The 60948-nt window shown below is 41.1% G+C and overlaps 2 long non-coding RNA genes across 3 annotated transcripts; both read left to right on the top strand.

The window, feature by feature from the left end:
* The first annotated feature begins 15218 nt into the window (after window positions 1-15218).
* On the top strand, window positions 15219-23264 carry LOC133212639 (uncharacterized). Of its 2 annotated transcripts, none has more exons than XR_009725558.1 (4): window positions 15219-15281; window positions 17855-17935; window positions 21871-21947; window positions 23229-23264. It is a non-coding gene; the product is annotated as an uncharacterized LOC133212639 (long non-coding RNA). The 2 variants fall into 2 exon arrangements; XR_009725559.1 differs by lacking the exon at window positions 23229-23264 and adding an exon at window positions 22951-23078.
* Window positions 23265-23275: 11 nt separating this feature from the next.
* LOC133212640 (uncharacterized) lies at window positions 23276-26681 on the top strand. The gene is made up of 2 exons (XR_009725560.1): window positions 23276-23306; window positions 26329-26681. It is a non-coding gene; the product is annotated as an uncharacterized LOC133212640 (long non-coding RNA).
* The last annotated feature ends 34267 nt before the right edge of the window (window positions 26682-60948 follow it).

The following is a 60948-nucleotide window of genomic DNA, read 5'->3' as shown; positions in this document are numbered from 1 at the left end:
TGATTTTCTACAAAACACTGGGCAAAGCCCTGCATCGTCACTTGTTGCTGCTTATGTATGCTCCTTTTATATATCATATAGGAAAGGTTATTATAGGTGGCTGCCTGAAGTTGGGAGCTAGAGCTGATGTAATAATATAGGAGGAATCCTCATTAAAGAAAAAAAAAAAAGACTTGATAACAGGCCTTTTATTACACTTTGAGACTTAGATTGTATTGAGTTTGTTATGAATTCTGCTGACACTTCCACAAGGAGTTGAAGCGGGGCTGCATTGTGGTGGTGGAAAAAAAAAAATTCAGATCTCTTTCATATCTGCTGCTTGGATGCCAAAAATGGTTAGTGCCAATGGCCATTCTTGCTTTAACATGTTATGGAGAGGAAATAGCTGTAGGGAGAATTAGAGGAGAGGGGGGAAATAGGCAGCTGGCTTATGGGTTAACAGTGAGATTCCGCTAGCAAAGAATTTCTTTCTTCTTTCTGCATTGAAGCCCATGGATGATAAAGCTGAAGTTCTACATCATAAATTCCCATTTGGACATTCAGTTTTGAGAACCTACATCCAGCATCCTTATCATTTTGAAGTTAAAGTCACAATCAGTAATGAAATCTGCTTGCTTTTCACACACTGAAATTAGCTTTGATTCTTTGCCTGAAACATATGTTTAAAAGGCAACATGCACATACTGTGCACTGACCCTATCAAAGCAATAAATACCATTGAAGTCATTTTCCAAAGCTGCCTACAGCATTAGTTTATTTTTAATATGGTCCCTCTGAAAGAGTGGTATAGGAAATACCTATGGGAGCTATTTCAATTGTCTGTCTGGGGTGAAGTCCCTACCTTGCCCTGCTGAAGAAGAAAGTAAGAGGGGATACTAATTTCCCTTTGTTGTTGTGAAGGATAATGTTTAATTCATTGGATTTAGTTCCTTTCTAAGGAAAATGGTATTCTGTTTGGGTGAGAAAATGCTTCTTTGATACTTAGTATGATTTGAAGCGAGGGATGAAGGAGAGGTATATTGCTGTAACTGAGAATGGGGTTTAGCCTGTGACAGTTTTCCTGATTTTTTATGATAGCTGTTTTAGTCATTTTTCGCTTTATTTGTTCTGCAGTGTTACTTGGAGAATCCTTCTGGCTCTGGAGGTTCCCTTTGGAGAACAAGGAGGATATGGGCATGCACCAAATGACCTTTTCCAAACTGAACCCACTCGCCCATGTGAAGATCCACAGTATTTAGAGATCAGGGGTTTATGACAGCGTCACAAAGAAGTTAGGTGGCAGAGATGGTGAGTGGGTTAGACCATGGACTGGTTTCACACTTTGGTACCACCCTTCTTCTCATTTTAGTGCCTTAAAATTACTAGCCTTTCCCTGTTTTGCCATGTCAGACCCACTGCAGCCTTAAACAAAGCACACACCTAAGTGCATAATTTTTTTCCCCTTGAATTTCAACTGACATAAGCACAGCTTAGATTTTACAAACCTGAAAGATTGGTCCTCTGGCAAAAGGAACATATTTTTTGTCACTCGTGGTCACAATTAGAATGACAACAAGGCCAGACTCCTCCATCACTGCTCTTTAACACTGTCAGCAACAGCTTTACCAGAATTATCCTGTCTGAGGCATGAATGGACCTATTCATTCCTCACTTTGTTTGACCTAGGACTCTAGGAACTGTTTAATAGCATATAAGCTTTTTTCTCCTGTAAAGAAATTATTAAGTTAAAGACTGGGCTAAAAAATGCACTCTCTTAGCCATGAAAGGTTAATTTTGTGTTTGTTTGGACACATTGTAAAGTAGCTGTGTTATGCACTGTGCTTCTAAATATTGTTTCATGCCATATAATGAGTTTGAAATCTGTCATCTTCCAGGGTTTCTGTTCGTGTAGGAAAGAGAGAGGAGAAATACATAGTTTTAGGAATATACTTTGATTCAATTTCTTGCATTTTATTTTGGCCAAGATAGAAAATGCTCAGGTCTCATGCTAAAGACACGTTTTCAGAACGCAGTGGTTTTATTTAAAATGGGTCCCCAGAGAAGATGATCTCAGGCAGGGAAATGCATGCTGTCTTTTGAAAGAGATAAGAATAATAATTGTATTTCTACTGTGCATTTCTGTAATGCTGTAAATATTATATAAATCGCAAGATGGAGATCATATTCAGTTGCTGACAGTGAAAGTGTGGCCACCAGTATGGTGAAAACAGAAGTCTGATACAGGAATTTGGTTGCAAGATAACCAAGAAGCCGCCTTGTTTTCTTACCTATAAATGAAGCAGATGCACATGGGTATCAGGAGTCTTGTAAGCTGAAGTGAATCTTGCCTTGTAAGTGGTTTTCAGGAAATCGTAAAAGGCAGATAAAATCCATCTGAACTATAAATCTGAGACTAAGCTGTGAGCTCTTTGCTCATGTAGCAGAGCCTTACCCAGCTGAAACCAATGTGACCATTGTGAACCAAGTGAAATTGTGAGGATCATTGGCAAAGTCAGTCAGATGCTTCACAGCAGTAGTGACTAGCTCGTCAGTTTGATTCAGTACATAATTACAGTTAGATTTTGAGCTCCCTGCTTATGAACAGCTTTCCTAGCTAAGCTGATGGCATCAGCCATGCAGAATGACCCTGCTAGCCTGTGAGGAAGGTCATCATTAGCTTGTCCTCACTGTAAAAATGACCACAGAGACTCCTTTCTTTCACTAACTCCTCTGTAGAGCAGCTATATTGTTTCACTGTAAGGCAGGCTTATCTAGCAAAAGTAGTTTTAATCTCTCATTGCCTTTTTGCCTAACTGTCCTGGTCTTGAGGTTCACATGAATATCTGTGGAAGTTTTAGAAGTTGCCAGAAGTACTTTGTTCATCGATCATTCATGTAGAGCTGGAAGAACTTCTGGCCTTCACTAGTTAACCATCAATCACAACATACCAGAGCTGAGTGTGGTTTCACATTTCTTTGGAAGAGTTTGTTGAGTTATCATTTGGGAATTGCACAACAATGGATCAGCTCCTCACCTCCAGCTGCTGATCCTGTGGTGGTGCAAGTGCTTGATGTATTTGATGCACCAACAGACTCACAAACAACCTGGAAGCAGACTACCCAGCACTGAAAGTATCTCCTCTTTCTGGGGACAGGCCAACTGTTTTTGTGAGACATTTAAAGAAAACAGATATTAGAAAATGGCTTACTTGATGGAATTGCTGTTATTTCCCCTAAAAGTTAATTTTTGTCAATAGATTGCCATTTTTTTAAACATGTTTTGAAAGTGGATGTGGGAAGTATCTGTTCTTCATGAAATTCTATGTATTTTTTCAATGAAAACTAATGGTAAACTATGTTAATTTTCTACCTTGAAGATAGAAGATAGGCACAAGCCTATGGTAAAGTAAGATCAGTTTAAGTTTTAATCTTATTTTTAATTTAGCTTAACTTAATCTTAAATTTTAAGATTAAGTTTCTTAAATTTAACTTAATCTTAAATTTTAAGATTAGTTTAAACAATTCCATGTTTCATATAAATTCAATATATTTTTTCTTAATTATGGCAAGTTTAGAAGAAAAGGTAGATAATTGGAAAGCCATCAAAATAAAAATGTCTTATATTTTGTTAAAAGCAGACTCTTCCTGCTAACTAATTCTCAAGTCCCACATGGACTGGGTAGATGATATAAGTCTTTGTTTTATTTGTTTGTTTTGTTGCAGCTGGATTTATAGGCAGCTTTTCAGAGGTAGGCTTTCTTTGTTTTTATAATGGGCTAGAGAGCTTAATACTCTGCTGCAAATGGTCTTGATTGCACAATTTATGATGCTATTTGGTTTAATATTAAGTAGAGTAGTAGTTACGAGGTTAATGTTGGGGTTTTTTTCTCTTTTCCTGCAGAGTTTACTTTTTAAAGCATCCTTAATTAGAAAGCTACTGCTTACTCCAGGACATGTCCCTTACTGAAAGAACATAGTGTGTCAAAGCCAGCCCCCACAGAAACTGCAGAAGGCCAGGAAGTTAACTGGTCATTCCCAAACTTGACCAAGTGCTCATTCTCTTCCCACTTCTCCTTCTATCATCCCACTGCAGTATGCAAAATCGCTTGGAGATCCTCCATGCTCTCTTTTAGGTATCTATAGTCTGTAATACTTCTGGTTTGTTATCCCCTATTTGAGGACTGCTTCTGCTGAAACTCATGACAAAGATCCATGGGTTCTCTCCTGGCTTCTCAAACAGAGCTACAGTTCTAAACCCCCCTTACCAGGTTGCTTATGGAGTGCAATCACTTGTTAAAAGAGTACTTATGCCCTAAGCAGAAGAGGAGAAGAAACATATCCCAGGAGAATGAAAATAAATAAATAAATAAATAAACACATTAAATATATCTTAGAAAAAGGAAAGGGAAAAAATCCAAAGAAATCATGCCTAGACTGTCTGTTGTCTCCTTTTTCAGGATTAAGAGAGTGCTATCTTTAGGAAGACGCTTGTTGGGATAATGAAGATTGTGCATTTAGCAGCCTAAATAAAATCAGGTTCCTGTTCCCACAAATGCATTGTTGTCTAGTGTCTGCAGCTTAGAAAAGGAACGTTGCAGATTTTTCTCACCCATTCATAACAAGCATCTAAATGCTGATCTTTTGGAAAACAAACAAACAAACAAATACACAAACAAGCAAACAAAAATCCCCAGAAAAATTAATCTCTTATCAATTTGACCCGCTACAGGGTGGTTTTTTGTTATTTTTATTTTTTTTGCATTATTGATATGTCTGTAATTTTCACCTGCCCTTTCTTCAGCATGTATATTTATGTATGTGTGGGTTTTTTTCCCACAAACCTGCAGTGCAGTGCAAAGCTAGATTTAAATATTTTCAGACTGACTGTACCCATAATTTGCATTCCACTGACTCATTCAGAGCAAAGACATCTGAGCAGAAATACAGCAGATAAAAGAGAAACCATTAATCCAGGGAAGATTACTGGCACAGAATCTTTATCCTGTATCCTCCCTGAAATGAGACAAAGATCTTACTATGTACATCCCTCTGGCTTAGCTTCAGAAAGTAAGCAATACAGTAGTGTAGACATGGTACTTTTTAAAGACACATTACATTGGACTGAAACTTCAGCCTTCTGACAGAACTTGTTACTGCTGAGGTGTTTTTTCAGTGGTTATTTTCTCAGAGGGCTCTTCAGCACCCCAGAATTGCTTTTTGGCTCATGTAATGGGTAAGACAACACATCCCTTGTCTGCTCCTAAAAAGAGAGCGTATGTCTCCTGGAGAATGGAGACTGTTCTGTAGCACATTGGTTATACGCATATTTTACAGGGTTCTTGCTCCTTCTGACACCTGATCTTGACGTGAGCTGTAAATGCCAGTTAGCCTTTAATGAGTCTAATAAGGCTACAGCTTTCCAGATACTGGTGCTTCAGTTCTGGAAGGGGGGTGGGCTGAGATGTTGAGCAGGCTTGCCCTTTTCAGGAGACACTGATTCCAGGTGACTTGGCATATTAGATTTCAGAGTGTGGCAAGCTTTTATCTCCCTTCTCTGTGAAGGTGGCAGGCTGCAGTTGCTTTTCCATTTGCTGGTTGTTTGCTCTTTCCCTCTGTCTCTGCCTCGGCAATATTGATCCTCAGTCGAAACAGCTGAGATATACAGAGCTTGGGAAGCATTCCTTTCTTCTCCGGCAGGAGGTGGAAAACCTAGCTGCCATGCAATTGCCACACTGTCTTGGCTGCTACTGGTCATTGACCATCTCCTGCAGGAGTATTTTCACGCCATAACAATAACAAAACCTACTGTAGTCAGTTAAGGGTTTCACTTGAAGCAACCCAGAGGGTTAGATGGCTTTCTGGAGGTATTTCCATGTGTTTGTGACCTTATCTTACTATAGTTTTCATTCAGCTATGAAATTAAATTGCAGGAAATGATTCAGTTTCAAATCATTTTATTTAGACTGGCAGAAGCCAAAAACCCTCATGTGAGCTACAATAATGTGGACTGTTATTCATATGGGAAATGTAAATACTTAAGCACGCCTGAACAATTGGGCCAGAAGTCCAAACTCTTCTGAAGCTTGGATTCTGAGCTTTTATTCCAGACAATTTGTTCCTCCAGAGCCTCTTGTTCAGGTGAAAAATGTGTTGCTTTACCTGTCTCTGTGTAGGGTGATTGTATATTAAGAACCTTGGAAAATAGCTAAGCACAACAGGAACCAAGATGTGGAAGAAGCTTGTTTCTAAACAATGCAGCAGCCTCTTCCAGTTAAGAGCAGAAGAACATGGAAAAAACCTTATTGTTATGGAAAGTGAAGCTTACCAAGAGTAAACCATGATTTCTTTGTTGGTTTAAATTGATAAAAAGTGAGGTCAGAAGCAAATCTTGTTTCTTCTATAATCCAGAGCCAAAGAGCTACAGTGGCTTTCTTTTTATTTTAATTTAATTTAATTTAATTTAATTTAATTTTATTTTAATTTATTTTATTTTATTTTATTTTATTTTATTTTATTTTATTTTATTTTATTTTATTTTATTTTATTTTATTTTATTTTATTTTATTTTATTTTTCTAAAAATGTTCACATTACCCATTAAGGGTGATTTGATTTCAGGTGTCAGCCTCGAGGTCTGGGCAATAATCTTTCTCAGAATGAACCTCTTATTTATGGAGGAGACTTTGCCTTTTTCTAAATGTACTTTCTTCTCCTGTATTTATCAGTTATCTTCCCTGATCCATTTTAGACTGTCACCTTGCCAAACGTTGAAATTGGAAAGTTTATTTATTGCAAAGGATATGTAAATAAATAAGTAAAGAAGATATGTCTTTCAGTCTGCTCTCTTGGTTTTTATTGTTCCTTTAGATTTGAAAGGCAAATGTACAGTCTTTATAATCGTGAGTTCTTCACACTTCCTGCTAGAAGGGGCCCTTTTCTGCCTCTCCTCTGGGCAATTGCTGTGAGGGCCTGTGCCTTGCATGCTCCCTTTGAACCACAGCTGTTTATTTTGTATTGTGCCACATTTGTTTAGAATTTGACCAAATGACATTATGGATGAGCGATGGGAGGAACAGCTTGCAAGGGAACTTCAAGTAATCTTAGATCAGCTAGTTGTCAGCTGCATTGTGTTACTATGCAGTATGCTCATTCCTCTTTTGATGTCTTTGCAGATGTTTTAAGCTTCACACAAAAAAAGAAAGTATTTATACAGACACATTACCTCACCTGAGAGGGAATCATTGTGCTGTATGCTTTACATACAGTAGAAAATGCTTTTCTGTTCCTCCTACGAACTTAGCATCTAAATGATCAAGACAGATAAAGCTTTGGAAGTGAAAGAGAGGTCCAAGGTCACCTCTGCAGGAAAGCAACAGAACATATCTCCCATTCTGCAGTCAGGTGACAGTCTGTCCTGTCTCTTTTATAACAGCTTTGATAAGATGACATTTCACAAATCTGAGAAACAGACACTTCCCATTTCCATACTTGCAGGAAGGGTGTCTTCAAGTGGGGAAGCTTGATTACAATGTCTGCTGAGTACGTGAGGGAAAGAATGAAATATTGCACTTGCTACAGTTCTGATTTTTTTGTTCCCTTCCAGTATCTAAAGGAAATATGGTATGAACTTTGTTCTAGTCACTACAAGCAGTTTTCAGACTGATGCAAGAGAAGATGTGCGGAATGGGACCAGGACTTTTTCTTTTGTGTGTATATGCACATGCTCATGAAATGTCCGATTTCTAGAAATCATCACACATGTAAAGTTAAGCCTATCAGCAAGTGTTTGTACACTGCAGGACTAGAGATATTCATCACCTGCCACAGAAAAGAGTTTTCAAGACCCTGCAGAAACTGTCTTCTGGGGTTTCTTTATCTCATAAGGCATCCCAGAAGAGTTTTGCAAAGCTGTGTAACCCTCTCAGCCCCACTCACGAGGACGGATAAGGCAGACGAAAGAGCTGCAACTTGGCAGCTTGCTGAGAAAGAAGAGCAAAGATCCTTCCTGCCTCATGGTATAGAGATCACATTAATGCCAGGAGCTGCGTTTGAGAATAAATGGAAGAATAACAGATCCCTGCATGTTGCCATGGAGCTCTTCTGTCTGGGCTTCAGGCATGCTGTAAAATACGTTCCTTCTCTTTGTCCCTGTTTTAGGCGGTCCTAGTTAGTCTTGACAGCATTACTGTGCTCAGCAATCAGTATTATTCCCATAAAACAACTAGGTTAGTGTCAGCAGAGCCATCTCTAAGGCTTGCATCCCCTGACTCCTTGCTTGCACACAGTTTTCCAGACCACCATGCTCTGCTGCTTCCCCCCTCCTGATCCTCCTAAGCACTTATGCACCACCACAGAGCTTAACACACAGAGAAAAGCACTTTAGGAAAAAAAACAAAACAAACCAAAACAAAACTAATATTTTTTTCTTCTTGGAGATGGATGAGATTTCTTTTTTTTGTAATATAATTTGTTGATTTGCCAAAAATACTTTACCAGGCTTGCCTCTCATGGTGTCTGTAACTTGACATTATGAACCTTCTTATTAAATCAAGTGCTTCCTGAACGTTAGGTGGTAGAGTGGAGGAAGAGCCAAACATGTTTTCAAGGAAAGCTAATACTGATAAGGTGTTGGCCGCTGGCTGTCCTGTTGTTGTTAGAATGCACATTTTCTCCCTTGAGTATAGAGTACCTTCTGATGGAGAGTTTCTTATATTGAAAAATGACAAGCATTAAGAACTCCATGCCACTTCATTGCTGAAATATTTACTAGAGCATGCTCGCTTCCTCCCTCTGAAAGTGCAGTGTATTTATAGGAGCATCCTGTAATGGAGCGCCAAGGTCTGAGCAGTATTTCTGAAGAATAAGGCAATACTATATGTGAAGGGGTGGGACAGGGCTCTTCTGTTGTCCCCTCCTGTTAGCAGGTGTTGGAAGCCTGCAGCGAGCTGCAGAAGCTGATTGACTGAAGCAGATTTGCTGTGGTATGTGAAGTGCGCTAAGTCCCTGCAGGGGATGGGAAAGGCTCACTCGGTTGAGGAATCTAGGGGCTGGGATCTCTACAGGAAATTGCCAGGAAGGACCACCTTTGGGTGAAACGGGATGTTTAGGTATTTTTTGTTATTATTAAAATACCAAATCCTGGGGATCCATTGCTGTGTAAATACTATAGGTCAGATCCCCAATCAATGTGCAGTGGCAGGTCTGTAGTACGCTCTCTGTAGCAGCTGGGAATGTGAGGCCATTGGGTATGAGAAGATTCCTTCCCTGCATTGTGGCTGTGAGTGTTAGAAATACAGTCCCTTAGCTCCTGCCCAGAAAGCAAGAACAATGGAATATGGAGGTCACAGAAATGACAAAAGCAACTCTTGCAATCCAGTGTTGTCAACACAAATGCGAAAATTGATGGAGAAGTGTCTACTAACCAGGCTGCAAAGAGCGTAATTAGAATTGAAATACCATGAAGGTCCATTTTGGAGTTTTATGATACCAGCTTGCACCACCCCACTAATTTTACCTCCTGATGATTTTTCTGTCAGGGATGGAGTCAGGTGGGGACCAAGAACAATCTTGGACTGAAATAAACTGTTTACCCAATGCAGGACATTTCAGAGCTTCAGCTGTTAAAAGGTACCATGAACACATGCTAATATTGAAAGGCAATCTTCTGATATAGCTTGGGATGAATAAGGACCACCACAGAGTGTAGCTGAAGACTGGTTCAGCTTCACTGGAGAACATGAAATTTGCTGGAGTTGCTGGATCTCCTACATCAGAAATACATGATGGAGGTGTCCCAAATGAAAGGGTATATCAGGGCTCAAGCTGGACAATGTTTCAGGAATGTATGATTAGGACTGGGTGAAGGAGAACCTGTTAAGGACTACCAGATGTGTGGGGACTCTGGACAGCTTGCTGATGTTAAAGGTGAGATACTTAAGCTCTGACTAGGGAAAAGAAAGCCTTTAGACAGGCAAGGATGTTTTCTTGCTATCCTGATCTCCAAGGAATGTAATTCGTGAGAACCATGGCAGAAATGAGTAAGCTTGGTGGTTTGGCAGAGTAATAGGATGTAGGTACCTAGTCTGCAAAGCAAGGTGAGCAGGCACAGGGTGATCAGGGTACTTGCCAGTGGAAACAAATAAGTGCACCATCTGGGAGAGTGGGCAGCAGATTTTGGCAGATGGGCAAAACTGACTTATTAACAAAGTGTTTCTGAATAGGAGGGAATGGTATCTAGAGAAGGGAGCTCTTTGCAGATAGACTTGTGTGTGCTAAGATTACCTGTTTGAGGAACAGTTAAGAGACCCCAGGAACTGGGTAAATTCAATGTGTGAAGCTCGATGGCTTGGAGCACCATTGATCACATCACATGGCAGCTGTTTTGTCTTTCATGTGGATCCAATCTTAGTCAGACTTTCAATAAAGTGTTTAGCAAGGAACTCTCTGATCTCTTAAATACTAGTGGTGCAGTAATAGCAGTGCAGTGCAATGCTGAACAGTCAGTTACTTGAAGGGTTGCTCTATCAAGTAAGAATGTATTAAAGTTTCTTGTGTCATTGCTGAGGCTGGGATGGTTGTGCCAAGAACAACAGTGTTAACCCTGATATTCCAAGTTGCATAAACAATTTCTGACCAGCCATGTTGGGGGTTGTATTTGCAGAATGCTTGTCTACATAGTGCTGAGTACAACAGAGAAGAATGGTATGTGTGCCTGTGGCATTGACAGTCACAACTGACTTCACAGGGAAATGCAGACACTTAGCGTCCCAGATGATGGGGTGATGAACAGAATTACCTCTTCATGTTCTTCTGTTACCCCTCACTCCCACTCAGAACTGCTTTTCCTTTGTTAAAAGGTAAAACTATGCACCATTTTCCTTATTGTGAATGGAAGCTCTATTTTAAGAAAGGATCTGAAATCTTCTACTGATTCAGTTAAATGTGACATTCATTTGAAAATCAGTCCCAGGTTCACTCCAGGACTGGCTGCCTGTCATAGTCAGGTGAAGGACTATGCATGCTATTTAGTTTGCACAAAAGTGGAAGAAAGTGAACATGGATTTGAGCTCTGCTAACTCCTTCTAAGTAGCCATGCATGTTGCAGCATGAGAAGGCCTACTGAACTTTGAGGTACTCCTTGTGACTCAAGTCATTGCTTGCTGTAAGCAGATGTGATTGGCTGTAACCTTCATCTTACTGAGTGCTGAAGGCCCAGTACAAATGCAAGCAATTATCACTATTATGCTGTTGTTGCAGACATCTTTGCTTGGCAACAGCAGCTATTTCTAACTTGTTAACCTGTCTGGAGGTCCCCGAAGGTATAATGCAGTACTGTTGTAATTTAGCTCTATATATCTACTTGAAACTAACCAACCAAACTTAAGAACTACATTTCTCATCCAGAAATCGTTACTACAGTGGGATAGAGTTGGGCTAAAAGCATTTCAGGCTTCAGAAAAAGTCACATAAAACATTCTTCAGTGCTGCATGATAGTTAGAAAATGCCATAGAATCACAGAATAGTTTGGGTTAGAAGGGACCTTAAAGATCATGTAGTTCCAACCTCCCTTCCATGGGCAGAGACACCTTCCAGTAGAGCAGTTCACTCAAAGCCCCATCAGCCTGGCTTTGAACAAATCTGGGGATGGGGCATCCACCGCTTCTTGGGGCAACCTATTCCAGTATCTCATCACCCACATAGTAAAGGACCTCTTCCTACTGTCTAATCTATATCTCCCTTCTGTCAGTTTAAAGCCATTCGCCCTTGTCCTGTCACTACTTGCCTTTGTAAAAAGTCCCTCTCCAGATTTCCTGTAGGCCCATTCTAGGCACTGGAAGCTGCTTCCAGGTCTTTCTGGAGCCTTCTCTTCTCCAGGCTGAAGAAACCCAACTCTCACACCCTGTCTTCATGCAGGAGGTGCTCCAGCCCTCTGAGCATCTTTGTGGCCTTCCTCTGGCCTCAATCCAGCAGGTCCACGTCCTTCTTATTTTGGGGGTCACAGTATCACAGTATCACAGTATGTTAGAGATTGGAAGGGACCTCAAAAGATCATCTAGTCCAATCCCCCTGCCGGAGCAGGAACACCTAGATAAGGTTACACAGGAACGTGTCCAGGCGGGTTTTGAATGTCTCCAAAGAAGGAGATTCCACAACCTCCCTGGGCAGCCTGTTCCAGTGTTCCATCACCCTCACTGAGAAGAAGTTTCTTCTCAGGTTTAAGTGGAACCTCTTGTGCTCCAATTTGTACCCATTACCCCTTGTCCTTTCATTGTTTGCCACTGAGAAGAGCCTGGCTCCATCCTCGTGACACTCCCCCTTTATATATTTATATACACTAATAAGGTCCCAGAGCTGAATACAGTACCTCTCACCCTAACCTCATCAGGTCTCATGAGAGAAGAGTAAAGGGGCAGGATCACCTCCTTCAACCTGCTGGTCACACTCCTTTTGATGCAGCCCAGGATACAGTTGGCTTTCTGGGCTGCAAGCGCACACTGAAGCTGGCTCATGTTCGTTTTCTCATCGACCAGCACCCCCAAGTCCTTCTCCACAGGGCTGCTCTGAATCTCTTCTCTGCCCAACCTGTAGCTGTGCCTGGGATTGCTCTGACCCAGGTGTAGGACCTTGCACTTGGGATGGTTAAACTTCATAAGGCTGGCATCAGCCCACCTCACAAGCTTGTCAAGGTCCCTCTGGATGGCATTCCTTCCCTCCAGCAGATCAACCGAACCACACAGCTTAGTGTTGGCAGCAAACTTACTGATGGTGTGCTCAATCCCACTATGTTGATGAAGATACTGACAGTACTGGTCCCAGTATGGACCCCTGAGGAAAGCTACTTGTTACAGATCTCCATTTTGATATCAAACCATTGACCACAACTCTTTGAGTACAACCATCCAGCCAATACTTTATCCACTCAAACCCCCATCTGTCAAATCCATGCCTCTCCAGTTTACAGACAAGGATGTTTTGTGGGACAGTGTCAAACACTTTGCACAAGTCCAGGTAGATGATGACAGTCACTCTTCCTTTATCAGTAATTGCTGTAACCCTGTCGTAGAAAACCACCAGATTTGTCAGGCACAATTTGCTCTTAGTGAAGCCATGTTAGCTGTCATAGATCACCTTCTCATTTTCCATGTGGCTTGGCATAATTACCATGATCTTGTTGGCCACTGAAGTGAGACTGACTGGCCTAGTTCCCCAGGTCTTCCCTTTTTACCTATATAGAAATCAAGGTTATAGTTCTCCTTTTCCAGTCAGTGGGAAACTCAGTGGACTGCAATGACTTCTCCAATATGACAGATAGTGGCTTAGCCACTTCATCTGCTAGTTCCCGCAGTACTCATGGATGCATCTCATCAGGTCCCATGGACTTGTGCACTTTCAGGTTCCTTAGATGGTCTTGAACCTTCTACCAGGGCCTGAGCTTTCCCAGCTTTAACTTTCCTAGTTGATCTGTGGCTGCTGGGATATTTTCTCTGTATTCCTCCCAAGCTACCTGTGTTTCCACCCTCTGTAGGCTTCCTTTTAGTGTTTGACTTTGTCCAGGAGCATCTTGTTCATGGCGCAGGCCTCCTGTTGTTTTTCCCTGATTTAATCTTTGTTGGAATGCAGGAGGTGATCCTTAAATATGATCCTTTTTTTTTTGGGCCCCTGTTCCTTCCAGAGCTCTATTCCATGGTACTCTATGAAGCAGATCCTTGAAGAGACCAAAGTCTGCTCTTCTGAAGTCCAGAGCAGTGAGCTTGCTGCATGCCCACCTCACTGTGCTAAGTATCTCAAAATCTACCATTTCATGGTCACTGCAGCCAAGTCTGTCATTCAGCTTCACATTCCCCACCAGCCCCTCCCTGTTGGTGAAGACAAGGTCCAGCATAGCAGCTCTCCATGTTGGTACATCTGTCACATGGAGAAGGAAGTTATCATGAACACATTCTTAGAATAACCCAACTCTTGAGTGGGTACTTTAGGAGCTTGCATTGCCTGGATTATTCTAAGTCATGAAAAAAGAAAATCCAGCTATTTTATTCTGGAAAGCATTTTGCCAACTCTTTGGCTGTCATGTGTATGTAACTGTAGTTCCCTCAAGGACAATGTGGTGGATCAGCATGCTGAGGGCTACGATCTACAGCCTGTAGCTTTTTATATCACATGGCTTAAGAATGGTCCTCTTTGTTTCCATTTTGAGCCACAGCTGAATTCTTACATGTTGTTTGATCTTCAGGCACAAATACCCAAGAGAATAGGCAGCTGTGAATCAACCCTCTGTGAGCTTTCTAGCAGGTAGTCTAGCAAAGAAGGCAGTATGCTTCTCCTTTCTTTAAATTGATAAGAACTTTAAGAAAGACTTTTATTAAAGTCTTATGACTGATTGTTTTCTTCCTCATGATAGTTCTGAATTGCACGCAGAAATATAAGAACCTTTTAAGAGAGCTCTATGGGTTTAAATCTAGTCTGTTAGATTAATAATTAAAACTTGCTGTCTTTATGCTAGCCTAAATCTTATAAGAAGGATCACCTTTCTAATTACTTGGTACCAGGAGGTCTGGCACATGTTTTCATTTAGTACTAAGGTACACAGTTGTTCTGTTTTTTCTTCTCCTTCTCCTTCTTCCATAGATTCTATATTATATTTTGGAAATCTGACATCCTGATTTTTATTTTTTTTTATTTTTTTTTCCAGGCCAGATGTTTCACCCGGCTATCTTAAGTCATCTTGACATACTGCCATGAAATGGAAACAACTGCTAGTTTAAACACTGCTCCATGTCTTTATTAAAAGGTATGTCTCATGCATCTTAATTCCTCATATGCATGTTATTTTCCTCTCTCCTGCTCTCTTCCATTACCTTTCTTTCTTTTCCTCCCTAAAGAAGAAAGCATAATAAAATTTCCTTCCTGTTCTGCCTGAGTGGTTAATGAGGTTCTAGATAGCATAATGAATATGCAGTGCTATTGATTCTGTGTGTGTGCGCGCGCGCGTGTGTGCGTTTGTGTATGCATGTCTTTAATCACAGCTGGAATGCAAAATCAGGCTCCACTTTTCAACTCTATCTCCATCATGCTGAGAGAGTGAGAGAGAGCGAGACTGAGACTGCTAGACAGCTCGAAAGAGATTGCAGCTCAGATGTCCTGGAAAACAGCAAATCCCTCAGACCTGGCAGATTCCGTTACCATGAGAACTGCAGATATTTCCATTGTGATGGCTTGCTCTAGCAGCCATCTGTTACACCCATTTGATTAGGAAGTACAGTTCAGCTTGTATGGGATTTTCGCTGCACCTTATCCCATGGCAGTGTACAGAAACTCTCTCTCTTTTTATATGCTAAACTCAATGTTTTTAAAGTGCTGTAATTTACTGAGGCTGAAGGCATTTAATGAAATGCTAGGAGGAGGTCACTGAGGGACAGTATCTCTGAGAAGAAAGAAGCACATGAGATATATGAAGGGGATTAGTGTCCAGTATATAAATAAGATCAACCCAGAAATTAACCGTATTTAGCAATTCCTCATCCTTGCCAGGGAGAGGAGCTTGATATACAGACCTCATGAAGCCATAATAAAATTAGTAATTGCCTCCTGTTAGTGAATCCCATTCCATATATATTTATTGTATGCATGCAATAAATGCATGCAGGCAATATATTTCAGGTCCTCTGAAAGAAGGGGGAAGGTGATGAGTCTCCCCAGCTGCCTGAAGTTGTGCACTGACTGCACTGTATAACTATTAGATTAGCTCTAAAAATTTAATAGTGCTATTTGACTTTTCCTAGACACAGAAAAACCTTAAACTTTCTTCAAGGTTTTCTGTAATTTACTGATTAAAACAATTGTTTGGACTAGTTGAATTCCTCAGTGTAAATTTGTGGTGAAGGAAAAGGTAATGGCACATCAAATGGATATAAAAACAAAGGAGTCCCCTTCAATTAAAACTCTCCAGACATGCTTCTTAAGTGGCTGGCATTCCAGATTCAGGGTAATCTTATGCGTGGTGTAGTTGCCTGGAGTATCTTAAAATGACTGAAGGTCTTGTAAACTCAGTGAAGCTAATTAAATGCTCACACACTGAAATGAATTTCTGATTGCTGCTAAGGAGGCATTGAGGTCAGCTCCTCTTTTCATTGCCCACACTTTATGGCCAATTCCAGATACTAAATAAATCAGATCCTCAGAATCAGTCTCTCTGTGGTTTTGTTCCTCTTATATATTCTCCCACCCGGCTGAACATAATTCCTTATCCGTCTTCATCTCGGCATGAAAAGTTTTCTCTTCTATTGTTTTTCCTCACATAGCACTAGATTACCATGGAGAAGACTATGATATCATAAGAAATGAATGAGCATGTTTCTCACCATGGGTGAAATATACATTCCAGACCTAATAAAGTCAGAAATCATGTAATGGGACTTGTAAAACGAGCTGCTTAGTTAGTGTAAATATAAATGGTTCTTCTTTAGGGCTCTACTTCAGCTAAGCAAGTTCTTAGACACTTTACTGAATATGGAGAGGCATAAGAACATGTTTAAGAGCTTTTCTGAATAGAGATAGTTCTTCAAGTGCTTTGCTGCATCAGGGCCCCCAGATATAAAAAAGAAAGTAAAAATTTCCCTTTCCTCTTGTAAGAAAAGATTTTCTTGTTGATCATCTTTACAGCAAATTAGAACTTTCACTTCCTGCAGCTTCCCATCTTGCATAATCCTGGAGGCTGAGCCTCAGAGAAGAAAGTCCTTTTTTTTTCCCTTCCTTTTTTTTTTTTTTCAGACAGGGCACTTGTTTTATGAATGTGGTATCTGCCTTTGACAGGCAGCAGATGTATGGAAGCCCTGAAATCTGAAACAATAAATACCATTCAGAGTCTCACCACTGAACCTTCTTATAGTAGTGCCTTTGTTAAATGAAACATTTACAGGAATACCATCCCCCCCTTCCCACCCACCTTCAAGGCTAGGATCTGAACCATGTTTTTAAAGTAAAGGTTAAGTACCTGAGGCATGAACAGTTGACATACAAAAGAAACTAAAGTAAATTTATCATTCGTTTGCCAGCTACGAGGTGTGTCGAGGGCTTTTTCTTTCTCTTTGTAATGCATGAGAAAACAAACCTGGGAAGTGTATGCAAGGAATATTTCTTTCTGCACTGGAATGTTAACATTTGCACCTTCTGACTTAATACTGTATATTTCTTTGGAGTCATCAATCTCATGAGAGTCATCTTGCCATCTGTACCAGCATTGCTCCAGGCTTCCATATGAAAGTCCAATCTGGCGGTATAAATACTGGATAATGAAGAGTAGGTGTTAAAGTTTCTGACTGGTTGGAAGATGAGTCTTTGTCTACGAAGGATCTGAATTTGTGTGTTAAACAAACAAACAGAATCCACGTTAGCATGGAAGTTCAACCAGAAAGAGCATGCATGTTTGTCCTCATGCTCTCTCTCACTCTCTGTGTTGTTTCTCAATTTTTTCTTTATCTTTCTCTATTTAATAGAGTTCACCCAAGATCTGAGAGAAAAATGTTCTCTGACCATCATGTTACACTTTGGAAATTACAAATAGGGACAAGACGTTTACTTGCTGTAATGTAGTGTTCTTTTTTTTCTCCCTTTCCTTTTACGCCAGGAAAGCTATAACTACATAGATTAACAAAACTTTTGCAAGAATGGATGTAAACCAGATTTATCTCAGTGTCAGTTTTATCTGATCCATTTGGTCTTGCAGAGTTTGGATGGTTTCCTTTGTTACAATAACCAGCTTTCAAACATCTATATCCTTAGGGTATTAAATGTCAGCCTCTAGTGTACCGTTCAAGGATAAAAGATTGACAATGCTGAAGTCCTATTTTTCTTCTGCTTTTTTTTTTTTTCTTCTCCAGCACTGGTAGAGTCTTTACTCTGCACACCACTGCTGACCCCAGAAATGACCCACAGGTACTACTGGCGAAAGGAGCAAAAAGGTATTTCAGCTTATTGGCATTAGAAACTCCCTTCATTAATAGCCTTTTTGCAGACTTTTCAGATAGATTTCCTGTCATTGTGATGAGGATATATTTGTAACAAGGTCTCTTAAGTGAATGGCCGGTGGATAATTAATTGAACTAACTAGGACTTTCCGTACTGTATTTCCTTTGGGGGGGGGCAAGGAAGCGGGAGGGATGGGGAGGGCAAAGTCTTCCTAATGGTCTTGTGTCCTCTCTGCTGGATGTACAGCCCTTTTGCCACCTGTTGGCCAAGTCTTTCAGGCCTCATTCTAATAAAACTGTTAGGCATTCTCTTGAGAGAGGTACATTTTTTGTTCTGGTTGGCATCAGAACTGAAGAGAATAAGCCCAGAAGACCAGGGACCAGCCGAGAGCCTCTTTAAATGCAGCCAGCAGAACTGTTGTGCTTCATATATAGCTAAGAATACAGGACACCTGAAGTGTGCCGCTTTCTTTTCCTCCTCTTGCTGGCTGAGCATCTGGGACTGCATTGTTCCCCTTCTCTGTGCAAGTGGTTAGCTACCTTGAACTTCTCTCTACACGCGTCTTCTATCCAAATCCACCAAACACAAAGCTCACCACACCACTAATGTGTTGCTGAGCCTGACCTTTCTGGAAGAAGCAGCAGCTCAGAAGACAACATTTGGGCCACATCAGTGTTACACTGTTGGCAGCAAGTAAGGTAGTTAGAGAAAAAATTGTCCTGTTTATATCCTGATGTGTACTGTACTGTGTCCAGTACTGATATGTTCACTATTTATAATGTGACCATAATTACGTTATAATACAGCTCTTCTTAGCACTTCCATTGTTCGTCCTCTAGTATTCCAAATAAGTCACACCAGTGGAAATCTACAGTGAGGCTGAATTAGGGTTATTATTATTATATTTCACTCTTAGATTACCCTCTTAGCACACCGCCCTCCAGCCCCTTTAATTAAAAGCTTGTAAACATGAATTCCATAAATAATTTCTGACTTTCACAGCTGGTTTCAAGACAGCAATATTTGATGTTTTTGAGCAAAATCTTTTTCCTCTCTCAGGGGTCTTAACTTTTTCAGTTTGGAAATGCAATCATGACTCATTAACTTTGCAGTCGCTGGGTCATTTCTCAAAATTTGAAGAAAGTTTCTTGATGAAAAAGCACAATTTTTCTTTGCACAACCAAAAATTTAAATTTTTATTCCAGTTGTCAAAAAATATTGGTAATTACTTTTATTAAGCAGCTCACACATAACAAAACTGTGAAGAAAAAATAAAAAGTCTTATTTGAATGTTATAAATTCATATGTGAAAAAAAAAATGCTTTCAAGGGTAAATATAACTGTTGGCCAAGGACCCATAATCCTCGCAGGAAAACAGCATCCATTAAGGAGGTTAGGGAAAGATATTGATGTGCTGGCCAAATGCTTCCAGGATTTTGTTCTGACAATCCTTTGCATGTTTACTTGATTTTAGTTGTCTCTGTACGGAGTTGGGTGTGTCCACACATCAGCTGCTTTGAGGAATAGGAGTGCTTTACTGCATCTTACATTATTTTCTGTCAGAAACGGTATGCCAAAACAAAGATCTCATTTGAGGCAGCTTGGTCAGATATGTGGGGTTTTTGTCCTCACAGTGACGGATATAATGCATGAACAACATGATTCTTGCCTGACATATATGACATCAGGGTAAGCTTGCCTGACATCAGGGTAAGCTTTGCTGAAATCAGTAGATTTAGCCTACTGTTTGAAGACAACTTAGGAAAATCAGGAGTGCTGTGTCAGCGCTTCCTTCCGTTTGGCACTTACAGACTGGTCTAGACCAGGCTAACAAAAGAAATGAATCCACTAAAAATATGTCATGTAGGTGTCTAAATCGTAGCCTCTGAATTTCAGCTGTAGGAACTGTAATAACTGTTCCAGTCAAGATCTTTAGACACCAAGCGTCCTTCCTTGCACAGCAGCAGAACAAGGTATAGCACACCTCCTCACCTCATCCATACCTGCTGAAGATGTGGTTGCCCTGATAAGTTGCACTCTGTACGTGCAGCTGCTGCAGCCAACAGTTCTGGCTACCATACCTGTACACAAATTCCTGATTCAGTGACTATCGTTTTAAGCATTTCTTTCACGGCAAATGCAAAAAGGGTTTTAGTATGTAATGTGTGTTTAAGCCTGTCTCTCCCTTTAAGTCTCGAGATCAGTTATTTATGGGAAGCAGACCCAGGCAATCTTGCCCTTTTCTTCCATGCATTGAAGGCAGTGAAGGTTGCAATATTAATTGCTGCATCAGCCACTCCAAGATTTAATGTTTTTCCCCATTCTATAGGCAATGTATCTCTTGCATGATTTCCCTCATAGTCTTCACTTTCACAGTCGTCTGAATGATAAGCAACAATAATGTCTCTGGAAGTGATCCATAAATCATATTCAAATCTATGCATCCAAATGATCCTGTTTTTAATCTCTAAACTACTGTAGTGTGTGCTTGCTAGTGCAGTTCAATTGGGAGCATTATGTTCCCCACCTACATATTTCCTTCAAATCTGTGCTAATGCAATGAAAAATAAAAAAAAATAAACTCAACCTGGATCTTGAATAATAACGCATAGAAAAACTATGAGGAAAGAAGACTTCCCCACATAAAATATTTACATGTACTACAAAATAAGACAGTATTTTATCAGGATCTATAGAAATACTAAGAGTGGTCTTGGGTTCAGCAGCACCATAGGTGGTGTTCAGATGCAACCCAGGGTTTAGCAGCATGTAGGAACCAATGAGGACTAAGCCAGAGAGAGGTCTATCTATCTCATCTGACGTCTCGCCACTGATTTCTTGTTCTGCAAGAAGCTCCATGGTTTAGGAAATTCTGAAATAGGCAGGTAAGGTTTTCTTAGCATCCTCATCCTAGTTTTCAGGTGAAGAGGGAGATGACTTTGAGTTGTACAATTTTTTTAGTCTACTGTGATCCTCCTCTTGTCTTTGAGGTCAATGACAGTGGCTGGTGACCTCAGCCTTTTCTCATCAAGGAGCTGGAATCTCACCAATGGAGAAATCTGCATTATAATTTCTCAGGGAAGACTGATTGGGCTGATGGTCAAAGTAATGTTGTTCCTCTGCAGGGTTACATCTGTGGTCTCCTTCCTCAGTCTACAGGTCTGCTTTGCTGCTTTCATACAAAGAAGCCCTCTTCAACAAAGGTGACAAGTTCAGTGTGATGTCTGGTCTTTGAATGATGTCTGGAAACTCTTGCAGACAAGGAGTTGCAGCTTTGGCTGTCATTCAGAGTCTGCAGTAGTTTCTATCTTGGAAACAAGTTGGTATGATCTGGTTTCATTCACTGAAGGCTGGATTATAGGTCCATTGACTAATGAATTTTGGGGGAAGTTAATAGCCTCCAGTCCTTTTAAGTAAGAGGAAAGTATATGGTGCATTTCTGTGATCCGTGCAAAATTACTCCCTTTCAGACTGTGGATCTGAAAGAAGTGATTTTTGAATACATGCAGGCATAAAAAGGAAAGGCTTTTAACACGGAAAACTGAGACTTCTGCAAAAGCTGTGTCCTCTTTGGTCAGCCCTGCCAAGCCAGTGTTTCTAGGGGAAAGAGCAGTGGCATTAATATCATGCTTCCCCATGGCACAGCTTGAATAGCGCAGCCAGTGACTATCACAGGGTCCCCACTCTGTTGCTGTTTCACCGCATGAACTTCTGTATCTTATCATGGGGCTATGTGGCAGGGGAGAAAGAACAGTGTTCCTTACCCACATCTGTTTGCTGGCTGCTCATACAGGGTATGTTAGTAGGAAGGTTTGAACTGATCTTGTTCTATCTAAGGGTATAAATAGTTCCAAGACACTCTTGTGCTCTTAACGGGGATATTCTTGCTTTATTGTAGCTACAGCTGAGTCTTCTTTTTCTTCCTTAGCTTCCCTCAGCCAGGCCATTTGTATCTTCTCAAGATGAAATCAGAAGTGCTGCCAAACTTCACCCAGCTGATGGCTGGTATGGTTATGTCCCTTGTGGAGGTTGCTAAGGATGCTCCTCGCCTGTTCCTGCTCCTGTGCATCTCTAAAACCTCAAGCTCAGACTTGTGCCTGGCCATTTCATTGCAGCTGGATAACAAAGGAGAAGGGAGAAAAGGTGTCTTTTATTACTGTTGCCCCCATGTGCATTAAAGCAAACTGTCCACCCCTTGGCTACATGTTGGGTGTTGCCTGCAGCTCTAGGGGGAAATAGGTAGCTCTTATTCTGCCACTTCTACATATGCCCATCACGTGGCCCAAAGTAGCAGGTGCACATCCCCTCCACTGCCAGGGCACCTCATTATGCAGATATCCCCCGAGGCACACAGCCTCCATAGTGCTACCCAGGCTGGAGTGCTGCCTAATAACCTTGATCCTGACCTGAATGCTAATGGACCAGTGACTTTAGAATGTTCTGTGCCCACTGCATGAGTTTATCTTGAGGTGATTACTGTGGTTACTGGAGAAGGGTTTTTCTCCCAGTGGCTCCTTGACCAGGTAGTGCATGCATTACTTGATAATATCTAAATTATTTATTGTGGCTTTTGATATGGCTTTCATTCAACATTAGCTGATGCGGAAATTCTCAGTTGAATTCACACCAGACTTGCACCCTTCTCTAGCTTTCTTTTTTAAACAAATCCAGCCTTTGTGGAGTTGCAGCAGTGGGTGAGTGGTCAAATTTTAATGCAAATAAGGCTTCATTTAGCAAGCGTAAGCAAGTGTGGACCCAAACCAGATGCAATTTGGTGGATGTCCACACATCAGAAATAGGTATCTGAATGAGAATAAAAAGCTTTGGTTGAGCACACTGTGAAATAAATTACAATTGGGTTCAAAGTCCGCATGGACACTCGTACCTCTGTAGGATACACATTTTTAGAGGCCTAGAACATCCCAACACGAGCAAGAGCTCTGATGTGAATTTTCTGTGTATGTGCTAAATGAAGTGTTTCAGTGTTTCTTATCCTATGCGGATGCAGGCAAAACCTCTCTTTTGGCTGTTTGCTTTTGACTCAGCATTGAGAACTCCCTTTTTCATCAGATAACACTGTAAAGACATGTGAGAATACCCCTGGAGATGCCAGGTATCCTACACAGATTTTCCATCCTGCACATAAATCTGCTGTAATTACCTTCCACAATGCTTATGGGTGGCAACATATTCTTTGATCCTCACTCCTTTAGAGTAAATAAAAGCAACACTAACTATTGCAGAAAAACACATTCACCTCTAAATTTTTATTATTTTTTTTTTCAGGTTAAAAGTATATAATTTCACAAGGAACACTGGGACTCATCCTGCTGTGAAACCATTGCTCAATTTCTCTCAGCAGTGGTAAGGTGCCTACAATTCTTAAACTGCTGAATAGGCCCTGTTAAAGTCAGGGCACTGGTATTGCGGATGACAGCTGACGCTGGGATATTGGCACATGGCTCAGAATGCTGTAACAGTGTGAGATTTTGCTCCAGGGTTCCCAATGCTTGCATAGTTCATATATGTCAGGCCCTTGGTTAATCATAGTTCACTGTACAGTGAATGCATCCTATTGACTTGTACAGTACCAAGCAGTTAATTTAAAACAGATGACGCTGTCTGTCTCCTGCTACCTTTCCCACTCTAAAAGAACAACCAAACACCAATGGACTGAACCCAAATTCTACTGTAAGTGCTAGAAAACAGGGAAGAAAGTGAATGAGAACTCTATTTGGTTTAGAGATGATGACCTTTTTAACAACAATATAAAATACACTTTCATGAGCAAAAAAAGAGTGAAGAAGAACTGGAAAGACGGCCAGGATAACTTATAAGATTGTACAATAAAAATAAATGCAGTCTAGTAAATTCAGAGGCTGACTTGTGTTTGTAGTTAAAAGTTGAAAGTCAAACACTGATTTTTGTGGAAGCAAAATTTATAAGCAGGACACGCTGCCAGTCAAAAGCAGGAAAGGTGGAAGGTGAAAGAAATTGACAAGTCAAAGTGAGAGGCTCCAGCTCTGTTAGTTTTCCTGGAAAAAGGGAGAGTGAGACGAAGAAATTTAGTTAAACAGTTTATTTGGTTACAGTGGGGGGGGTTATTAGTTATTAGTGAGTGGAAGGAAAGTCACAAATTGCCAGGACACAGACAGGCTGGTGGAAGGATTATGCAAACAGCATCATAAAACAGACTGTCTCCAGAAGACAGTTTCGTGTATTAATTGCAGGTGTACAGCTGAGCTAATGCAAAGCTATGAGTGGGAATGAACAATGCAAAGGAGTATTTTTATTGCCCCCACCTACCCCCAGCCCTTTCTCCCAGCTCCAACCCAGCTTTGTCTCAGCTGTACAGTGCTGACTTTGACAGTCTTCCTCTACTCTGTCTCCAGTTGCTACCTCCACCCCCAGCCTGGCTCAGCCACCTTGTTATTAATCATGTTTGCCTGAGTGCTTGGAGATACCCAAGCAAGTCTAGGCTTCAGCAGTTTGAAACCTAAGAGCACTTCTTATTTCGGAGCAATGCCAGCTGCTCTTCTCTGACCACCAGGCCAGATGGAGATCATCCAACATATCCAGAAAGAAGCCTTTGCAAGCATGGTGCTGCCCCTTTACAATGATGGACATCTTTCTGCTGAGGGTGGAGTGATTATATGAGCAGTGGGCCAGAATGTGATAAAGTTACCCATGAAAACACAATTTTTTAAGAACAGACTGAAGTTTGAACATCAGCCTTTGATTGGAGCTGTCTAATAATGCTCCATTAATGTTTTTTCTTGGGGAGAAAATATGTATGTGTGCAAGAATATGTATGTGTGTGGGAGGGGGTGCGTGTGTATGTGTGTTTACAAGTGTAGTTTGGTTTCCTTTGGGTTTTTTTCATTTCCAAAATTTTCCTTTTTTCTTTCCTCCCCCCTCAATAAATTACCTTCCTCCCTCCTACAACAAAATTACATGCATAAGGTGGGAAAGAGTAAAGGAATTCTTAATGCTTACTCTGAAATTTTCCATGAAAAATGCCATTTTTTGCTCTCTGTCTCTGCAATATAGACACAGTCAAATTTCCCACCCATGCAGGAATACTGTGGCGCTGTTATGTCCTTCCTCCCCTCGCCCTTTCCTTTCCTCCATCTTTCATCTACGTTTAGTAAGTTAGGTTCCTTTACCTTTTACTCGTATATCATACCTTCCAAGCAGCTTATCTTTATCACTGTTCATTCTATTCACTCTATTTTATTGCCATCCCCTTTGTATTGAGTTGCCCAAAACTGATCACAGTTTTCCAAGAGGGGCCTCACCAGGGCTGTGTATGGAGGTATTATTACCTCTGTAGTCTTGCAAGTAATTCTGCTCCACATCCCAGTATGGTATTTGCTTCTTTGTGCTACAGTCTCTCCCTGTGAGCTCATATTTAATCTGTCATCTACTATCACTCCCTAAATAAGTCCTCCAGCACTTCCCCTTTAGTAATAAAAACACAGAAAAATGTTTGAAGAAAAAGTGAGTTATCCCCTTGGGTGACTCTTTGAGAAAATCAGGGTTTTCATACAGCTGCAAAGACACTGAAACATAGCCTCACACTCTGCTTCCACATATCTGGGTTTTGGAGCTTTAATGCCAAGAGTAAAAACAGATATGGCATTTTCTAGCTGTACATATTTTCTTAATGTTTGCTGGTTGCAGTTCTGAACTACCCAGAGCACTGGGACAGTGGAAGAATGCCATATCTACTTTTAGAGTTCACGTCTACTAGACTTAGAACTCAGAAATCGTGCTGTGCTTCAAGTAGTTTGGAGTTATGTGTTGTTAATGCTGCTTCAGCTACTTGGTATTTTATGGAAATTGAGTGGATGCTACTGTACATGGGCAAAACTGGGACATGATTTTAGTCACAATTTACCATCTTGAGGTTTGGAGAGTTCTCCACTCTCCAGACTGGATTGCATTCAAGCACGTTTTAGAGTGAGCATTTTCTCAAAACTGTCTATCCTTCTTTTCTACTGCTGAATTTATTTAGAAGAACTTTGTTAATATTTGAAGTTGAAAAGCCTGTACAGTGTTTAATCTTCTCCTTCTTTTTGGCCAGTGAGCTGTCCTCCAGAATAAAAGTCTTTTCCTTTTTAGTCCATCTGGTTATTTAACTTACTTAATCACTGTGAAAAACACCAGTGAGGATTTGTAAACATTATGTGAGGAAGTATGATGAGCACATGTTTACCTTATGAGGACTACAGGAATTATGGTATGTAAAATCATAATGTGTTGAATATGTGGGTTGCCTGTTATTTTAGTATTCAGCCATTAACTTTTTCTCTATTTATTATGAATCAACCTAGGACTGTTAAATTCCACCAATACAGATTTTCCTTTCTTCCCATGTTTCTAGGATCTCCCTAGTAGTTTCTCTTCTGCTTTCCCTGAAGGAAACCAAGCATCACAAACTGCCGATGAGCAGTTCTTAGAATTGCCTGAACAGCCAAGTGCAAGAACTGAATGATGCAGAAAGAAAGACCCTATAAATATTGCAGAGCACCAGCATTTTTAAAGTGCTCCCTCTTTCCTGATTGCAGCATAAGAGCCTACATTCATAAGGCACGCCACCCTGAAATTGATGGGAACCTTTCTGTGGACTGCACAGTTTGTGTACTAAGCCTCTAGGTTCTTGAAGTGAACCCTTGCTGCTACAAAGAGCTCTTAAAATTACATTTAAATTGGAAATAGAAATCTCTTCAGCCCTGACATTGGAGCAGAGTTATTATTTCCCATGCCTGTCTTCTCTCACTCAGGAAACTGCTGCAACATGAAACCCTCTTCTGATTGTTCCTCCTCCAAATGCCTTTCTCAACTGCCTGAACTCCACTATTTCCTTGTGAAAGGAGGAAAAATATGGGAATTCAGGCAAGCAGAACATTCCTTGCACTCAGACTGAAAAAGCAAGGTCAAGAGGGGTCTAATATTCCCAGCCACTGAAATTTGTTTACCTTCTTCCTCCGTCTTGGCACAGGAACGTGTAAAGTGCAATTCCCAGTTCTGTAAACTACAGCAGCATAACCAAGGAGAGCCCTCAGGTGTGCTTTAGGGCTCATGAGAAGATATTTTTCCAGCAGTTTAGTGTTGCAGAACTAGCAGTGGTGACATTACATCTATGTACACCTGTGTGCAGCTCTGGACATGCAGCTTGTTTTAAAACCAGCAGCTTAATAAATTAAATCTGCTCACCTTAACAGGATGATAAATGAGAGGGAACATGGCTGTTAGGTGAGAGGGAAGAGCTGGTGGGGCAATTTTTAGCAAAGAACAGAACTGCAATAGGCAGAAATTGTTACATGCTCTCTGTAAAGACTTTGGTTGTTTTTCGCCCAGAAATGAGGTGAAGATCCTTAACCACTTGATGGAGGTTCTGGAGCAGCAAGCAAACAGGCAGAAATCATGGAATCATAGAATCTGCACATACAAATAAGCAACGGAAACCTCAGATTGAGTTGTTGTCCTTTTGCAAGAGATATTAGGTAATTTGATTGCATGCAGTCATTTACAAGGGCTCCAGATGTGTCCCTTTGGGGATGCTTGATGGTTTAGCTGCTCATCTTGAGAACTGTGGTTTTTTGATCTGCACTGAGAAAGTGGACTGAAGAAATGTGAATCAGAATGCATGGGTCAGTTGTGAACATTGTTCATCTGTATCAATTCATTGGCTGTGAATGTAAGACTGTCTAAAAGAATGGTCAAGTTATCTCCCAAGTATTTCATAAGGTGTCCACAGAAAGGCAGTGTGATCGCAGTTGCAGACTGACTCATGGTCATACTGCTTAAACAATAACCTTCTTTGGGTTCTGCTTGGAAGGAGAAGGAGTGCTGGCATTTCTGTCTGGCTTGAAATGGGAAATATAAAATCTTCAGAGGTCCAATACAAAGGCAACAAGTATGGACAAGATGATTGCTTGGCTTCACTTCATGCTCTCAAGTTCATATTAACAGCTTTCTTATATGAATCAAAACATCAGAATGGTACCTAGCTTTAAGCCTTAAAAGGAGAGTGGTGATGAGTGGAAGTTACACTGTTGTCAACAGGTATCACGCATAAGCTTTGTGCATTCTTTCTTGATTGAGTTGGTTATCATCTATAAAAAAAATCCAACAAGTGACGCTTTAGTGACCAAAAAAGCATGTGCAAGTGTATGACTGGCTCTGTTGAATATTTCACAGTCAATGCCATACAGAATTCTGTCCTTCCAAACTGTAGGTCTTTCAATTCTGCCTGAATTTGGTTCTGTGGATTTTCTTACTGAAAATGACCTTCCTCTGAGAAACTCACTGCAAGTGTCTGGGATGACCTTTTCTTGGTCATGTACAGAGCAATATTTTGAGCAATATGTGGTTGCTTTGATTTTTCCTCTATCAGGCAGTATATCAGGACACAAAAATAGAGCAGCTCAACTGCAGGCATCCAGTGACATCTGCCAAAGGCTGCATTCCTTTGTGGAGGTCTGTGGCTCACCAGGTACTGACCAGGGGATGAGGTGATATCTGCCTGTGCAGTGATCTTCTGTGCACTTCAAACACAGCTACTGTCAGGAACTGGACAATGTGAAACTCTTGGTTCAGTTTCTGGTCACTTCTCTCACCACCATTCCTTTCCTAGTTTGGAGACAGATTGGAGCATTTCCTTCTTTTGTTTATTTCACATGGGAACAAATGGTTCATTTCCCTCTGTCCCAGCTGCTCTGAAAGGTTTTCTAGTTTCTCCAGAATATATTATGCAATTCTGCAGAGCAAGTCCTTTTTTTCTTTTCAACTCCATGCCTTTACCATGTATTGTAATCTGTCTGCTCTGATTAGGTTCATCCTATAGAATCACTGCCAAATTCTCTTTTACACAGCAATGTTTAGTCTTCAGCCTGGGAGCTATGTACAGTCCTTTTAAGACGTTCATACATCAATATCAGTCCTGACTAACCCCAAGAAGCTTTGGATGGCAGGAAGAAGAGAAGCTTGAGGTTAGCTGTGCAAGTTACAGGACGAACACCGCACTCTTTACTCTGGCCAAACTCCCACTAACAAAAATTAGGTTTGAGACTGGGGCTGCAAATTTGAATTCTGATATATTTGTGCAGGCCACTGTCTCACCAAGCACTGGGTACTGCTTTTGTTAGAGAAGGTCACTGCTCATTTAAGAAGGGACCCAGTGGGTACCTCACATTTGCTTAGGCAAAAGCAAATTTAACCCATGAAATGTTTCCTTGTAAAAAAAGAAAACCAAAACATTGCAATGTTTTCTCACGTATTCATTAAATGTAGATGGATTCCAAATCAACACGATTGCTGACATCAGTGACAATAATAACTTTTTATTCTTTAATTAATGCTTATATTGCAGCAGTGCGTGGAATCCAGGCAGGCTGGGGCAGTCCCGTAAACACATGCAGTTACAGAAATCCCTGAGCAGCCCTAGACAAATTGAAACCGCTAGGACCTTTACAAAACTGTGGATTATATCCTTATCAAGGCTTGGTTAAAATTTCAGGGTGGTGGAGAAATGGCAAACATTTTAACATGAGAAGTGGTCATGACTTTATGGCTGGGTACAACTGTGGGGGCTTGGCTGGCCGTAAGAAAGGATGGGTAATCCTGCTGCTGAGGGCAGAGGGAATTAAGAAGCCACAGTTAACATGGGAGCTGTGTTGGCTGAGGAGGCCACTTAGCAAATTCCTTACTTGAGCATTCAAGGGCACTCTCTCGCAACTTGATCCTCACTTTTCCAAGCACAGGGAGGAGAAGAATGTTTCACTGTCCAGAAAGCACCCGGGCCTTGAGATAAATGAGGATCGAAACAAACGTTTCCATTCATATCAGGGGCCCCTCCCCACTAGCGTCCTCACTGATCTGTAAAAACCTTCTTTGTAAGTGGTTTCTAAAGCATAATCTGTGCTTTTAATACCGTTTGATTGAATAATTCCAATGCAAGTTTTGTTTTTTAAAGGTTTTGAGAAGTGTTGCAAGTAGCAAAAGTTTTTAATAGAAACCTGAAGCCACTGACTGAGGAAAATTTCCTCACAACTGCTCCTGTTGTGGAGAAAACTGGAGAAAAATCAAGTCCAAAAGCACTGAGGGTCTTGTGAATAGCTACATAGTGGAATTCAGGGGCTTCGTTTCAGTAATTGTGGTGAAATTGCTCCCAGCAGAGGCAAGGAGCAGAAGAGAAATTTTTAAAGGTCTAAGCAGGCAGTAGCGGAGTTCTACCTGCCTCCCTAAAGCACTCAAGGAATCCTGAGCACAGAATTAGCTTACAGGGCTTTTCTTTTCAGGGCAGATCTCTTTTTCTTTCACCACCCACAAGTTCGCACCAGATACTGAGTGAGCTTTACAGGGAACAGGATTTGTTTTCTCTAAAGCGCAGTAGAAAACCAACAGCCCTGAAATGGTAAAAGTGGAACAAAACTGAAGGGTGTGTGCCTGTGTGTGTAAGGATGGTTTGTTCTTTTTTTCTTCTCTCTTTTTTTTTTTCTTTTCTTTTCTTTTTTTTTTTTTTTTTTTTTTTTTTCTTTTAAAGAGAGCTTCAATCAGTTTAGTGAAAAGTCACATTCACTCTTTGGTGAGGTTGCAGACCAAGGTTACATTGCAGCTACGAATAATTTGGAAAACAACATGTAGGCTTGAAAAATGAACCATTCATTCACATATATAACTTAGTATATCATCCTCGATCATAATTATAGACAGATTTGGATTGAAGCGATTATTGAATGCATTGTCCTTAAAGATAATCAGGGACAAGACCACTAGTGACACTGTGATGGAAAGGACTAAACAGGGCAGTTCATCATCACAGCCCTTGAAATGGCTGAGATATGCAAAAGTGCACATTTTATCCAGGAAGTACAAATAGTACAAAGGGAGGAAGGGGGAAAAAAACCGAAAAGAAGCAGAAAAAGAAAAAAGAAAAAAAAGCCCTAAGAAGAGGGGAATCAGGTGGCTTTGCAGACTGCTGTGTTTGAGGAACAATATGACAGAGGCAGAGCAAGATGATGATAACCTGAAAAAAGTATAATTTGTCATGATTACCTCTTTTTTTCTTTCCTCTCAATGCAGTCCATTTTGCAGTTTGCACCCATTGCAATTTATACCTGGGTAAAAAGATGGCTTGGGTAAAAGACAGTTTACTTAGGAGCATACTTGGGTAAAAGACAGCTTAGCAAAGTAAAGTATAATTTAATCCCTTCACCTACCTGGGCCTGCACTAAGTATTTTAGATGTCTTGAAACCTCAGTTAATGAAGCCCCTTGCGAAAGTCTATTAAATGCCTTGTGGGTGGGATTTATTTCTTGAAGGACACCAAATAGCAGGGAGGGTTGATTTCTGAGTGCGGTATGATTCAGATAATACTATACTTCCTCATCCTGTGGCAAATGCCTTGTATACATGTTTCTTCTCCACTTTCATTAGTCAGCCCTGTCCACCTCTATAATTTTTCTAGAGACAAAATCTATATATTCTCTAAGTAATGTGAACTGCTGATTATGTTGCTTTTGGCTACTGATGCTTTCAGTTTGTAGGCTATTCCATCCAAAGGTAATGGCACTGGTGTGACTGTCAGTGTATATAAAGATGTATCTGTGAAAGAGGTCAGAGAAAATAGGGAGTTTATAATCCTGGGATCCCGGGCAGTCCAACTATCAGCAGGGGGATATGGCAATTGCCCGTTATTCTGTATTGCTGCAGAAAGGGGACAGAAAAACTCAAAGGATATGGGTGAACTTTTTTTCTTCTTTTAATTTAATTCTCTTCCCCTCAATCTGGGAGAGCAGCATACTCCAGCAAAGTAATACATTGGAGATGCCATGCCATACTTTTAAGCCTTTGAGTCATATTCTGTGGTTTAAAAGGTTTCAGGAGCCATAATTCGCTGTTTAAAAGGTTGCAGCACATGCAGTGCACTGAAAACCCTCTTATCTGTAGAGCTACCTTTTCTGCTTGTCATTCCAGGCTCCTTCCCTTTCATTTGTTCTCCACATTTTGCCTGTTACGCTTCTGTACCTTTTCCACCAGTGTGATTAGTTTTGGCACTAGAAGCCATCCAAATGCATGATAGACTTTTAAAATAAATACCTGAAGTGTCTGGTTTCCTCCTTTCTCCATGCCTACACAAAGCAGTGAGTCTCCGATGTCTAGAAGGCCTCTTTGTAATGGCTCTGTGAACAGCCCAGGCAGCAAAAATATGGGGAAATTTCAGTCACTGTGTCTTTATACTCTACAGCAACGTGTATTTTTCTTGAACACTGGGTCTTTCCTTGGGAGCTCTTTATGGATGTCCTCAGTGAGGCTCTGGAGCACAGATGTGGGCTGCTGAAGCATCTCCAGAGTGCTGGCTCAGAGTTGGACCAGTGCCTTCATCTAATTTAGAGCTGCCTGGAGGCTGCAAAGCAGCTTTCTCTGTGCCTTTTTCCTTCCCACTTATTTGTCTTGCACTCCAAGGCTCAGCTCCACAGAGGTATTTGAGCTCCTCATTCCTTGGTATCAGTAGGAACGATGTGCCTACACAGGAAATAGATAGCAAACATCTGCTATGGATTCAGGCCTGAGATTTTGAGTCTCTTGTTTACCATGTGCTGATGATGACAGGATTGAATAGGGACTACTGTGAAGAAATGTTTTGGTGGCCTGAAATTGCTGAGATTTCACTTGGCTCTGTAGGTTTAGAAATGGTACAGAGGAGGATCCTGTTATACTGAGTGAATTACAATAGTCCCAGTCCTTCCTGCTGAAGTTTGGCTGCTGTCTGGCTGGACTTCCGTGGAGAGAGTGACTTTCCAAGTCTTGCAGTTGCACACTGAGCTCCCTCAGTGCTGGGCCCTAAGTTCTTCTCTCTGCCCACCAAGAGTCTCTGCTGTTACCAGCACATGTTCACCGTCCTTATGGTAAGCCACTGATTTTGGGTAAAGCGCTTTTTGTTTTGCACCAGTTCAACTCATTTATTTCTCTTTTGCCTATTGGCCATCTGTTTCTTCTCTTCTGGTATCTGTTCAGTCTCCCTCTTTTCCTCTGCTCCTTCCTTGTTGAGAAAAAAGAAAGCAATGGAACTTTTCCCTCACTGGCTTACGAATTCATTCTTGTATCATTCAGTCAAACATCCCATTAAATGCTGCAGTCTCAGGAAGGGGTTATTGACAGTAACCTCTCCATGTTAGGCCTCTGATTCGTGTTTGAAATTAGTTCCAGAACAACAGAGGGAAGCTTTTGGCCTTGAACTGTGGTGTCCTTTGTGCTGAAAGAGAGTTTTTATTTGCACAGTCCTTTTAACCTTCTGCTAGCTCATGGTCTGATTCCCCAGTCCTCCATGGCTGCTTCAATCACTCATGCTTAAACAGTGCTAGAAAGATGCTGGTGTAATGTCCCACCAGGCTGTAGCCCTTACACTGGTGAAAAGCAAAGGGACTAAGCCAGAATTTTTTCTGGTGATCCCTCCTGTAGCCTTGTACTTGTCAGCCCCACTTCTGTAATAGATTTTGCCTTGAGCTTATCGTTTCCCTTGTAAGTACAATAACCTTCTTTTCTTCATGACCCCTAGTTCAGGAACTGCAGCAAGCAACAGAAAATCTGGCCTTCAGCTTCTGTTGGTGTGTCTTGTTTACATCCCCTGAGGACTTCAGCTGGGAGCACAATCCTCAGGAGCCCTCCAAGCAGGTGGATATTTGCAGGGGTACCTTGACAAGCACAAATGGGCATCCTGCCTAGTAAATGTTGGGTGCTTTGCTGCCTTCTCTGCTTTAGACAATCCTTACTGATTCAAGGAGTTTGATGTTTTGGTACTTCCAGGAAGGGATGAGGTGGCAAGGCATAGCTTTACAGTTCTCTTTAACTTGGCTGCAGGAATTTACCACTCTTAAGGAGTTGCCCTTTTGAGTTTTCTCCATGGTTCAATCTTTTAAGTAAGAGCCGTAACCTGAACCTGACCATTACTCTTTCTCCGGAGAGAGATGTCACTAGTTGTTAAGGGTGATGAAGTTTATACAGGGCCACTGAAGTAAAATCCCAGTAGCTTTTCTGCTGAAGGGAAGTGAAACTGTAGAACATAAGATCTTTAGCCAAATAGGAAAGGCTATTGCTTAAGTTTCAAGTAGCCTTACAGCAGTAAGGCATGATATGGCAACTGTTTCTCAACTAGGATGGAGCAAGGTGTGTGGAATAAACCTTTACTGCTGCCTGCAGTCCTATCTTAGGACTCAGATTTGTCTATGCTTAGGAAAACATGTTTGAGTGAGACGCAAAACAGCATGCCTTCCCTTGCCAGTGCTGCCTCAAGTACCTTCTGGAGAAGGCTGAACCTGGAACACCTGTGTCACTCAAGTCTGGCATTAACTTGACCTATTTATCTATTAATTATTGTTATGAAAGCAGGTCTAAGTGCTAACTAGCATCAGTGTTCTATTCCACCAACCTCACTGTAGCAGGTGCTGTACAAGCACAGTAATAAAGGCTCTATCTTGAAGAACGTATGATCTAAAAGCACAAAAGAGATAATGGGTATGAAAGGAAAAAGAAGTGAAATAGCTTGGAAGCTGTCAATGGAAAGAGCTGCAGAGTTAAGTATTTTCATACGAGTTTATTTCAGTGGGATGGAAACTTTGACGTGTTTATGTATGATATATCCAGACAAGGGACAGTCCTTCCCCACATCTGCTGTTGCCCAGCCTTGGACAGTACCTATTCACCTTTTCAGCAGGTACTGGAAGAATGCAACTCATGCTAAATGTGCAAATAAAGGGACGAATTATCATCTGCTGTGGAATGCTGTCTGGCATGCTGACTCCTGTGCATGCACATACACACACACTCATTTGTGTTCACACAAAGAGACCCAGAAGGAGGTGAGGATGGAAAGTTTCTCAGCCTCTCACTAAGCCTCACAAAGGAAGTGAGTTCTCTGAACAAGCAGGAAAGATTCGGAGGAGAATCCAACTGCAGTTAGTGTTTCATATTTGTATTGGATGCTCATGTTTCCAAATGAAATCTGCAAGTTAGACAGGAGTCCATGTTGTCTGTTGATCATCTGTTTAGAGGGAGATGGAAAACAGAAATGACAGAAGAAAAGTACTTGCAAACAACAGTAGTAATTAAAATCAAGGATTTAAGCATTACCACCCTTCCCCCAGCCAGATTTGTCTGGGGAGAAGATAAATAACTTCAACTGCAGGCTCCATGCTTGCTAAAGATCTGAAATATCTAAACCAGGTCCCAAAAGCCCATACACATTTTTAATCAAAACCTGCTCTTTTTGGTTCCTTTCACTACAAAAATGCCCTGGCTTGATAGAACACCAAAACCTCATTAAACTTCCATCAGTACAATACAAAAGATGGAAAATGAGCAATTCTGTCTAAACTGTTGCAACTCTACACATACAGACAATCCATTCTCAGGTTCAAGGTTACACATGGCATCATGAGGAATTCACCTTCTCCCCCCTTCCAGTGCTAAACAGAGTTGGATTCTTGCCAGCACAAAAGAAATCTGCAGTCAGCTCCTTCAAGATTGTAAAATAAAGTTGGTTTGTTTGTTTTTTTCCCCCTGCAGGGGAAAAAAAAAAAAAGAAAAAAAAAGGAAAAAAAAAGAAACCCACCAAAAAGCTGAAGAAAAGCAGACAGCTGCTAACTAGTTGTCTAGCTGTCTATTTGTGGACATTTTCTTTCATCTTGTCATACCTTTTGTGCTGTTTGAAATGTTTGGAGCTTAGACTTGAAGAACACTCAGTGGATTCCAGACTTGTATTAAAAGGAAGAAAAAGAAAGGCAGAAAAGTTCTGACAACAGATGTGTGTTTGTGTGTTGGGGCCACATCATTCCAAGCATCAGCTAGAGCATTGATTTTATTTTCATCTGAGCAAAGGAAAATTTTCAGACAAGAAAATATACAGTAATAATGCAATTTGTAAGAGAAGCACATATATCTAGAATTCAAGTAACAAAGAAATGTTGTGAAACCTCTGCAGAACAAGCAGAGGCCATTTGGTCAGTCACATCTGCTGCTTTTGCTATTCTGCTGTTCTGTTTTCATAGAATGGTAAAGTCAAACTCTTTCTAGTAGTTTTCCTTTGCTTTGCCATCTAAGGTGTTGGAAGGAAACAAGGTGAAAGTCTGATTAATGGTAGTGATCTTCTATGAGCTTTAGATCAGCCTGTGGTGTGCAGAACATGCTAACTTTACCTCTGCTGATTTTGTTGCCTTCTGCTCTGTAGTGAACACAGAAGGGGACAGGCTCTCACTCTGGCTTCCACATATGTCTCTTACCTCTTCTTCCAGCATAAAGGGAAAAACAAAAACAGCTGATAAGTGAGCAAAAGACAGCAAGAAACCACTGAAATGGTTTCCCTGTGGTGAAGAACCATTTCCTGCCCCACCCTGTTTCAACTGGTAACCTGAAGGCAAAGAACTGTTTACTCTCCTCCTCTTTCCACAGGAGGAGCAAGGCTTTGTGACCATCAGCAAGTCTGAGCCAGTAGTTTCCCAGAAGGGGAGCTTGGTTGGAGGGACCAGCGAATCCCTAGCCTGTCTGTGGAATTCACGTTAGACGGGGAATGCTTCTGCCCCTGCTTTCTGTGCCAAGAAGCTGCAATGGCAGAAAACTCCAGGTGTTGTGTGGCTGCCTGTGCATCCTGCAAACTGGTCATATTAACCAGTGCAGCACCATCACCATTAGCTGTGACCTTACTGCTTCTCTAGCAATGGTCCTGGTTGTTGGAGACAGGGTGAGCCTAGTGGTTCATCAGTTTTTGGATCAGGATTTTTGAAGAGTGATTCGGAGAAAACTCCAGGAACAAACTTGCCAACAAAGTTTTCAAGCTGACAAGCAGGTATTCTTTATTGCGGCGCCGGGAGACACGGGGGATAAATCCTCCTAACGTGTGTCCCCGTACTGCTATACAAGCCACCCTTATATAGTCACTGGGCATACATACATATTCATGAGGCTACGTATGGATTACATCATTTTCCAGAGAGTTCCCCGCATGCGTACAGAATTGTGGTGGTGGTCTCTGAGGGTCGGTTACTTCTTCCAACAATCTTCATCACTTCTGGCAGCCTTTGAAGCACGCGCAGTAGATGCTCATACCAGTTTAATTGGTTCGTTAGCACCAGAGACATAATAATCCTCCTATCCTCCTACTTATCAGTTAGTTTAACTGTAGCCCATCCTGGACACCTGCCATTCCCAGATACTCCTTATCCCTGTGTCCTGTTCTTCTAGACTGTTTTTCTTAAAACTAGGCCAACTATAACGATTTATCTTGTGAGAATTCTTAGTATGTTCTCTAGTTGTACTCTGTTTTTTTTCTCTATGTATCCTGCACCTCAGTAATTTTTCATTGCTACTGTTACAAAGCCATCAAACTTAACATTACTTAAAACTACTTATAAAAGTTTCTATATCCCATTTTGTGATTTTGTGCCCCTTTGTCTCAAGAGGAAGTGTTTTGCCCTCTTCCACTAGCAGCCTTTTCTGCCTCTTCTTGCATTCACTGAAATACAAAAGCTGTAAGGATAGTAAGCTGAATTATGCTGTTTTCCAGCACCTGAGTAGCCTGTTGGTTCGGTATCTCAGATAATTCTTCTTGGGCCTGCAACACAGATGGCTAGATGCCAAAACAAGGGTATGAAACCTTCATCTGAAATAACTTCTGCCACACTGAGTTCTCCCTCTTTAGGCAGAAGAAAGTGCTCAAAAGTAACTAACTTCCTGGAGCAATTTGGTGAGCTATCATGTGCTTTTCAGCTTTGCCTCTCTAGCCACTGTGCCTGCCATGGCCCATGGAGTGATGTGCGGTGATCCTCTTGTCTGTACTGAGACACAGTCATCTGTGCCAGAGGTTGTCCATGTTAGCTTTTGAAACTAAAGTGGCATGAGAGAAGTCACAGCTTCAAACCTTGGGTGAGAGGGAAGAGCTTTAAACAAGAGGATGGGTTTTCCTACTGACAGCAGATGTCTTTTTGGAAACTCCTTGATTAGACCCTGAATGATCAAGCAGTTGAAGAGAGATGGGATATTTACATATAAAAAGGGACTCCACTTTTGGGATCAATTAGACTATTCAGGGTTCACACTATATCCCCTTTTTTTCCCAGAGTTTATAGAGCCCTTGCTAGGATTAAGCCTCCATCGAGTAGATTATCTTTACATAGAGGCTGGATCTAGTGTTACAGGCTCTTTATTATCTCTTCTTTGAGACTGTGCAGGCTATCCCCTTGAAGTTCTTAACCCTTAAAGCACTTTATCTAGTATTTATTGTTTCTTCTCCACAGGCATCTGAGATGGCAGCACTGGTATACAGACCACACCTGTCCTTATTCTCCGTAAGAGCACCATCTTTTCCCCCCTCTGCCCCCCACCTTCTTCAGTACACAAGGGGCCCACTGAGTCACATCAGCATCAGGCCTTCTGTTTCCTAATCCTTTTCATCTCCAAGAAGTGTGCACCATTCTTGCTTGACTCGGGTGGGCTGCAAAGTTCCTGTCAAATGCAAACATATTCCAGCTGCTGGGAGTTGGATGCATTCATTTTGAAGGATGTAAGAAAGGCCATCAGTGGATTGGGTGATGAAAAGGTCAGGGCTGACCGCCTGATAAAAGGGGAGATAAGAAGAACACAGGGTAGAGGGTTACAAAGTAGTGAGTTGCTTAAAGAAGATTTCTGCAGCAATGTGGTGTCTGTTGAGCGTAACAGGGTGTTTGAAAGGAAAGGTTGAAGGTTCCTGGGTGTAATCTTGCATTTCCCCCTAAAATGACAAGTTCTGGAGAAGGCAGGAGCTTACATGGACCTATGGGTCTTGTTTCTCTGTGCCTGTGCTCCAGAGGCAGCTGGGCACAAGTGTGCTGCAGGAGACTCTCTACTAACGTGTGCAGCCCTGGGCATCCCTTGCTGTGAGTTATCAGTGAGTAGCTGATTCCAGCCGTGCCATTTGTCCTGTGTCATCTTCTCTGTCCTGATATGACCACTGCTGTAGGACCCACATGTGACAAGAAGGAAAGTGGGAGTATATAGACTGTGGTGACTCACTGTTCCCGGAACTGAGCAGAGACATATTTCTCCTTGCCAGACTCCTGTTCACCAAAATGACAAACTTTTCTGAATTGCTTTTCTTATCATTTTTAATAGCTTCTGGCTGTGGACATTAGAGTCTGCTCCAGTGCTATCATACTGACTTCTGTCTATTTCAGCAGAATAAAGTGCTCAAAAATAACATCTTGTGATGGTCCTCAGATTGTCTTGTGCTCTCAGCTTGTAAATGAACTAAGCAGAATTATCCTGGTCTAATCACAGGACAAGATCCTCAACTGGTGTTAGCTAATGTATGTTCACTATTCCAGTCTACCTGTGCCAGTCACTTAAGACATCTTTGCTCCATAGCTGGGCATGACATAACCGAGATAACTGGAGCTGCATTGATTTTCACGGCTCATCCTCATCTGAGAAGGATGAGATGCCCTTACATTTTACCCATCATCTACTTGCATGTCTGTTGGCAGGCAAATGAAGCATATAGTTCTTCCCATGCACCAGATACGCCCCAGTCTGAAAAAGAATATTTAGAGCCCTTCCTTCATTGACAATGGCCACTTATGTAAAAAATGCAGAACTGAACAGACTAGGACTAAATGTGCTGGAAATATGAAGAGGAGAATGATCTTTGGCTGTGCATCAAAGAACATGAAGGCATTCTGAAGCAGATTCCTCTTGTTCTCTGGGTTTAATTCAGAGGGGATTTTCTAGCCACAGAATCAAACTCTTTACTGTGTGATTTCCTTCCTGCAGGAGCTGGGAAGACTCAGGTTCTGTGCAGGACACAAAAAAGCCACAAACAGGTCCAGGATGTGTACAAGTTTCTGTGGAGATGACAGCAGATGTTACTGCTGTTCCAAATGTGCAATACTGTAGGACCTGAGAGGTATCATTCCTAGTGTATTCCAACAAGGGAGACTTGATCTCCTTTTCTTGATATTCACATTGCCTGTTCTTAATCAACTCATGCTTTTCTAAATATTTTTCCTCTTGATCTCTTAAAATAGTTTCCCAGGCTGTCTTCTGCTGACATTAACATACTCCAGTCAGTGTTCCTTTTTTATTATGTCTTCTTTTTCTTTTAGTTTTTTACAAAAGACACATAACTGCCTTGTATAATTCACTTTCGAGTCCATAAGCCATTTCTGCTAAACACAGCCTACATGTGAAAACATCCAAGGATGATTCTTCGGCTTCCAAGTTCTTTTTTTTTTTTTTTTTTTTTTTTTTTTTTTTTAGATTTTGAAAGTATTATGTCACCTAAACCTGTGTCCGTAATTCACTGCTAACAATCCAGTGTTCTCTCTGCATGCTTCCTGATGCTTTGCTTTATTTTTCTGAAATTATCAGTTTAGCTGGAATGCAGCAAGAGTTCCTTAGTATGAGCCAGCTAAACCATACTTACTCTCAAAGTGTTCACCATTTATGAATAACTTCCTGAACAATTTTGTATTGTTCTGTTGTAAAACACTCATTCTGTAGCAATGATTGAAGTATTTAACATGGTTGTTCCCTTCTTATGCATATTTATTTGTTGTTCGTATTTCATTTGCCTGCTAAGACCTGCAATTGTTAGTTTTGACATTACAAGTTGTTGGATATTTCTTGCTTTCAAGTCTCATGCTGTTTACCCCATATCATTGAGTGCTTATTATATCTAACTCTTCTTTTTCTACATCTGTTTACACCTATAATATGCCTAGTTTATCATTTGATATTGTCTCCTATTCCTTTGCCAAATCACAGCTGGCTTTTATCTTATGTTTTAAACCAGTAACTATGAGTGTTTATGAAAGATGAGGTACATAACAAACTTGTCTCTAGTTGTGCAATGAAGTATAAGTGTGGCTGTCTTTAAGCAGAATGTGTCAATTCTGTGATCTCTGCTATTTCCTTTAATAGGGCTGTTGTAACTTGTCTCCTGTTACACTGAAATACACATTAGGTATATTCTTAGTAATAAGACCACTGTTCATGAATATACACTAGTAGTTCTGTAGCACAGGTGGGAAATGACAGCCCTAGTGCTCTGTAGGCAGGATTAAATTGATAGGCTTTTCCTGGACAAGCTGGTTTAACTGCAGTGGGAAGAATTAACTGGTCCTAAATATAACATGCTCTGCTTATAATGCAATGGTTGGTGTCAGCCCATACTACTGACCTGGTGGGATGTGTGGCTAAACTATTCATTGGGATAAAGTAGCTTGTACCTTTGAGAAAAAGCCTTTTCTTGCCTTCTTGCTCCTCCCCTATTTGTTCTCTGGTGTTCCCTGAGGTTTTTTATATCTTGAGACCCCTTTTTGGTTCAGCTGGTGCTGGTTGTGCACACACACATATATGACCCCTCCCTGCATGTTTCCAAATGGGGGGCTCTGTTTAATTCACCCTTGGCTCAAGTGCCTGTGCTGTAAACACAGCAACCCTTTGTGGGGTCCAGTGTTTGTGGAAGTGGCAGTGCTGGCTCTGTCTTCCTGTGTGACTCTTGCAAGGGGTGATAGTAGTATTCAGCATGCCAGCAGCCTCAGAGACATGGAACCTTGTCTTTCTGCAGGTGGAGAAGCAGTACTACCACTTGATCCATGCAAATTTATGCCCACTGGTTCTTGCTTTTAGAGCTGGATTGAAAATGTGACATTGCTGCTGTTTTCACTTGTTTGATTTTTCTTTTTGATTATGCAAGTAAACACATGGGATGATGGGATTAGAGATAATGTTGATTACTCACACACATGGGGCCTAAATTGTGTTCATGGAAATGAAGGGACAGGATTTTGCTGGCTTCAACAGGGGATTAGGTCAGGCTGGTCATGTAACACCAACACTGGCAAGCACCTTCGAAGTGTTTGCTAAAGCACCAAAATGTTATCATCTCATGAAAAGTTTTAATCTCTTTCATTTTGCCTCATATTCATTTCTTCTGGGCTAGTTAGTAGAAAACATAGCAGCATGCAGTCACAGCAGGTATTTTCTGAAGCACACACGTATTGGAATGTATTTATGAATGTGGCTGTATTTTGTTGACAAAACCTACTCACTCCATGCCTTGTGTTAGTCACATTCTGTCATGTGTCTGAGCTGAGGTTCCACATTCAATAGATTCAGATATAGAATCTGAATACATAGAATATATTCAGAAATAGATTCGGATAGCATCATCTAGCAATGCCAGGCTACTCCAGGGGGGTCATGCAAAGAGGTGAAGAATATATCCATGCTCTGTGCTTGCACAGCAGTATTGCAATGTGCCAAGAAGATAATGGGTGAATGTGTTTGCAGTGACAGAGGGGATCCAGCAGGTCAGATCTACATAAAATGAAAACTATTCTTCATTGAGACCTGGTTTAGGGTATTTTTGGAGTGCTCCCACCTCAGGACAAAGATCATAAAGCTCGTATTAAGCAGCTCACTCTAACCATGAGGATGAGATGAAGCTATTTCTCTCTTCTCTTTCCTAACTGGAGGAGGCAGAATGACACTTGACTGAGGTTTGACTCCACTGAGGCTTTCCAGGAGAGACCACCAGTAGTGATGACAGGTTATAGAGACAGCTGATGGACAAGCTTCCTTCCTTCTTGCACACTTCAATTCTGCAAGTGTTGGTATTAGAGTCTGGAGAAATACTATTATAACAAATAAAAGTGAGGGATGGTATATTTAAATTATTTCAGGACACGTATTCTATCCCCCCATCCTCAACGTAATTGTTGGAAAAAGTTTTTCATCTGTTCCTTCGTGATGAAATAAAAAAAAATACCTGTTAAGTGCATATCTGGGGAGAGGAAATTCCACCTTAAAATTTACTGGATTAGTGGTAGATCCAAAGCCCACTGGAAACAATGAGAAGGCTCCTGGTGAGTTTAGTGGGCTTTCAGTTCAAAGTCTAAATGTCTGATCCTCTGAATATTGTCTGTGATTATCTGTGTAACTCTTTCTGATTGTAATCTTGCCTCTTGCTGTTGAATCAGGAGGAGCAATGCAGCAATTTGAAGGACTTACCTAGCAAGATAGTAGCATTGCTGTAAAGCTGTATGTCTTGCTGTCTGCAGTGCTCAAATCAGCCTCAAGTGATCATGTGGAGTAAATGTGCTGAACAGCCCCATCAGATTTCATTTTTTTGTTCAGTGTTTGCTACAGACCTTTAAACAATTTTTGTTCTTCTCTATAGGCCTGTGTTTTTGCTGCAGTGTGGGAAGAGTAACACTTTCTCCCTTTTGTCTGCAACTTATTTACTGATATCTTGCACCTTATTTTGAAGGAATGTAAAGCAGACAAAAAGCCAGCCCTGCTCCAGTTGATGGCAGCTTTGGCTTGCTTTTCTTGGGGGTAAATGGCTGAAACAAACTCCAAACAATGGAGAGTCAGACCGTACTGCAAACTATTGTTAAATTCACCATTTGATTTTCTTTTGGAAAGATCCAGTTTACATAGTTTGCATCTAATTCTCAGTGCTTCCTTCGGACAGTATTTAATTTGGAAACTATTTTCTGTGGTCATGAGTTTCTCCCTGGAGTGTATTCCAAGGTAATCAAATGGTAGTGTCTTTTTGCACTTCAGAGATGTTAGTCTTCCTTTTATTAAGTGCTTTACATTCCTAACATGATGCTTATCCTTACTGATTGGGTGCTTAGAACTGTTTAGTCATAGAATAGAATCATAGAATAGCTGAGTTTGGAAAATACCTTTAAGATCATCTAGTCCAACTGTTAACCTTCCACTGCCAAGTCTGTCACTAAACTATGTCCCTAAATGCCACATCTACACATCTTTTAAATATCTCTAGGGATGGTGACTCCACCACTGCTCTGGGCAGCCTGTTCCAGTGCTTGACAATCCAATCAGGGAAGAAATTTTTCCTAATACCCAATCTAAACTTCCCCTGGTACAATTTAAGGCTGTTTCCTCTTGTTCTACTGCTTGTAACCTGGGAGAAGAAATGAACCCCCACCTCACTACAACCCCTTTCAAGTATTTGTGGAGAGTGACAAGGTCCCCACTCAGCCTCCTTTTCTCCAGAATAAACACCCCCAGTTCCCTCAGCTGTTCCTCATCACACTTGTTCTCCAGACGCTTCACCAGCTTTGGTGGTCTTCTTTAGACCTGCTCCAGCTCCTCAATGTCTTGTAGTGAGGGACCCAGAACTGAATTCAAGGTGCAGCCTCACCAGTGCCGAGTACAGCGGGATGATCACTGCTCTGGCCCTGCTGGACACACTATTGCTGATACAGGCCAGGATGCCATTGGGACCCTCCTGGCCCTTCTTGTAGATGGATGTCACATTTGCTAACCTCCAGTCAACTGGGACCTTCCTAGTAAAAAGGACTGCTGATAAATGGTGGAAAGTGGCTTGGTAAGCAATTCCATCAGTTCCTTCAGTACCCTTGGGTGGATCCCATCCAGCCCCATAGACACGTGTGTTTAAGTGGTGTAACTTAGACACATATGCTAGCTATTTCCTCTTGGTCGCTGACTATTTCCTCTTGGATAATGGGGACTTCATTCTTCAACCTGTCCCTGCCTTCCAGCTCAAGGGGTGGGTATGCAGAGAGCTACTTGTCTTACCCCTAAAAAATGAGGCAAAGAAGGCATTAAGTACCTCAGCCTTCTCATCCTGTGTCACTATGTTTCTCCCTGTATCCAATAAAGGATGAAGATTCTCCTTAGCCCTCCTTTTGTTGCTAATGTATTTATAAAAACATTTCTATTGCGTTTTATGGCAATAAGCACATTAGTTGGGACTTGGCACTTTTAGTTTTCCCCTTGCATAACCTCACAACATCCTTGTAGCCCTCTTGAGTTTCCTGTTCCTTACTCCAAAGGTCACAAACTCTGTTTTTTCTCCCTGAGTCCCAGCCGAAGGTCTCTGTTCAGGCAGGCTGGTCTTTTTCCTGCTGGCTCATCTTTTGGCACATGGGGACGCCTGCTCCTGTGCTTTTAAGCGTTCCTTCTTGAGGAATGTCCAGCCTTCCCAGACTCCTTTGTGCTTCAGAGCTGCCTCTGAAAGAACTCTCTCAGCCAGTCTCCTGAACAGGCCGAAGTCTGCCCTCTGGAAGTCCCAAAGCAACAGTTCTGCTGATCCCTCTCCTTACTTCTCCCAGAACTGCACACAAATCATTTCATGACCGCTGTGCCCAAGACAGCCTCCAACCAGCACATCACCCAAGTCCATCTCTGCCAGAGAACAGGAGGTCCCATGGGGTGCCTCACCCAGTTACCTCACTGCGTCACGAAGTGATCTTCCACACACTGCAGGAACCTCCTGGACTGTTTTCTTTCTGCTGTGTTGCACTTCCAGCAGACATCTGGTAGGTTGAAGTAACCCACAAGAACAAGGGTTAGTAATTGTGAGACTTCTCCCAGCTGTCGATGCAATATTTCTACTGTCTCTTCCTCCTGGTTGGGTGGTCTGTAACAGACTCCCATCATGATATCTGCCTTGTTGGCCTTCCCCCTTATTCTTACCTGTAAACACTAACATACAGGCTCACCTCCTACTAAGGGACCAATGACTAAGAACTGAAAATTCTTTGGTTAAAAGAACTAAAGATGTTGTATTTTTTCTCCTTACCTTGAGACAGATACACTCCTGTCTCTCCTGCTTGGAGCAGTGTGTTGGCTGTGATAACAGGAAGGTTTATAAAATAGTTGGTTTTTTTAGGAGCAGTTACTGTGAGAGGTTTAAAATTTTTCACCTGAGTCTCATGGGTCTGAATCCAACAGCAGATGAATCCAGTAGAAGTCTTTGGATGGTCTTTAAAGACAATGTGATCAGGTTCACCACAAAGTGACTGTTTTAGAGAGGAATGGTAGCATTTCCCAGTGTAAGCAGGGAAGAGTATGATTATGTTTGTTCTACACACTTCTGAGGTTTCATGCATTGCACCTCTTTCTGTAAGGACACTAATGAATCAGAGAGCATTAATGGAAAAAATGCAGAGAAATGCCATTGGTGCCTTGATCAGAAAGTCTTCCATCCTGGAGTCATCAGTTGTCCCTCTGTGGAAACAGAACCAGGAGCCAATGTGTTGGAGGACAGACTCATTTCCTGTGGGTTCTTTTTGAAGAAGGTCCAATAATTTCAGGGTGGTCAGAAACTCACTTTTAAAAACATTTAACTGTGGTGGTAGCTGAATACCTGTAAACCTAAAAGTGTCAGGCTCTGCCTCTTTGCTTAAACAGCTGGTGATCATAGAGCCCTCTTCCTCCCCCAGCAGTCTCTGTCATGAGACTAAGGAAGGAACAACAACAAAGAAAAGGGATGATGGCAATTTGTTTCTTATCAAAGGAAGTCTACTTCGTGACTGACTCACAGGAGTAATTATCTGTCAAATTGTCTCTATGTGTAGGAACAATCACATTTCCTTTCCTCAGCCTGAATTCATTATGGTTCTTACCAAGCTGGTCATTATTTCAAGAGGAGTTCTTTGTTATTTGGTAGTTTCCTGGTGCTTGGGAAGGGAACTGATTCTTGAAGTGAGTTTTAAAATCCCAGTATTCTGCAAGGCCCAATATCTTACAAAAAATTGCAGGAACACTGTAGCCATACTAGGTCAGACCCTAATTTCAATGGAGTTCAACTGCAAGTGAGTAAGTGGAGGGCAAAATCTCCAAAATGCACTTAGGCAGTTAGTGTCCCTCACCCATCTGAACTATTCATACACACAGGAAACACAGAGGTCTGCCTACCAGTTTTTTAAAGCTATTTTGGGAACTATTTGAAAAAAAACCAAGAGGAAAAAAAAACGCTGGTTTCTTTTTTGTTTTGGTTGGATGGTTGTTTTTTTCTGGTTGTTTGGTTTTGTTTTTTGTTGTTATTTTTTTTTTAACATTCTCCCATCATTGAAAAAGGTGTTTGAAAAAAGTGTCCATAAAATGTGGTTTTGAAGAAAACTCACTATACTTTTTGTTGTTAATGTAGCCAAGAACATTGTAGCCATCAAGGCATCAAGGCACTATTGCTGAAGAAAACCTACAAATGATGTGCAGATAGCCTCCACAAGTGGTGTCCATGGATGTCATTAAAAACATTACCTTTCTTTCTATCTAACATCTTGGCTTGAAGATTTGTCTCTATTCTACATCAAACAACAGGGTTGAAAACAGGACCTTAACATTATCCAGCTCACTTCCATCTTTTATCTGATTCTTCTTTAAAGAACTCTTGGATGGGTGATCTGTCATTTGTCATTCACCACTTGTAGCTTGCTTTTTTATTTTCTTCCAAGATAAGTCATCAAAGAGGGATGGGGGTTAAAATGTAATGTGGAATAACATCACAGATTGCAAGGCCAATGTTGCCTGGCTTGCTGCATGACACAAGCAAGAGAGTAGCCTCCAGGAAATGGTGCTCCAAGCCTGCATTTATCTTCTCCCTGTGGTAGTGAATTATAGCAGCTAGTGACAGCAATCAAAGGTGAACAACATCGTCTTTTTTCCATTGCTCTGCAGGGTGGAATCCAGAAATATTTCTCTTTGCCACAGAAGAGCTTTCTCCCAAGCACTGCGTGTGTTTAAGTAAATAGAAAGAGGTTTACCTTTTGAAGGTCATGTGAAATCATTCAAACTTGAGATCATTCTGAGGCGTAGTATGAAAACAGGTTACATACACTGTGCCTTAAGCCATGGAAGTGAATGCGGCTGATCAATCAGCCATAAGGAGACCTTAGCATGTCAGGAACCCCAGAGCCATGGAAATAACCATGAGTAGCCAAACACTTGCCTCTTTATTTAGCAACCCTGAAGTGCAAGTTGTTCAAAGTCTGTTTAACAGGCTTTCTAACCAGACCTGCTTAGAATGGATTTGTGCCAGAGAGTCACTGGTAGTGAAAGAGAGCAGCAGATGAGACTGCATTCAAGAGAACACAATACTTTGAGTTAAAATTGAATATATTTCTATGGTGTATGAAGATGATCCTCAGGTGCTAACCTCACCCCTACAGCATAGTTCTGAGGTGAGTAGCTGTTGCCTACTTACCTGATAAAGAAATCTTTCATCTGTTCCTCCCAGGATTAATTCTGCTAGGTGCAAACATGTAGGACTTTACATTTAAACCAAAGGTGAATTTGGAGTTCTGTCTTTACAAATCAGCCACTTTACCCAGAAATTCTCTTGAAGTTGTAATGGCACTGGAAGGCATTTAAAAAGCAGAGATATACTGGCTAAACCTTACGTTTGCCATGTTCAATTATGTGTTGAGCTACCAGCTTTGCATCAAAGGAAGAGAGACGTTTTAGGACAGAAAGGTAAGGAAAAAAAAACCCATCCAAGAGAAATGCTGGGGAGGTCATTAGCGAGGCAGGAATACCTGAGCTGGAGACAAGGCAGGACACAGGCAGTGGCGTTGGTACGTAAGTGAAAAATGCAGTGGGATTTGAAGGTGCATATATTTCTATAACTCCATCTTTATCTGTTCCTACATCTATCTCTATCTCTCTCTCTATCACTACCTCTATCTCTATCATCTCCATCTCTATCTCTACGCTTCTGTGTGAACTTACCATCTCAGTGTGAACAATGTACTCGGCGAGAAACAGAAGTGGGGCTGGAAGGATGGGAAAGACATAAAAAAGTGGTCTAATTGTCTTCTAATTTTGTTTCCTTTTGGCAGTTGTAGTTCATAAAAGGAGTGTTTACATGCCAGCAGTGCATTTAAGTATATGCAGATATGGCATATTTTTTGCACTTCCTCAGAACAGCTGAGTGCACAAGCACAGGCTTGCATTTTGTAGGCATAGTTTGGTGCTTTCATCTCTCCGTTCTTCAAATCCTGTCCATGGTGGTTCAGACAGCATTTTTAGAAGTCTTATCAGTATCCGTTTTATGACGGCACCCCAGGAAAACAGCATTATGCTGACTCAGGTGGAGGGAAAAAAGGTATTTATAGGAATAAAGTTATTATTTAGCATGCACAGCATAATAGGTAGGTCAGATCTTCTGCTAATGTTTCTCCAGCAGCCAAGTTACAGCAGTGGAAGCCTGACCAGAAGTAGCCCTATTGTGTTAAAGCCACTAAAGCAGTGCTGCTTTACATCAGCTGGGGATCTGACCACCTGCCTTCAATACCATGGCAGTACCCTTAAAAATAAACCAAGCAAACAAGTGTGCTTTATCAGAGAGTCCATAAATTTCTTTTACTGGCTGCCCAAAACAGATCACCTGCTATGTTGAAAGAACAAAGAAATGAGCTTGACGAGTGCTAAAAGCATGAAGGAAGAGTGGGAGAAAAGCCAAGCATCTGACTGACATCCTTCATAAGGGGCAACTACTGCATGAACACAGGAAACAGACATTCTTGCTAAATTTGCTTTTTGATAAAGGTCATGTCACCAGCTGGCCAGCCCAGCTTGCATCCTCCCTGACCAAAGAAAGATATGTTACTTGACAGCATCAATGGAACTTGAGGGAGGAGTGAATTTGGTTCTCCAGCCAGACACTAAATTGTTCAGGACAGATTTTATGATTTGACTATCTGGAATAAACTAGGATATTTCTATGTGAAATGCACGTTCCCGATTTTCAGTTCTCTTTAACTGATATAGTTATTCCCTCAGATGTGGATAGCAACCAAGTCTTTCCCTTTGGTCCATACTGTCTCGTCCTTTTAGTAAGCAGGTTTCCAGACCATGACAAAGGGACACATTGAAAAATATACCTTGAAATGTATCTTGGAGGAAATTGCTCACATATAAATAATTTTATTAGGTTTTGGTTGTCTGAATAAAATAAAGTTGTTAAGCAAACAACAAAATCTGCCAGCTCAGAGGTCTCAGCACAGCAGCTGAACTAATGTTGATCAAAATTTTGGTGAATTAGATGAGACGCATCTTGCATAACCAGGGAGGAGATTTGTTCAGATCTTACCTGAGGTCAGGTTAAGGAGAAGAGTCTCATTACAGAGTACTAAGGGCATGTGATCTCGTAAGATCTCTCTTGGCTTTCAGCTTGACAGGGAAACTGCAGGAACATACCAACATATTGGTATATAGAATCATAGAATCATAGAATAGTTAGGGTTGGAAAGGACCTTAAGATCATCAAGTTCCAACCCCCCTGCCATGGGCAGGGACACCTCGCACTAAACTGTATCACACAAGGCCTCATCCAACCTGGCCTTGAACACTGCCAGGGATGGAGCATTCACAACCTCCTTGGGCAACCTATTCCAGTGCCTCACCACCCTAACAGTAAAAAATTTCTTCCTTATATCCAATCTAAACTTCCCCTGTTTAAGTTTTAACCCATTACCCCTTGTCCTATCACTACAGTCCCTAATGAAGAGTCCCTCCCCAGCATCCCTATAGGCCCCCTTCAGATACTGGAAGGCTGCTATGAGGTCTCCACACAGCCTTCTCTTCTCCAGGCTGAACAGCCCCAACTTTCTCAGCTGATCTTCATATGGGAGGTGCTCCAGTCCCCTAATGATCCTCGTGGCCCTCCTCTGGTAAGATAGTATGTTCAACATACTAAGAAATGAACCCCTGCCTAACAGATTCCATTTGAAGTTTGTTACTGTAGCCAGTGGAGAGAGCCCTTCACATGTCCAGTGTGCAGGCGCATGTTTCCACACACCTTTTGGAAGCACCTCTTTGGAGGGAATACTGTTGTAACAGGAAAACACCAGCCTAACTTGCAGGAGGGGAGCTTGTTTTTAAAATGTGCCTAGGGCAAACATGCATGAGACTGACACATCCGTATCTCTGCTACCTTACTGTGTACTGCTGATGAAGGACATGTTGATCAGCATGTGTTGAAGATGACCATTTTTTCATAGTTCTTGATCAAGGCAATCGGGATACAACTTCACCTCTGGAATCAAATCAAAACTTGGTAACACAGACATTGGTGGACCTGGCTTTGCTGATAGCATAGGGTGCATCTGCTGCTGGTGTGTATTTTTATGTTTTCTGTGATCTTTATCTTCACAGAGAGCATTAGGAGTTCCAGAGAAGAAGGTGAGATGTAGGTGCTTGTAAATAAAGGACAGAGGTGTCATGTAGTGACCTACAGTCTCATTGCTTCAGAAAACATTGAGCCTGCTCTGGTCACAGAAAAGCAGATAGAATGGTTTTAAAGGCCGTGAATTGCTTGTGCTTTTATTTCAGAGGCATTAATGGAAGCTTCTTTTTGCAAGTAAAGCTAGAAAGCAGGTTGTCTGTTTTTATGGCAAAACATATTTTTGTCGAATTGTGCTTTTTTGTGTGTTATAATAAGCTTGATCTCTGCTTCTGGAGTGCATGAATCATTATATTTATCCCTAATCTGTGCTGAAGTGAACATAATTTCTTTATTTTTCTCCTGTTCTGAGTCCTGCTGGAGCTATGCTTGGCCTGAAGTGGAGCTCAGCCTCCAAGCCTCACTCTTAATAAATAGAAAGGAACCTTAAATATGGGTCCACACATCCATGTGTGATGCTGATCTTGCCCATCCTATTTTGCCTCATGAAAAGCACCTTCAGAGCTTACTGTCAGTTTACGTCTGAGATATTTGGCTGCAATTAACATCTGGGGGTGTTACTCCTTTCTGGAATAGAAGTGTCTTACAGCTAAGAAAAATTAGACCTTTCTCTACAGAACCATTACATTTTAGATAGTGCTCCTCCAGGCTTTTGTATTTGTAAAAGTCAGTCCTAGACTGGATGGATCATTTTGAGAATAAGAGAAGAGTTTAACACCATTAAGTTTGCTTTCTCCCTGCAAAGTTTCCTCACAAAAACTCTTGTTACTGTCAGTGGCTCTGGTGGCATCATGTCAGGGTCTGGCAAGGCTGAAGTTCTGGCAGTTTTATGTCACTGCACTTTGTACTATCATACACTGGCATTTACTCTATTATCCTGTCCATTTCCCACCTTGGTATTTTTTTATGGGATATTGGCTCCAGGTATCTTGTCTTGCATTCCTGTCTCTCTGCAGGATCATTGCTGGCTTATCCTCCTGTAGAAGTAGTGACAGCTGTGGAAATGGACTGCCTGGAACCTCACAAAGTTCAGCGAAGGCAAATACAAACACCTGTGCCATGGATGGGACAGACCCATGCATTGGGCCAGACTCAATGTAGAGAAAGCTGCATGGGCAAGAAGGGCCAACGGCTGGACTCTCCTAGGAAGCAGACACTGACAGGCTGTGGGGACACAGCTCACAAAAGGGGTTGTTGCAGTAAGGCAAAGAGGGCACATTTGGTGGCCGGGACAGTGGCCTGACCCAAGAACAGGTTGCCCAGAGAGGCCATGAGATCTCCAGCCTGGGTTAGTCTCTTCCTTCTAGCACTTGCTTTGTGTGAGATGGACTTGGGGACTGGCTGAGGTCCGGTCTGACTCACTCTGTGACTACTGGCTGAAGTACAGACAGAGCTTATGGGTGGCACCACTGGTTATTTCTGCAATTTTTGAGTGCAGAGACTTTTTCCCCCTAATTAATTTATTGAAATAAAGTATCTTGTAATAGTTTCCTTCAGAAGCTTTTAACTTAGTGATGATTTCCTTGAATGGGAGAATTGTATTTTTAAAGGAACCTCCACTTTCGTTATGGATATGTTTGGGTGCTTGTGCAATGTGGTTGCTCAAAGATCCTTAAGCTGACAGCTGACAGCCCTGTAGTGATCTTATGCTCACATGCCTTCCTGGTGGCTTTCTTGAGGCTCCCCCAGACACACAGCGTTGGCTGCCACGAAGCTCACTGTGGGATCAGAGTCAGGACAATCTTGTAGCTGATGGATAATCTGAAAGATGGATTCCTATTTGTGAGAAAGGCCATTCCAGGGTCCAAGGTGCATCTTTTGTGTTAATCGACAGGTAAGGAAATGGAAAGATTTCTTCACACCCTTCTTGCTGCAGATTTCTTTCAACTAAGCCATTTTATTTCTGTTTCAGAGGGACAGAGAGAAGATGCTGTGTCTTTTGTTTCAAGGCCTTAGGGTTAGAACTTCACCTTTGGCTGTCTTTAGGTTGCTACATCAAAGTAGGCAGTAAGAAATGAAAACCACCAGGATAACATAATAAAAAAGAACAAGCCATTTAGGAAAAAAAAAAAAAAAAGGAAAAATCCATATTTTGCCTTTTAGGTCCCCAGTTGGAAACACCTGTGTAGAAAAGACAAGAGAGGAAAATATGATCAACAGGCTTCTCTTGTCCTAATTGCAAGTACAGGTATGTTAAGTGTGCATTTCAGAAGCAGCTAAGGGCTTCTTTGTAAACAAGAGCAGAGCTGGTGAAACAGAAGCTAAATCTCTTATGGTCATCCTGTAGAAGAAGCCTCATTGAGGAAGAGAATCAGTATAGCCCTGTCGGTGCAATTCTAGATCAATGCATTTTTGTTTTATCTCCTGGCGGATGTCTTTACTGTACTTTATCTGAAACATGCTTGTATAGATGGGTTGCATGTTTCGGAAGCACTTCCAGGTTTCAGGAAAATAGGTGGAGAAATGATTGATGTCTGGATTTCACTCATACAAATTTTAAGCAGCTGCTGGATTTCTGAACTGCTGCAATTAGACCTGTCCTAGACCTCTTCTAAAGGAGGTTCTGGGGGCATGAGAGGGTGCTAAAGTTCATCTGGGCTTCCTATGGGCTAGTGTACATAGTGTTTTGTATCCAGAGGCAGAGTAGCAGGCACTTTTTGAAACATGATATATTTGAATTTAGGGATGTCTTTCCTATCCATTTAGTGGATGTAACCACTCTTCTTTACTGACATTGTGGAGTGAAGGGTAACTGCTTTATCAGTCAAAATAAATTTAAACTAGAGTAGTAGGAATATTGCCTCTGAGCTTTACAACTATATAACACAGTCTGGGCAGCAAATTATTTAATATACAGGGAAAATGGTTCACAGGTTAAAAAATTTTCAGGTAAGTTAGGTATATTCAAGTCAGCAAGGCCTGATGAAGTTCACCCTGGAGTACTTCAGGAGCTAGCTGAAGTGATCTCTGAACTATTAGCAATTATCTCTGAGAGCTCAGGGAGGGTGGGTGAGGTCCCAGAGGGTAGGAGAAAGGCAAACACAGTAGCTATCTTTAAAAACGGGAATTAGGAAGACCAAGGGAATTATAGGCCAGTTGGCTTGACTTTGATACTGAGAAAAACACAGGAGCAAATTATTGAACAATCAATTTGTAAACACCTAAAGGAAAATAAGGTGATAAGAAACAGCCAGCATGGGTTTGTCAAGAACAAATCACATCAAAGCAATCTAATTTCCTTCTCTGACAGGGTAACTGGCCCAATGGATAAGGGGGAAGCAGCAGATGTGATAGATCATGACTTTAGTGAGGCTTTTGACACACATCCACATGACATTTTCATAAGTAAACAGGAGAAATATGGTTTAGATGAAGTTATTATGTGATGGGTGCAAAACTATTTGAAAAATTTGGCTTATCGTTAAAGCAGTTATCAATGGTTTGTTGTCAAAGTGGGAAAACATATCAAATAAGATACCATAAAGGTCTGGTTTAGGTCTGATGTTATTCAATATTTTCAGCTTTGAGGATGATATATGTAGAAAACCATTTAAAATTGCATATGATACTGAACTAGAAGGGGCTGAAAACACTTTAAAGCCTGATAAATTGAAGAAAAGATCTGAATGCCAAAAGAAGAAATTCAATAAAGACAAGTGTAAAGTATCACTTTTGAGGAGGAAAAAAATAAAATGCACAAATATTAAATGGGAAACAATTAGTATGGGAGCAGTTTTCAGAAAAGAGGCTTAGCATGGACCACAAACAAAATAAAATGCAGAAATATGAAGATAAATGAAAAGTAAATTCCTTGATGGTATGAATTAATACTAGTACTGTGAATAACTGGGAACTAACTGTTTAGTTTTGCCTTGGGTAGTGAGGTCTGATCTAGGAATACTACATCTGTGTTCAATGATGATGACACATTTTAAAACATACACAGTTTGGAAATCATTCTCCTTTTCAAAAGATTAAAAGCAAAGCTTAGAAAACATCTTCTATGAGGAAAAGCTGAATTAACTGAGTTCTCTTTTCTAGGAAAGAGGCATAGTGCACACAAAGTACGAAAAAAATGTAATTAAAAATGTTAGAAAGAAAAGCACTTACCTGTTCTCCCTCTCTAAAAATGGAGTAAAAATAAGTGGATGGAGTAATCTGAAGCAAGAGACAGTCAGATTAGATAAAATTCAGATAGATGCTCTGGCTGTGGGGATATTACAGCACTGGAACAGGGTTTCTAAGGATATTATGGAATCCTTGTTTCAAATCCTGAAAATGGGTCAGACAGGCATCTGTCAGTGATGTAAAACAGATGTCCTTTTGAAAGCACTTTTTCTACTACTACATTTTTCTACATTCTTTTACATTTCTTGTATTGAATATTACAATAGTAATTCACACACCTCAGTCAAGAGCAAAACTCGCATGAACAAGATAAACAAGAATTGCATGCATGCACATACAGACATGTATTTCCCCCAAAACTCCCACCCTTCCCCTAAAAAACCCTTTTAGAATTTATGTACACTTACGTACTCTCCTTTTCACCTGTCTTTGACTTGAAACAGGGGTAAGTGTCATTCCATACTTGCGTGATAGATAATGGAGATAGACAGGGCTACCTTCTAGAAGCCAAACACGAAATGCAGCATGTTGGTTTTTCTTGGCTGTCTTTATAGCCATTAAAAAGCCTTTTTAAAAAAGTATTTGCTGTAAGCTGCTGTCAGAAGTACTTTGTTTTTCTATTTGTATTTTTGACGAAGCTGCTGGGTACAAGAATGAAGCTTTATTTGCTCTCTCTTAATGATAAACACGGAACAAACTGGGTGGTACTTTTATGAGGTTTTATTGGCATGATTTTGAACTGATCTGTTATTTACGAGACATCCTAGACAGAATGCAGCAAACTCTTGGTATTTCCTGTTAAGTTTTCTGTGTGAGCCACATGTATCTCAAAATGTGCCTTGAAATATGTAGTGAGAAGTGGGTGCTTCTTTAAGGGCTGTAAGGCCAGAAATCTTAGTCATCAAGAGCTGATTTGTGTGACGGCTATGATAAGAAAACCCACTGTTTTAACTGACTGATCTAAACTGTCCAAATGATAATTAATTGCAGGATATGCACACTGCATTACAGGGAATGCTGTCTCAAAGTGACACCTGAAGAGCATAATGTGTCCTCCTTGATATGCTTGCCTTTCTGATGATACCTCTGTAAAATAAAGTTGGGAAACCCTTTTTTAAAGGCTATGGGACCATGTGTACAGGTAAATAATTACTTGTCTTGCCATGAAACTGGGATTCTTACTTTTACATCTCTATGAAACTTTCTGGAACAGGTACTATGGATGTTAAATTTTGCATAGATGTTGGTGGGATGAATATATTCGTTTCCAGGTTTGGGACTTGGGGTTCCTCCCATATGTGGGTCAAAATAGAAAAAAAAAAATATATGTAGGGAGAAGGAACATTTCCCAGGTAAACTGGTTGATAGGTAACTGTATTTGAATGGGGTCAGCTCTTAATTCCTTGGGAGTCAGTTTGTCCACATTATGTAAGTGTTCCTGTGCATCCAAAGGCACCCAAGTCAGCCTAAGCCAGTTTCATGCATAGTGCTAAGGTTGCATTCATGAGGTGCTGTGATTCATGGATGTCTATATGCCAAGGTTAGTAGTGTTACTGATGTTTCTTTTGTCTGTTTTGCTCTGGTCCTGTTCTTATTCACATGTTTTTAGCATACATGCTGTAGCTTTACTTGATTTTTAAGTCTCTCATTACCCTTTGTAATTGAGAGTTTGTCAAAACTGAGCCCCCCAGGCTCTATTAAAGTGCCAGCAAGATTTTATGCACCAGCTAAGTCTTACTTAAGTGAGAATATTTTGAGATTTCACTGATGTTACGTAGAAAAGAAACCTGCAGTTAGTGACCCCTCCATGGAATAAATTTGCCTAGTAGGAAGATACACCACTACTCACATTTATAATGAGGTCTACAGAACATAACTCTTAAGAGGGAATTTTGGGGTAGGAGGTTTTGGGAGGTCACTGGTAATATTGTCATTAGCTTGCCAGTGAGGGCATGGGACCATATTTAGAGTCACTTTTACCCCTGGTTTCTGTAATCTAATATGTTTTAAACTTTCATTAGCTACCACAAATGAAAGATTTGTGGTAATATGGAACCAAGAATGTTCTTCTCATCACTTGAGAAAGGTATTGCTAAAGATAAAGTAAAATAGAACTTCCTGAGTCTAAATATAGGATGGACTAAATTGGCAGATTTCAGAAGCATTCCTGCTTAGTAATGGAAACAATGCTAAGTGAACTTTACAGAAGAGGAAAAAAACCTAACTAAATAAAAATCTTGTCTGAAATGCTGCCAAAAATTAATGCATTTTTCCCGCTCTATGGGACAAGGTTGTCCTTGCTTTCCATCTCAGCCAACTAGAGACATCTCCTTGAAGACATTTTCCCCTATCTGAAACACATCTGCAGCCTGTTCCATGCTAAAAATATTAAACATAGACGTTGTGTCATGACAGAAAGCAAAAAAATCCAACAGTCTAAGAGTAGCTTAATTCCTGACCAGATTTCTATATTTTGTATATTTAAGGCTGGATTCACAGAACAACTAGGGTAGAAAAGAGTAGTATCTAGGAAATCATCTGGTCAGATGCTCCTCACAGAGGAGATACAGCATAGAGATCTCCCATCATAGATATAGCACATCTTAAATTGTAGGGATGACATTGGCTAAGATCAAAGATGTCTTCTTACCTGCAGCATTGGGCAGGAGAGGTTAGGTCCATTTCTGAAGTCTCTGAAATTATCTCACTGAGGCTTCGGCTTCACTTGAGCTTCCCATCTACCTCCCTTCACCCCAAGCCTTCAAGGCTGAGTTCTGTATTATGCCAACAGGGAGCATGTAGGAGAGCCTGGATGAGTACAGCCACCCTGGAACTAGGACATGCTGTGGCTTTGCCCATTTCCAGTCCCTTTTCCGTCTCCTTTACAAAACCCTGCAGGGGACACATGGTATCTCCTGTAGACTTCTGGGATTTACAAGGTGGACCTGCAATACACTCCTACACAAACAATTGGAAGACACTCATCTGGATGTTGCGAGGCTGTGCATGAAAAAAAGACAACAGTGCATGCAGCAGCCCAGTTTGTGGCTTGCTTGTCAGTGTAGCTCAACTCACGTTTGTCCACTGAAACGACTATATTAGTAAGAACAGACTTTGTTGAGAGGTACAGCCCACCTATGATATATATGTATATATATATGTATATATAGACACACTATCATGGTGATATATTTTAATGAGAACTTCATCTCAACCAGCTGGTGTTGTCTGAAATACATTACATTAATCATGTGGCTGAATTTTCAGTGTAAGACCAAATAATGAGAGCTGCAGAGCTGCAACATAATGTGGAGTCAACAGTTTAGGGGGCTGACACTCCCAATTCAGGCAAGTCTGGTGGTGCATCACCCTCGTCCACATCCCCCTCAGATGTCACAAAGGTATAGTCCTCTGGCACTTAGGAGAAATGCTGAGACATCTGACAGCAAGGTCTGTATTAACACTTCAGGTAGCAAATCTATTTTGGGACCAACAGGCTGACAGCTACTTTCTATGTGATACTTCTGTCTCCCTGTTTTGGTATGAGCTGGATCCTGCTAGTGCTGCATCGTGGTGCATGGAAAAGGTGGTGAAAGTTACAGCACTCCTTTCCTTCTCCTGCTGTCCTGCAGTGGTAGAGGGGGGAGAAGTGAGGTATGGTTTCATTATGCTGCAGGGCAAAGGGTCCAAGAGCTCCAATGAGGTATTCAGACAGAGATTTGCATCATGCTTGCAGTGTTGCCAGACTCCTTGGTGGAAAGGCTCTATTTCTGTTAATGTAAAGCACAGGGTACTTCCCACAGGACCACAAGAAGGCAAGCTTGCTGTGACTGCGTAGCACCTCTGAGCTGCACACTTGTCACCTACTATCAAAGCAAACCTCCATCTGGATGGAGAGATTTCACCGCCCTTCTTGTTAATATTCTCAGCACATGTACTTAGGGCGTGCTAGATCTTCTTCCTCCTTCACTATGACTCTGCCAGTCAGCTCTAAGAAAGGTGGTCAGCACGGATTCTTTGGTGGTCCTTATTCCATTCTAGTCTTTAACGTAGGCAAGTCCTTTGTGCCTAACTACCCAGATACCTCCACAGGAATATGAGATAAATGGCATGTGTGTGCACAGACAAGCACCTCTTCCTTATTGTAAAGTTCCTCCACATATATTGTACTACCCATGACTTAGTTCTTTCCCTTAGTATTATATGACTCATCTGTCTTGATGCTTAACCAAATGAATGTTTTCTTTACTTTCTAAATCGTTATTAAATTAAAAGATTTCTAGGTTTCCTCACAATATCTTTTTTTTTTCCTGAGGCTAATATTCAATTAATAAGGAATGGGAGCATATAAATATAAAATGTCTGTTCTGTGTTTTTCTTGCAATAAACATGATAATTCTTTATACTGCTGCTCAGTGTACCTCCCCTTAGGTATGATGCATTTGATCAAATCACTACATCACTGGAATCTTAAGCATTACTCATTTGTGTGCTAATTATTCTTAATCTGGGTCCTTTTAAAAAGGTCATCAATTAGACTTTATTGAATTGTCAGCATTCATAGCAGCAAAGGGAATCTGGTAGCTGGTGTAACGATGTCACAGATGGCTAAATACCCTGTAGTCTGAAGGGAAAAATGAATTAAATACAGGTTCAGGTTACAGAATGTGGTGTGAAAATATGGGAGCCAGGCTTTTTGCAGAGGAAACCGCTGTTCACAGTTGATTGAAGCTGATTCTAAAGACTTCTTTTATGGCACCCTTTGGGAAGAGCTATGAATAAATGACCCTTTTTCATCTAATTCCCACGGTTCATGTTGAAATAGGTCTCCAGATAGCGCAGGTCTTCCGCCTTCTTAAGAACATCTCAAAGCCACCTTGTGCTGCTTGTTTTCCTTTACTATAGATTCAGGGCCACTGCTTTCTGGAGTAAACTCAGTGCTCAAAGGCTCTCATGTGGCATGCCTTGTGCGTTCCTCCCTATCTACCCTTTATGGACATTGCCAAGCAGTGATAATGATAATGATAGTGACCTCCCCTGCAGTATTTTGTGATGAACATAAAACAGTGGCCAAGAAGGTAAAAGCCTGAAGCATGAATTATTTGATACCCAGCATTTTTAAACCTTAACCTTATCACAGCCAGGAATTTTACAGGTATTTTGAGGACCTTAAGTAAAGGTATAGGCACCTTATAACTGAGTCTTTCCATGAATTTGCTGTTCAGAACTACTGGCAGTGTTTCACAAAGAAGAATATGTAAGTAATTTTGTATTCTCTAAGAAATTTTTTGGTAAATTAGTCCAAGACAAATTCTGCATGAAGAACACTGCAACCAGAAGATACTTGGCAATCAATACTTTGTTTCAACATAGTGCATGCCTGAAATTGTACTTAGCTATGAATGAGCACAATAATGGTCAAAATTCTGAAGTAAGTAAAGATTTTTTTTTCATTTCTGGTAGTGACTTTTTTGGTTTATTTGACCTTATTTATTATTAGATATTATAATTGCCACTGAACATTTAGCTCACATGCTTGATTCTTACCCAGCTAAGTAACAGAAATTCATGTTCCTATTAATTGTAATATTACACATTTAAAGAGTGTTGAGAAGAGTCATAGAAAGAAGATGTAGTCATTATCCTGATCAGAAAACAGGGCACAGTGACCAGCCTATGATGTGTGTACCTTACAGAGCTCATTAATAGGTGCAATTTAGTTAGTCCAGAAGTAAGGATTCTTTAGGTCAGTTTTGCTGCATAGGAAGAGAAGGCAAAGCTGATTTAAAAAGGTTACCACCTTTTCTACAGTATATTCAAAGCTCTGAGAGCTGAGAAATTTGAATAAAGAGGAGGGGTCATAGTTACTGGTTTTTA

The sequence above is a fragment of the Neopsephotus bourkii genome, unplaced genomic scaffold, assembly GCF_033783945.1.
Source record: "Neopsephotus bourkii isolate Nb327-2 ecotype Australia unplaced genomic scaffold, CSIRO-AGI_Nbou_v1 NB_722, whole genome shotgun sequence".
Taxonomy (NCBI): domain Eukaryota; kingdom Metazoa; phylum Chordata; class Aves; order Psittaciformes; family Psittacidae; genus Neopsephotus; species Neopsephotus bourkii.
This window is presented reverse-complemented; position numbering and strand designations above follow the sequence as displayed.